We start from the raw sequence: 72,089 nt of genomic DNA, 5'->3' as shown, positions 1-72,089 counted from the left end.
TTCTCCATTTTTGGAAGAACCGTGTAAATGAAAGTGTCAAAGCAAAACAAAATCAAGTATTTATAAAGTAACCTCTCTAGTCCACGTTTTGCTGGCCAACCTTGTAGTTTATCTACCGAGTGGTCCATTAAAATCAGGAACCCTTTTAATTTTAAACTTCAGCAAGATATAATTTATTAATTAACAAGAGAATTTCAACAATATTAATACTGTAAATAGATATGTATCAGAGCTCTCTTAATCATTAATGTAGACGCCCTTAGAGGCAATGATGGCTTCCAGGCGGCGAAAGACCTGCAGTGAATGTAGTCCTCTGATATGGCATCCCAGTGCTGGCTGACAGTGGTTTTGAGGTCCTGATTGCTTGTATTAAGGATACTGCAGGCCTTCCCCTCGACATGCGCAACAAAGTGTCAAAAAAAATAGTTAAAAAGACACATTCAAAAGAGTCTTGCAACGAAGGAGATGTTTTCTTTTATTGCTGATGTCAAAAGTGGCCTCTCCACCCTCACAAGGCTCCTTCCACCCACTTTTTAATAGCTCTCTGTACAATCTTGTGTGAAATCTTGAGATCTATTACATGGGCCCTTATGGACTTGAGGGGATTGGCGGGCAGTTTTCAAAATCTCCTCCGGGTCATGTTTCCCTTTTTGACTGAGCCCTTCTTCCTTTCCAACGTTTCAGACTTACTGACAGTGTAGATGGAGGTCTTGGAGGCCCCCAACTGCTTGGAATGTGCGAATGTAAATTCATCGATCACATTCAAGTGACATTTTCTCGACTTGTGCATAAGCTAAAGAGCTTCGATATTTTTTTTTGCAACTAATTGTTTATGCTTTCATATATAGAAATTTGAATTAACTTCAATCACTCAACCTTTTTAAACTATTGAATTAGTAAGGGTTCAGATTTCAATGATCACAGAGTAAAAAGTTTTTTTAAATCCTCGACCCGAATGTTCGCCCAATACTATGTAGATGTTCCGTCACAAATAATAAATACAACTAGAGGCTCAACAGTAACAAAAAGGTTGAGAATCACTCATGTACCACTATCATCCATACATGATAGATATATAATATATGTAAATTCAGTTAATATTTTACATTTTTTATTTCCTTATTTGTACAATTTTTATACATGTTTAATATTTTTTTATTCAATTAATGATCCCCATCATTAGTACTAATATGAAGCATGTTGCATGACTCATAAAATAGGTATGCAAGAATAAATATCATTTGTGTACCTATGAAGGTCAAAGGTGAGTGCAGAATCTCTGAAAGAAAGTTTCAATATACAGTTGGATTACCATATTTTGATTTACCAATAAGTTCATAAACATAAACTTTGATTTTTGCTGTTAATTATTACAGTATATATTTTTGTTCTTTAAATTAAGCATTAAACCGACATTTCCCAGATTTATCAAAAAGTTCCGTAATTCTATTAAACTTGCTCAATAACTAAATAACAGATTTTCGTGATATTTCGACAGTTGTCATTTGAAAGTTGGTACTAACTAAAAGACTCGAGGGAAAGAGCGGACAGACAATAAATCTACAATAACAACAAAAATATTAAGGTATTTATCTACAGCCATTACACAGACTGATATATAGTTGTTATTCTGTCATGATTCATGATTAAAAAAGGTTATTTTTATAAAATAATTGTAAATATTTTGTTTTATTATCTTTATTAAAGAATTCAAATAAAAATTTATTTTTTCCAAATAAACATAAAGTTAAAAAAGAACCGAATTTAGTTTTTAAATATTAAAAATTTAAGTAAATTTTACAACATAAACTTAAATACTATTATTATGAAATAATGTATTCAAATAATTAATTATAATTAAATGTGGCCAATAATAAAGACATGTGTGGCACAATTTTATGCATACTTGCACATTTACCATCTATAACATTGTTCCTCATTCCTCCTTTCTCTGTTTGTCTCTTTTTAGAAAATTTTGCGCACATCTTAAAATGAACTTGGGAATATTTTCCAATAATTTTTGTCTTAATATTATGAAAATTGATAATATTTTTAGTTCCTTTTCTAATTAGTTCTTGCAGGATTTTAGTTAATTTATTAAATTTTTGAGTCATAACAAGTTTGCGAAATCGCTTTTCGGGTGTAAAGAATATATTTTGGAAGACTTTCTTGATACAATGACATAAATACTAATCAGTGTAATCTTTTAGATCAAGGATTTTTGAATAGTGTCCAAAATTACCAAACTAAGACAGTCGAAACAAACAGACTGATATGTTTTAATTTGGTGTAAAATATAGCCAGCAATATAATATAAGATATTACTTTGTTGTTCAACCAACACAGTATCTCATTGAATCTGAGGAGTTAGTTCTTGAAGAAAAGATGCATTATCCGCTTCATTGGATTGATTTCTTCCGTCATTGAAATCATCTAAAAAGTCGATTAGATATTCGCCATCCCCATATTCATAATTGGAAGATCCTTTTTCCTTCATAAACTGACATAAATCAATTATTCTAAGAACATTTTGAGCCTCTAATGATATTGGAGTTGTGCTTTTGTACTGAATAAGGGTAAATAAATTTTTCACGGCATCGTCATTAAAGCTTCCAGTTAAAATGAATGAAAATCCTTCATCAATTCAATTTTGGAAAATTAAACATTTTCATAGGCGATAAGACTAGAAACTTTTTTACTCGAAGTTGATCTATTATTACAATACATTACACCAGTGGTTCTCAAATGGGGCTACGGGTACCCCTTGGGGTATTTGATATTATGAAAGAATATTTTACAAGTGGTACATAACTCAGGGGCGTTCGCTGGAAGTGGGCTGAAGGGCAGTAGCCTCCCCAAATAAAGGAATTTTTGTTTTTACTAAAAATTTAATTTTCAGTGAATAGCTGTGGATTTTTCTCCGAAAAATTTATCATTTGACATTTTTTTGCAAAAAAATGTCATATTATTTGTGAGCAACTTTGAATTTTGATTTTTTCTTTTGAAAAAAAACTTAATTTTTTGAGAATAGGTATGGATTTTATTTTATTAATATCTAGAAAATTATTTTCAAAAAAAATTAATATTCGGAAATTATTTTCAAAAAAAAAATTACCCTTCAATGCCTTTAAAATAGACCTTACGGCAATTGATAATTTTAAGCCAATCAGCAAAGAGAAGGAGAAAACATATTTTTTTCTTCTGAGTGTCCAGACTTTCACTTGAGTGATTTAATACTAACTGAAAATGAGGTAATTTAAAAAAAAATAGCGTTATCTATTTGTAAAACCAGGCACTTTTCAGACCATATGTTATAATGATTTTTCTCAAAGATTGAGTGGATTATATTTGTATTATATTTCATTCATATAAACAACCTATTAATATTAGTCCTTTGGTTTTGCCGCAAATTCAACTGGAAGTAACCAAAATTGTGTGTCACAATAAAAGAGTGCTACATTGATATATTTTATTTGAAAGGCAATATTGAGGACAATATATGTGTTTTAAACTAAATAAGGGTGTTAAACTACATATAGCTTAAATTGTTGGGTATCTTTACTTATCCAACAAATCGGAAAAGAGTGCCTATAATTGAATTGAATATCCCTATGAAATATTGGAGTGTATTTATATATGAAATGATAAAAAAAAAGGATATTCTTTTTTTCTCGTTAGAGTAAAAAATCGCGGCCTTAGCTCGTTAACAACAAAATACCCTATGTATTTTATTGTCATTTGTCGATTGCCTCTTCTCCCTTGATACGTCATGGCTATTTCATAATTTATTCTTTTGGATAAATACACAAAGTAATCAGTTATTCTATACAAATGCTCCGTTTCCAAAAGGACACAAATACAACTTCGTGTTGATTCCTCGTCGTATATATATATTGGCCATTTTACTATTTCTATGAGGAAGTTTTAGCTATCATAAAATGACAAATGTATAGCCGTGCATTTAATAAAATATTACTGTGCAATATTATACTACAGAATTGAAGAAAATACTATTTAAGATTTGAATATTATGAAATCTATTAAAATAAAGAAAAGTGGGTCTCTCTGTATGTCTGAATATACGACAACAAGTCACTTGTATATAGTGTTCCATGATGTATATCACAAACATATTTAGATCTAAGAAATAACAGTGTAGTCGTATTAAGGAAATATTGCAGATCTAGGCATATATATTCGACCGTGATTACAATGGTATAGTGCTCCCTGATGTAAATCATATAAATATTTTTATATATGAAACAGTAATCTAGTCTTATAAATGAAATATTGCAGGTATGTGCGTATAACAAGAGCACTGTTTTCATTTGGTTTTATTTATATATATATATTATGTATATCATAGTTAATAATTCATGTGTGTGTATGTTCAGATTTGAATAAAATATAGGGGCTAGTTTTAAATAAATTTTTGATTTAAGTACTCATCAGTCAACCCAACATATTATGATTATTATTATAGGTATTGAGTAGTTACTTGAGAGTCTGGACATGAAAAACGGAGCGTCACAATGAGGATTTCTTGAGAGTTTATCTTCTATATTATTAAAGGAAATTTTGCCTTTTAGACGAAGGGCTAATTACTCGGGGCAAATATTATTCTTAGTATATATGTAAATGATTGTAATTCTTTTTAAAAATTGTGGATAAATGATATGATAATGATAGTCTTGGAGTAAGTACGATATAAATAACAGTTGGTATGATTGTCTAACCACGAGATGATTTCGCACTTTCCGCACTCCCCATTTCTGTTAGTAGGAAAGGTTGCCTAATATAATAAAGGTAACAAAGAGAGGCTTTGTTTTAGCGTGAGCATGCCTGGGGTAAAGATAAATGAACAAGGCCATTATTTATTTTCTTTTTTTATTTGATATGCTGCATATTTCATCGAATGACAAGACAATATTTTATTCTTTTAGAAAGACCTATTTTTATAAACCGTCTTTTAAAAAATTTACGTGCATATTTCATTTATTAGCAGTATTTTTTTCTCTCTGATCTCGTTGTTTTATTTATACTCTATTTATAAAAATGGATTTGCTTTTCACAGGTTTTTTCCCCCATTCTATCCAAGTCAATAAAACCACTCGTGCAAATACATAGTAAAATCAGACCGATATAACAGCAAGCCAATTAAATCAACTGTTTCGAGGTAGTTTGCGTTTAATTGATTATTGACTAAGTTTAACCCATATTACAAATAATTTTTGTCATATAAAATAACAGCAACCATTTAAAAAAAAATTATTGACACGGTTAAAAGTTTTTGGGTTATTGAAACCTTGAAAACACATATTGTATATACCAAAACATTTAGGGGTAACAATATTATATGTAACTAGGAGAGGATTACCACGTTGCAGAGATGAATAGAGGGGAATAGAAACAAAGAATGAATGTAGGAGAAAAGAAGAGACAGAGGGAGAAGAGAAGAGGAGAGATACAGAGAGAAGGAAAGAGATAAAGAAAGAGAAAAGGAGGTTTCATTTTGGTCAAAAATAGGTTCTAATTGATCCTAGAGCCCCCAAAAGTTATAATAGTAATAGAATTGGTTATTTTTACGTCTACTTGCTAAATTTCAGACGGATCTGTTCGATTGTTTTTTGTTCTTTTTATTATTATTATTAAAGCTCATAAACACATATATTACCATAGAATATAAAATATGTAGGTAGAGGAGTTGAGATATTTACAACATAAATAAACATTTTAGTTTAAAACTATTCCGCTCACGAAGAACCTCTCAGTAGGTGGTGATACACGGCAATAAAAAAAATTGGGCAATTAATCAAGCATGATTAGATGCAGTGAAACAAATAAAAACAGAATATGACGAGTAAAACGTGCATAAATAATGAACATTAAAATAAAACAGCTAAAAACCGTGCCAAGAGTCTAAAATTCACATTCAAAACAATTACTTCCCAATGAAACCTAATAATTTTTTTCAAAGTGTTCATATATCTTGCTGATATTTACGGGTAGTATCGTACCAATCCGCTCCATATTGTCATCCATAACCTGGCACATTATATCGCGCTCCAGCAGATATAAAAATTGTTCCTCATTCTTCAGCTTCCAGTGGTTTAGAGGTGCATAACAATTTGCAAACACACCTATAAATATACTATTGATAGTACTTTACATTGCCCGGAGTAATTAGCCATTGGCTAAAAAACAAGTTTCGCTTTAATAACATGTAAAATAAATCCCCAAGTAATCCTAAGTGTTATTCTCCGTATTTTATGAGCAAACTCACACGTAACTACTCAATACTTATTCATATGTCTCCTGTCCGCAAAAATGAAAAACTAATAATAAGAGTTTGAGAAAAAAAAAATCAATATTATGGGATGACTCATGAGTACTTTAGTCTTTAGAGCGTTCAAAAATGAAAACAAATATAATTCCTTTTAACATACCAGCGTTTACATTAAACATTTAATACAAATCTGAACATGTACTGAAAATGCACACAAATTATGATATACCTACTACATAAGAGACTAAAAACAAACAGAAACAGTTACCTTGTTATATTTGCACACGCCTGCAATATTTCATTATTCCTATATCAAAGCATTTATATGATTCATGTCAGGGAGTACTATACATAGTGCACCTTCTATACACGTTCGATACTATATGCACACGCCTGCAATATATCACTTATACGACTACATTGTTATTTCTTAAATCCAAATATGTTTATTATAATTTAGATCATGACTCACTATGTATGTACAGTGCATCCAGTAACTTGTTTTCATAGTTTCATACATTAAGTCTAGCAAAAAGACAAACTTTAGAAATGGAAGCAATAAATGGTAATGTAATTGCTGTTCATGACCTGAATCCCACCACAAACTCCCTGTTAAATAATGGAATATATCAGTTTCCCCTCACAAAATTTGTAAGACATCATTTATATCTTGGGTCCTGGCACTTACAAATGAGGACTTGCCTTTATTTCTTAATAAAATTGAAACTGCTAGAGTCTTGGGTATAGACGATAGGGAGTTCTTTGTGCGGAGCTGTCGAAGCAACAAAAATTACGTCTCAATTCCAGATTTTGACAGACTGTATTGTCTACTACGATCCTCGTAAAGATTGTGGAAAGTTTTTTACAATATTTTACATGCTTTCCTCGAGTACCCATTGGTTTCTTTCTTACTTGATTTTTTCTCTCTTAATGTGTATGGGGAAAACATTATTACCTTCAAGACAACAATTTTGTTCGGCTTGCCTACAATGCAAAGACAGAAAAAGGGGTGGTGATTCCTGGGATCATGCTATTGACATTGTCAAATATAAATTGTTAGATTCAACTGATATATGACTACTTTAAAAACAATTGTCCAGAGGTATGAACGCTTTCATCGAGGAAGACCAATGGATTGATTTTTATATTTTGGAATATGTGATGTGTGATTGTTTTTTATGATAATTTGATTATTGGAATGTTTAATTATTTTTATTTGTAGATTTTGGTTAGGGGCTCTAATTTTAATGTAAAATGCTTATTTATGTTAAGACAACGCAATTCCTTTTAGAAATTTCCTATTATATTATTTTATGTTTCGTATATATCGATATATGATATGAATGAAGATAAAAAGACAAACTTTGCTTTTTTAATATAGATATATAGAGATATGTAATACTATTTATACGATTTACTAAAGAAGATTGGGTTTCAAGATTTTTGATGTCCCGTGCAGTCCCTTCCGACGGAACTATCTTTGTTATATTACGTCAATATAGATATGAATTGTAAGCCATTGACGCCATCATGAACCTACCTCGGTTATCTTCTTAGATTTATTATCATTTATTTCTTATAAAAATGAGAAATACTATAATGGGACCTTCATTAAGAATAATGACAAACCATTATTGTATATAAAAGATACTTGCGGCTTTAATAAACGAATTCAATTGATAAACTGACAAAAGTACATTTAAAAAAAAGTTGATAATAATGCAATATAGAGCAAATATGCCACTCCTTGGGATTTATGCCAAGATCTTGAGATATACACGTTACGTTAGAGATAATTTGTAACAAAATGTCGAAATCTAAAAGAGTTTATAGAAGTAATAATTTGAGAAATTCGCCAAGACTCAAGGATAATTAAAATATAAACCTCCGGATAACCAAAAAATCAAAACAAGTGCTGGTATAAAAGTCCTGGTGTAAAGTCCCCCCTCCCCTAGGGTTAAAAAAAAGGTGTATTGAAATTTCTAAGATTTCTAGTATGTACATAGTGTTATAGTTGGAGATGTCTCTCCTTAGGATTCATCCCAAGATCTTAAGATATTGACGATACATTAGGGATGATTTGTATCTAATGTCAAAATCTAAAGGACTTTATACAAGCAACAATAATAGATTACTTTTGTTTGATATATTCATGATATTGTCAAATTTTGTTTATCTAAAGCATTAAGAGTTTACAAATCATTTAGTCATTTTCAACTTGTTTAGGACTCGTTCACTTTTCCTCCGATTTTAACTGCGGCTAAACAATACATACATTGGAGTGTACTAGGCAGCCTCATATAGCCTTAATAACGAAACTTGAAAAGGGGAATGTTCATCAACAATACAAAGATAGGCATAAAACTTAAAACTCATACAGAAAATGATTTTATACACTTATCAGCAGATATTATAGAAGATATAGAAGAATATGAGATATAACTGATTCAAGGTGAGTCTTAAATTGCGTTTTTATTCTGTAAACTAATACTATTTTCTTGGAATTTCAATATTAATTCTTCGAATTTTTAGAGGAAAATCTAGTGATATTATAAAATTCTGATTGACATCCCTGATGTAGAAGGCGTTTTAAAATATGTTTCATTTCGAGGATCAATAACAGAGACGGAAAAGTTTCACATTTATAACTTCTAACAATCTTCGATTTACTTACATTTATCGAGAACTTTAAAAATTAGGAGGACACGCTTAGCTATAAGTCTAATGTAAAACTAAGTAATAAAGCACTTTATAAATGTCATATTTTTAATAATTTTTCCAAATATGATTTGATAATTAACTGTTCAAAGATAAAAAACTTCCATCAAATCCAAGACGCAGCCAAATTGGTCTCTATTAATAGGATAAACAATCTCTTAATTGTATAGAACAATAAATCTACAGTCGAAAAACTTCATAGATAACTATTATAGTATTATTTTACCCTAAAAGCGGCTTTGTTTTGGTGTTAAGGAAAAGTTAAAGCTACCAGAGTAGCAGTCGTGTTTTGGCTTTAGTTTGATTATTTTATTTTATTTTGAAGGGTACATTTAAACAGAAAATCAGCCAGCTTATGAATACCTTTTTTTCCCCATAAAAATAGGCATTAACTCAAAAAAAAGTTCATAATGGTCAGCCACTTAATAGAAAATTCATGGCATCTTAAGAGTAAAGCTATAAAACTAAAGTTAAGTATCGAAACGAACCATAGAGTCTGAGTAGATTTTTTATCATATCAATATCAGGGTTTTTGTTTGTTTGTTTTTTTCAATAAGATTTGGCTTTTTATGATACCAAAGATGACGTCAATACATCATTTTCATTCATTACGTATGCGATTTTTTTTCTCTTACTTCACATTGTCAATCTAGTTAGTTCTAAATAAAAGGATGATTTCGTGGAGGTTACGTAGTTACTATTAATGTAATATTCAAATATATTATATATCCCTAGCGGACAAAAAAGTAACCGCGTAGCCAAGTTCAGAGTGGGAACCCAAAACTTGCAGTAGCTTTTGCTTACAATTTTATCACATTATTAATATAATTAAGAGATTTCAATGTCCAATCAAACGAGAGCTGAAACAAAGTGACAACAAGTTTTGTTTTCATTATATCTTTAAGTGTCAAAAACTTGGAGCAACAACAAAAAAGTTCAAACATGTGCAATCTACTCCGTGCAGTTGCCACTGCCGATAAGGCTGCAATTACCCTTGGCATCTCCATCCGAACTTTCTTACAGTCCAAAACATCTAGGAAGAACAAAAACTTCTACATAAACAATATGGCTGACTTCTAGCCTGCCTCCATATGACCTCCTTTAAGCCTTGACTTCAAGCCCCTGGACTTTGCAGTTTGGGTCGCCTTGTAAGACAATTTCTACTGCACCTCTCATCCAAATTTGCTCTGAGCTGTCATCATCAGAGTGTGGTACGCCATGGACACGCCCTTCATCTTCAATCTGTTAGCTGGCGTCTCGAGGCTGTCATTGCTTTTGAAGGAAGAAATATTGAATAAAAATATTGCTAAATATAGTATTTAAACATATCACAAATTAGTTTTGAGTTGAATTTTCGTGATTCCATAAAAATCCCGTTTGTTCGTAATTTAGTGATTCTATTGCAATTTTTGAGTAGCCACTCAGTATATTTGAACAAATATTGATTATGGGGTCTTCGTGCGGCTACTAGGTTTATATCTTTGGTCTAGAGTTGAGAAAAAGTACAATTCCCAGTTAGAATAAAAACCACATCTGAAAGGATGTCATGAGCAGTATAATAACCGATCGTGACATCATGTCAGCTTATATGTTGTCAACTGATAAATATGAGAATGAGTTAAGACGCTGTTATTGTATTGCTCTATCAATCCAAAGCAGTTTTATTTAGTCAATTTGATCTTATCACAACAAGAATGAAGAATTATGATTTATGCTTTATTTTAACTCATTTCTAATGTCAAAACATATATTATGTTCAATAGATATGCCCTTTACGAGGGTTCAAAAAGAATGATGACAGGTTTTAAAAAAAACTAAATATATACTGCATTTACCAACTAACGATTAAAGTTGTATAAAATATAACCTGTCAGTACATCAAAATGATAATGTAACACTGACGGGGTTAAAGAAAGGATTTGGAAGAGAGTAGCTTAGCTGTTATGACGTTTCATTAAATTAGCTGCGTCCAACTATGAGATTAATATAAATCCCACTTCGTATATAGGAAGGACATAGGCTGGAAGTAATCATTGTACCTCAACATCTTTCATAAATTTTATGCCTATTACATTCTTGTGGTTTTCTTTTTTTCCTTTTTCACATGTGGCGGTATTATTCTGCTTATTCTATGATGTTTCCTTCAATTTCGGGTGGTTGTACAAAAAATACCCATTGAGTAATTTGAAACAAGTCTTGATTTAGGTTTTTGCTTTCACTTATTTGAGCCTTTTTCCTTTGGCCCTAGCATAATCTGTTTATATAATGGCGCCTGAGTAATTTATATCAAGCTTACTATAAATACAAGGTTAGATCATCATGTAATCGGGATAGCTAGAATTTTCAATTCAATTTGATACATCGTATTGACTGCTAGGCTGGGCAGACATATTTTAACGACATAGCAATTGATAGTGGTACTCTAATAGTAACACTTAAGGAGGGTAATATATGTCTACACCTAGTAACAGTTATTCTCACTGACGTCACTATTAAAAAGCGTAGTGGAAGTCAAACATTCCAAAAAAAAAAAAAAGCGTTATGGTATTACCTTGTGTTTCTATTAATCTTGGTTTATATCATATTTGAGGGCTTTAAGTAGGGTCTGACCAGTAACGTCACTAGGTTTTAAAGACAGAGGGGTTGTTTGATCAGTTGCAGTTGTAGGAGGGCACTTGTCATCTTGATATTAAAAACATGACTCTGCATTTATCTTACATTTAAAGCTCAAGTTAAAAATGGTTCTAGGCTTAACCCTGGATATATAAATAATCATCCTTGTTACTATACATCTTTGATGAGTAAAAACACTAGTAATTACTTTATACTTAGATGTTATCTCTTCAAGAATCAAAGAACAATGAAACAGCTTTTGAAAATTAAAAAAAAAAAAAAAAAAAAAAACACTCTTCGGTTTGCTAACAAGAAAAAAATATTGCACGCATTAAGTTCATATTTTATAGAATTCTAAACATGATTATGTGTACATAAAGGCATCAAAGTTTGTCTGAAAATGATTGTCCGATTATTACTAATATTGTTTCCTTAAAATATCAACATTTAAAAAAAAAACGAAAGCAAAAGTCTTCAAATTACTTGGCTTAAAAAACCTGTCGTGGCTGGTATGGTAATTTGGTATGGGGATGAGAAAAATCAGTTGCACAGATATGATTTTTTAAACTGAGACCATTCCGGAAATATATACGAGTATATATAGGTTTAGTGTTGAAACTCAGTCCAAGACATAATTATAAAACTTTTATTTAAAAAAAATTAAAATAGATAGTTTGACGAAAATTTATTTTATAAAAACCTAAATTTTCTGTTGTGGGACCCATCAAAACCGATTTTTGTAGACTGAGTTTTATAATGAGATCTTTCCAGATTTAATAAGTTCCGTCTTACACAAAATTATAACGGTCACAAACCGGTCTAGGATTTCCATGCCAGAACCCAACACAAGTATGTGTTGGGAAGGAGAAAAAGTAGTTTTGTTTTGTTTTCGGCCTGCTTCCAAAATTTGCTACTCTTAAAATATTATTCACAGGAGGGCCTTTAAATCACCAGACAACTTTCCACTCAATCATTACTATCAACAACGCCCATGAGGAAAATTAGAAAGTATCACTTCGTTACGAAGATAAAAAATTTACACTGTATTTTGTTGTCAGCTGTCGATTTTTATAATTCTCTTCTACGTATCATTGTTAATAAAATAAATTCCAATTAGATCTTGTATATTAAACCATGAACAACTTCCAACAACTATTGAATAACAGAGGTTTCCGCAGAGGGTGGACTGAAGGGGCTGTAGCCCTCCCCAAATTAAGGAATTTTTGCTTTTTATTAGAAAATTTAATATTTGGATTTTGAATTTTTTTCCAAAAGTTCATTTTTTTAATAGGTGTGGATTTTGAAAAAAAATGAAAAATATCATATTTCAAATTTTTTTCATAAAATTTAATTTTTTGTGTATAGTTATACATTTTTTTTTTTATAAATAAATATTTGAAATTGAATAAATGAATAGTTGTAAATTTTAGATATTTTTCTCCTAAACATTAAATATTTTAAACTTTTTTCCAAAAAAAAAAAATCCAAAAAACCAAACCCCTCTACAGAATATAATCCTGTGGACCCCCTGGCGTTAAAAAAAAATCCACCGATTAAAAAAAAATTTCTCTCACAACTAATAATTATCGTTTGTGTTCCCTATTGCAGGGATTCTCAACCTTTTTTTTTTTTTTTTTTTAGTGATGTACCACTTTTAAAATATTTACTTAACACAAGTACCCCTTTACAGGTAAAAATATATTTAACTTATTATTATTTCTTTTTATTATAAAATTTAATATTTTTGGAAGGAAATTTATAAATATTAAATTTTTTTCAAAAAATTTAAAAAAATTAAATTATACATTTACACAATCAGCCAGAAACGTTCTTAGCAACAGACTTTTATGCATCGTCTTTTAGACATAAAAATGCTTCTTGACTGGAACACCCAAGAGATGCCAGAAAAAGGGAGAAAATGAATTTGAAACAAGAGGGGAGAGAAGTGCTTTCCCTTTCAGAGACAATATGAAATATCTGTGTCATGACCTTTTTCGATAATGGAGAAAAAAGAAACAAAACCAGCTCACAATTACATATCATTTATAACATAACTGACAACCCCATTGCTCACACGTTATACCTCCTTCTTATTATGCGATTCATAGCACTTAAAAATATCAGGAACAATACGAAATACGAGTCCGTCCGAATACTCGTCCAAGTTGTGTGCATGTTAGTTCATGTAACTTGAATGATATTGTTTTATTTTCATACGAGTAAATGCATGCCCGGCAAAAGGGGGGAAGGAAAAGACCCCACTCTCGGTGGATGCCTGTGAAATACTCGTATAAAAACAGACAAAAAAAATGATGTACTTGCGCATCATATCAACTATCATATTATCCCTCATAAAACACCGTGAGCAACACACATATATATCCATAACAAAACATAGTTTATATTTATCCTTTCACTTATTATGAAGATTCCTTTCATCCTATAAATATACCTTACTTACTCATTGTATTTTTGTCTTTTTTTAACATTAAAGTTTCGCAAAAGAAGAATAAAAAGAGCGCGCTCTCTTTAGTATTTTATTGATTCGACAGTGCATTTTGAACCAGACATAACATTGAAGGACATGGAGAACTGAACCTGCAGCGCCACATGTCTTCATACACCATTGCTATAATATAGATTTTATATTTATTGTATATATTTTTACAAATTATTTATGTATTTTCATATTATAAAATATAGATATTAAAAATAAAGACTTAAAAAATGATTTTTATGATTAATTAAAGAGCAAGTGGCGCTGATGTCAATTCTTCTCCTCTTATTATAAGAATAATATGCAACGCGCTCCTTTCACGCACTCAAATATATTGATGTAGTCAAAGGAAAAGAAAACAAAAAATTCTCTTTCATAGATTTCAGTGTGCATTTTGCTTTAGGACAATGAGCGACGTTTCATTTCGTCTCTTTTCTGTGCATTTCAATGAAATTAACAATTTTTAAATTGAAAAAAAATATATACATATTCTGTTTATATAGACACTGTTTATTAAATAATACTACAGAATACATCTCTTACGTGTTTTTATCATGTTCAAATTAAAATGAATTTCTTCCGGTTCGTGGACTCATCGACGATCCTTTTATTATTTCTAGTCTCCTTTTTTAATTGTTTTACTCTAGCAAGACTCGAAAAAGGTAAACAAATTTTATTTATTAATATATATTATAATAATAATTAGTTATCAGAGTATAATTAAATAACCTGTTTATTATAAATGAAATTCATCTGTTTGGCCAAAGAAAGAAAAGGCCTTAGTAACGAATCAAGTCTTTTACATTATTTTTTGGGGGGAACGTCAAGGATGTGGGAGTTCATTGATCCTTTAAGTCATGACGGATCTTTTACTTATGCTTAGGGTTAAAGAGTTATTTACTCTTTAAAATCTGGGTCTCGTCCCTTAAAAGTGTTGCTCTTGTTGTGAAGACCAAGGCATGTCCCTATTTAAAATCCTTTGTTGTATCTATTTGATCAAAATCCATCGAAATTTTGCATCTTAAATGGTCTGAAAATATTGAAAGCAAAAAATATCCTCGCTCTAATCATTTCATACGCTGCCCAAATTTGGACCTTTTAGCCTTAAAAGTTTGGTTTTTTTGGGGGGGGAGTATTAATTTTATATTCTGATGAGAGAATGTTGTCCTTAATTGGCATGCTTATGGGGTTTTTAAAAAGGAGGTATCTTTGGGGGAGGGGGCTTATTAGGGGCGTCTGCAGGGTGGGGGGGGGGTTGTAGCCCCTCTTCCATAAATTAAAGAATTTTATCATGGCCAAGAAAAAAAAAATTGATTTGGAAGAAACATTGTAATGAGAAAAAAGGGATTAAAACAAGACCCCCCAAAAAAATATCTAATCCTGCGGACATTGACGGGTCTGCGTCATTATCGTAAAGTATATCAGTACAATGTTTAGAACATGTACTTTTGCAACTTAGCATCAAGTTTGATAAATTTTATGCTAATACATTCGTATACAACTTGCAGTTTTCTCCTTTTTTTCTTTTCTTTTTTTTTCACTTTTTTCGCATGTGACGGTATTATCCCGGTGATTCTATGATGCTTCTTGCAATTTCGCATGGTTGTACAAAAAATGCACATTTAGTCATTCGAAAACAGGTCTTGCCTTAGGTTTGGGATTTCACTTATTTGAGCCTTTTTCATTTAGCCCTAGCATGGTTTGTTTATATCATGGCGCCTTAGTAAATTATTATCATATTAGAGGGCTTGAAGTAGGGGATCAGTGATGTCACTAGGATTTAAAGACAGAGGGGTTGTTTGATCAGTTGCAGTTGTAGGAGGGCACTAGTCGTCTCGATATTAAAAATATTACTCTGCATTTATCTTTTATTTAAAACTCAAGTTAAAAATGGCTCTAGGCTTAACCCTGGAGATATAAGCTTATTACTTTCCATACGCTAATAATCCTTTTATAGCTCAATAGGAAGGATTATTCGCGTGGGCTGAACCAGTGGGACTCAGCGGTTCAAGATTTTATTAGATTTATGGACATTTTACCCCCCTCCCTTAAGTTATAGACTTGGAACTTAGAAGAGACTAAATTTGAAGGATTCTTTTTTTAAAGACAAATTGAAAAAATTTGAACATTTAATTTTTTTTTTTTTTTTGATGAGTACTTTTATATCACGATAATCATTTTGTTTTCCACAATCGTGGAAAATACGAGTGTCCTTGTTACAATCCGTGCCGTACTAGATAATGTTGAAATTGCAAACTTCTTAAACCGGGACTGGAAGAGTCTGGAGGGGATTATGAATCTTCTCCATGCCACACTGTAAAGAAAACATTTACTTAGTTGTCATATACTTTTGACTTTCTCGGACCCAGTTTTTGGCCTCCAAGCTCACTGGACTTCCACACTGTGGACTTTTTTGTGTAGAGTGTAGATGAACGGCACATCCTTCCAACACAAAATCCGATCTAATGTGCAGGATTCAAGGGAAACGCCTGAATCTACCCCAGGACACTGTCATCAAAACCTGCTCCAATTTTAGAGGTGGAGTTGAGGCATTTATTGACGCCAAAGGCCAAGATATTGAGTAATACTAATAAAAAGTTTATTCCACTTTCCTTTAACACTGGTTTTCATTAAAATCCGATGATTAATTTAGGATAAAATAAATTGTGTTGGTTATTAAATAAATATTGCACCCTGTACATATATTGTACACATATCAATTGAGCAAATGGTATTTGGATTTTTTTCCAAAAAAATCAAAAAACTAAAATTTTTTGGGAAAAAAATCCAAAACCCACAGGCTGTTTATAAAAAATTTAATTTTTTCGAAGAATATTTCAAAAGTCCATAACTCTCAGCAAAAAATTTTTTTAAAAAAAATTCAAAAATCCATTCCTGATTAAAAAAGTATATAATTTTTGTTTCAAAATTTAAATTATAAATATTAAATATTTTTGAAAAAAATCAAAAATCCATAACTATCAACAAAAAAAAATAATTATTATTTTATCTCAAAAATCTTCACCCTTTTATAAAAAGTATTATTTTTTAGAAATTAGGATATTAAGGGGGGTCATAGCCCCTCCAACCCATTCCTGCGGACGCCGTTTCTTATCAAGTTTTATGACTAATCCGTCATCATATGGGATTTCCACTTGATTTGATGTCGTTCTTCTACTGATCAAAAAGTTCCCTTTATTCTTCGCTCACATCGAATAATGAGTCAATCAATAGGCTCTCCTATAACCATGAGCTGTAAAATTGTTCAACTGGTTCCATTTTATTCTTCTTTTTGGATAAAGGAATAAATACTAATTAGAAGTATTATTCAAGTAGATTTAGTTCCTTTTAAGGTAACTTGCACGTTTTTACCTATTTTTGTATGATTTCCTTATAGTGGTTTGAGTACAGGTATTACTCTAATAAAGCTAAGGACGCATTCATACCTATACATGCACATAGGTATACTCGTATATTGAAATTTAACAGAATTGATGATCAACTTAAAAAGACTCTATAGAAAAAAAACCTTTTTGTACTTTATATATACATAGTGTCTAATATTTCATAGACATATTTGAGTCAATGAAAGGCCCTGTATTCTAATAACTGGGATAACTTGACATACCCAAGAATTTTAGCCATAGTTTAGAACCTTTATTTTATTTAAAATACTAATATTGGCCCCGATACAGCCTTTCAAATTACAACCACCAATTTTTGTTTAACGTTCATTTTACAATTACTCCATCTGACCTATGAATGACCTTTGAAGTCTATATACATTAAGTATATTTCCTTCTCTAAGAATGACCAAGACGCAAACCTACGCACATTGAGTTCAAGACAATAATTTCTCTCGAATGCGTTGTCCATTGAGCTATGTCGTTTCATTATTGTATGGTGAAGATTAATTTTGACTACTTGAAGTGCAATTTAATACTCACCCAAAGGGCTTATAAGAATAATTTATTGCTAGAAATTCACGATAATTCGTTGAATAATAATAGAAATGTAATTCACACTCAATTTTGAGTAAAATAATTCTAGCTTGCTTTTGTCTTGACGAGCCATATATATAAAAAAAATTACTTTTTTTTTTTTTAAACTAAAAAATATTGTTGATCTAATGTAAGGGTTTTTAACTTTTTTTATAATCTGGAGCCTTGACAAAGGTGTCTTCTAAACTTGATCCGTTGTACTTATTTTTAGAGTTTTTCCCTCCGTTATTCGTTGGACAAATATCTTTTTAAAAAAAGTGCAACACGTCAAGTTATGAATCCACCTTAACACTAGAATGTTTTGCAGTTTATTTTTTTCCAGTTCTACTAATCGGAGCAAATTTCTCTTATTTCATGACAATGATTTATTTTTTCAACATAATTTTTTAATTTAAAAAAAAAAAAAATAGTCAAATGTTTTTGAATTTGTTTTGTACATATATTGTTATAATTATGACTGGTGTTTTGTTTTTTTAATTAATACCTTAGAAAATATATCACATCTCATTTAAAAAAATTAGAGTTCTAATTACTTGGTGTCATTTTTGACATCTTAGCCATTTAAGGTATGAAAATATATATTATGTTAAGATGGAGCATTGTTTATATAATCTTTGTGATAAATTCATAAATCATTGTTAATAATGGAGCTATATGAACACTTACACAATGAAGGTGGGTTACCACATCGATCATGCGGGTAGAAACAATTTATTCCTAAGAGTTTTGGAAACCGGGCCAACTCTTATTGTTTCATCATCTCTATTATACAAATTTTCAAAGGTTAAGATTCATTTTTTTACAATTTTCGTATAAGAAATGTAGTAGAACACATATTTAACTGTCGATCGATACGAAAAACATTTTCTTAGTCGCCTTAGTTAAGATAATAACGCACTTCCGCACGGGATTGTCCCGGAACGCCATCGTAGAGCAGACTGTGGCCTCGAGGAAGATGACTTACAATGTCTCCCGGCCTGTTCTTCTACTGTGTAAACTGTGTAAGAAGTTAACCTTTTTCGTGAACTTTGTCCCTAAATATGATCTTAAAACTGTACTTTATTTACTTAAAATATTATTAAGATATTGCTTAAATGATCACGACATTCACTAGTTTTTTTATGCCCTGGCTAATAAATGTCTTAGCTCATCCAAAGAAAGAAAAATTCTATTTTATATAAAAAAAACTAACTCATAAAATATTTAATTAAAAAAACAACTGTCATATCCCCGAGCTCGTAACAAAAACCTATACCTACATACATAGGAACTCGTTTAATTGGGACCTCTCTCAGTCATAATAGGGGTCATTCATAACCCACGTGTGCTTTTTAACATAATGTTTACCACTTCCATCAAATAAAAATGTTAAGAAAATAAAATGAGCCTTTTTTGACCTTTTTTAAAGAGTCTTTGCCCGCACGTCAAACTTTTTCTTTCTATCTCGAAATTGGGGACAGTGAACAATTGAAATTCTATTATCGCAACCTTTCAACAATAAGGAAATAACCTGGCAAAGTGAAACGAAATGACTCAAAGAATATATTACTAGAGTAGGAGGAGAGGAATCCGTACTTTTTTGGAATATTCGGATAATTTCCAGAGGCAAAGTGAATTTCTTATTATTAGAAGGTTGTAATAATTGAACTTTGACTCTCTGCTAACGCTGTCTCCAATTTCAATATAGGAGGGTTACCAAATCTATCATACGTGTATAGACAATAAAAACTTTGATTTTTATAATCTTCAAACATCAACAACTCCCCGTTTCAAAATGAAGAGGTTCTGTGATTTAAAATCTGGTTGTTGTTTTTCGTAGGAGTGAAAATGTCCTGATCAATTAAATTTTGAAAGCCTGCAAATTACTCATGTGGCATTTCCTCTGTCTTAAACAAGATGCATTCGGAAATCGCATTACTTCTTTATTTTGAAAGGGATTATTGTTGAGGTTTGAAGATTATACTAAACAAAGTTCTTAGAGATAAATTCCGTGTACACGGAGGATATAAATAGTAACCCACCTGAAACCCCTAAGTGGTCCCATAGTTGAATAACCCGGGAATATATTACTGTTCAATAATCCCGTGATGTGGGTGGAAAAAAATAAGGTGCTTGCTCTGTTTTTTGTGTTTGTTACGTGCAATGATTTATGGATTGCAATCGATTTTTTTATATTTTTTTTGGAAAGGGAACAGAAGTTGGGGAGGAAGAAAGGGGGCCTAGTTCTTTTTATTATGATTGTTATTTCTAGAGCAGAGAGGTGGGGGTGTGATTCAGTGCAGAATTATGTATGAGAGAAAGTTCTTTCATATACATATATAGAAAGGCGCATCCAACCGGGGTTTTATTATATGTTTCTTGAAGTTGCATGGAAGGAAAATCCATCTAAAGGTTGTAAGAAAGGAAAGAACTCATTCATTCCTTCTGTATTTTCTCGTGCTTTTCTCTGTTTGTCCCGCTTCTCCTTGTGGCATTGTGGAATTATTCATTATATATGTACAGAGCTCGAGGATGAAATCCGTGTCCTCTCTCGTATGTAGACAAAACAACATAAAATGTATTAAAACTTACTCCATATAATTGCCCGCAACATCGATGGTATATACCTCAAGGTAGTCTCAGACATAATAAACCATTGGATTAAGATAGAGGATGCTGGGTGGCCACTGATCCTTGGTCACATAACCACGTATCTCCTTTCCTACTCTGTGAACTGAATTTCCAGCAGCTCCGACTATAATTCTTTCACTATGACGAAATTAAACTGAATAAATGTGTTTTGTCTGTATATTACACAGGATTTAAAAATATAGATATTTGGTGCCAGGATATAATCTTCGAGGCCTTTATATGGCCCGTCAATATAAAAGCAAGCTAGAATGATTAATGTAGCCAAATTTGATTATTAAAAAAAAAACAAGAATTAGAACAGACTCAGTTATATATTTCATATTATTCTACACCTTCATTAACATCTGCTGATATGTGTATAAAATCATTTTCTTTTGCGTTTTAAGCCTATCCTTACATCGTTCATGAGTTCTTTTCAAGTTTCGTTGTTAAGGCTAAAGAAGGCTGCTGTTCGAACATGTTCCACCTTTTCTCTAATATATCGCTTAGCTATAATTAAAGTCAGTTTAAACGAAAAGAACTCTGGACGAATGGAAAACGACTGGGCACGAGTTGTAAACTCTGAACGATTAAGATAATCAAAGTTTGAAGATAAAGTGAATATAATCAAACGAATGAAATCAATCATGATTGCCTATATAAAATCCTTAAGATTCAGATATTACGATATAAATCATCCTTAACGTAGCTGAAAATATGTATATTCCAAGATCTTGGGATAAATCCCAAGGAGTTGCAGTTCTGCCTCTAACATATTGAGCACTATGTACATATATGTAATACTAGAAACCTTTGAAATTTGAATACATTTTTGTTCTATTTTATACCAACACTCATTTTGATTTTTTTGTCATTCCGAGGTGTATACTTTAATTCTAGCAGGGTTTGGGATTATTTCTCAAATTATTACATAGGAGACTTGTAAAAACGAGGCCCTAGGTTCATTAAGTATTAAGCTATTGAAGTTGTAGGGTATATTGTGTGAGCCTCTCAGATGTTTACTGTAGGGTTAGATTCAGATACACGGTCTTATTTTACTGTTTAGACCATAGGAATTGCAATACCGACAGGAATTAAAGTTTCTATTATTAAATGCTAGCACATGGACGAAAAAGTCCCGGACTTTTGACATAGATGGGCTATTTTTTAATTATTATTCCTTTCATTTTGAGTTATTAACAAGCTTCAAAGGACAGCTGCTGTAATTTCATGAATATCTTTGATTTAATTTGTGAGTTATTGTGCTAAGTGATACGCTTCTTTTGTTATTTCCAAAACAATGGGTCAAAAACAATTTATGTGTTTAAATTTTACAGTGCTTCTTGATGGGAAATGATTCTGTTCAAGCTAAGCAATGGCTTGAAAAGGGGTACTCTGCTCCATAAAGCAAATAAAAAAGGTATATATATATTGGATTTTCTAAGTTCAATTCAAGATTGTTTGTTTGTATCTACTGTCCACATATATGATCATACTATAAGAACATACTCATTATAATGAGAAAAGAATGAAAAGGGGTGAAGAAGCAAGTATTTGAAAGAAGAGACAGAGCTGAGTGCACGCCGCGGCACTCAGTCGTTGCAGAGATTGTTTCAAGAAAAGAAACGGAGAGTAAGAAAAGAAGAGGGGAGAAAAAAGTCGTAAGGTACTAGTTTTTCTAGACACAGTTTGTCCAACCGCTGTCTGAAACACTCACAGAGTGTAGCTCTTTTTTTTTTCCTCATACATCGTATGCACAATATAAATTATTTTTTTATTGCTATGTAAGTATGTAGATACCTAGAAAATCTATAAATAAGTTCCACTGCGTATATATTACATAGGTATATAGCAACATCGTAATAGGTGACCTAGAGTTGATGCTACTTATTTAATTATACAGTAGACTTCTAGGCTTTGGGTGAACATTTTAACCCTCTCTCCCCTCCGTAAAGGAACTTTTCTCCTGAGGATAATGAAAAAACGATTTTTCCACGTGGTACTGGCCCTTGTAATAATAAAAAATATGATTTTTTCGTTAAAAAGTCAAAAATTGTAGTTTATTATTAAGAAATGTTGTACGCCATGATTTAAGATTTATCCGTTTTATCAAAGATTCTCCTTATTTTTGTTCCACCATTATCTCACTTCAACTAGGGCCGTAATCGATGACTTCTATAAGTCAAAGATGGTATATATTTTATATTAGGCAGCCCATAGCAACATCAGCGTAGGTTGAACTGAAGTTGGTGCTTATACTACCTAATTAGTTATGTATACAGTAGACTGGCCCGTTTGTGGATTAATATTTTACTCATCAAAAAAGAACTTATCTGCTGAGAACAATCAAAGAAATTAAAACTTTTGCCTATCAGACGATTTTTTGCCGTCGTACATGCCATTTTAATTCTTTTTTTTTTTTTTATAATAGTAATTTTGGGTGGAAATTCTCCGTTTTTATGACTCTAATACCGGCCCATATATGATATTTTAAGTCATTTTTTTGTATGTATGTGGTGTATAATAGATAATAGATTGCCCTTTAGCTGCAGAGGGGTAGGTTGACCGGCTAAACTTGATCCTTTCTACTACTGAGTGTCCCAACGAATTGTGAATGAAACTTTGGAATGGTTTTATTGACTTAATAAATAGTTTACCCATTTTTAGACCGTAATATTAACTTTTAGAGCAATAAAACAAAAACAATTATTGTGAAATACATTTCTTCATCAGACAAAGGACAACTGAGATAGAGGCCAAAAGAAATCCTGTGTTAGTGCTTCTTGATGCAGGAATGAGTTGTACCGAGATCTTTTGATTCGTCTCTTGCTCTAAGGGTCACATTTCCCAGATTAAAAAGCTGAAGGACGACAACAAGTGGAGGGCAACGCCGAAAAACAGACAAGATGGGAATTGACATTGGTCCATGTGACCTCCATCCACACCAAACTACAACTTTCTTGACAATGAGTTCTGGGCTGCCGTCGATAAGAAGGTATGTGCTACCTCCAATATGGATGCCCTAAATGTTGTTGTGGAGAAGGAGGGGACTGACATGTCGGATGAATACGTGAAGAAGACCTGCTATGCCCAAGATCAATGCCATGGTGGAGGCCAAGGGTGGCCACTTTGAGATTTAATTTGTTTACATAAATTGTCATTGTCTTACTTCTTATAGATTTTAAGAATCTTATTGAGTTTATAATCACTTTAACTTTGTTAATGTCAGTTTTGTTACTGTCCCCAGGAAAAAAGTATTTATGCTTGAGAAGGGGGAGGGATATTGTCCCAAAAATTGAACAGTTTCATATCTAAATATATATTATGTGACGTGGTTTTTCCCTTTTAATACATAACTTTTCTTTTGAGAAGTCAAAGGAGTAACGTCTGCAAGTTTTGTAGTGTTGTGTTACGACTCGAACAATAGCATTGACTTCAATTATTTTACTGCGATCCAGTCCAGACCGAAGTTAGTTCGAACACCTCTGTACACCCTCCTTTCAATGGCTGAGAAATAAAAAAATACTGAGGTACATTATGTTTTGTTTATAAAGCATCAACTATTTATTTTAATTAAAGCTTTTACTCCATTTTGCTGTTTAATTATAATTAATCAATCAATTAATAAACTAAATATAAATAGTTTAAGAACACTGTAATGTCGTCTTCATATCTAACATTCCCCAATTCTTCGACCTTGATAATGTGCAGGTGTCATTATCAATATCTCATAAATACTATTTACCTACATAATATATTTGCTTAAAGTGACCGAAATACTGAGAATTTGCACACCCACATTTAAAATTCCATTGTGTTGCTATTTTGAAAGGGTTTAATTTACAGTCAAACTTGTATTAAACGACCGCTTTGTGCAAATGATCTCTTAAACCTTAATTTTATATCTTGTAAAAATTGTAATTTTAAAAAGTGGATATGACCACTGAGTGATTTGACCCTCTTGAACCAAGTAGCCGTTAATCAGGCTTGATTGCGTGTACTATAATATCCCATGGCATATAAAGCAAATTTTACCCCGTAAAAATGCAAAATGCATACCCTATTTTTTTATTTGATCTCAAATACACAAATATGAGTTTTTAAATCTCTAGAACAAGGTCTCAATGCACCTACTTGAGCTTAAACTTTAACTATGACTCAAGTGTAGGGGACATTTAATACTTAAATGCAAATTGCAGAAAAAAATACTTTTAAATATTTGGTTTATTTAAATAATTAGGCATTTAGTCCGTGAAAAAGTGTTAAAATAATAAATACATACCTTCTTCATGTGATTGGCAAAATTAGCTTGCATGCAAATGGCTGAAAGATCATGTCATTTACTGTCACATGTCAAAACAAAGTTACTCTAGAATAAATAGTAATGTGTATATTAGACTGTACAACATTACTTTTTTGGCTCTCCTGTATAATTAGATTAATGTCAGATACAGTATTTTGCTGGACAAGGACAGTATGATTATATTATAGTGTAGTCATTTCAACAATTACTGAATTTTATATACTGATAGAATACTGTTTGGGAAAAAGATTCTACTTATATTTTTGTGGGACACCTTAATGTACATTGTTCGTACACAAATCTTTCCGCCCTAATAAGAGCTCCATAAAGCCATTTGAAATCGGTGTTGGGTGATTAAAAATAAATTGTTCAAATGTATCAGTTTTCATATACTCCATTAATGGTGTATTGGCTGTACAATGTACAATGGATTGCAGATCTTCTCTGTGTGCATCACTTTGTAAAGTAGATCGCAGACTCTGTGAATTGCTCTGTTGAAGTCCTGATTGGATGTCAACTATGCCAAAGACTCAGCACTTGACCATAAAGCCATAACATCTCAAGATTGGTGCAAGGAAAATTTCAGGTATTTCTGGCTTCCAAACTTGTGCCCCCCATCAACGGACTACTCACGACTGGACTATGGAATATTGGGTTTCGTGGAGAGCAAGGTCTGGAATGTACCCCATCACAATGTTGATTCCCTGAAGGCCTCTGTTGAGAAAGAGTGGGTGGCTGATATGTTCAATGACTATGTCGTCAAGGTGTGCAAGGCCTTCAGGCACAGACTAAAAGTCATGATGTTTTAAATTGTTGAAATTTTAAGTTATCATAATAATAAAAAAGTACTCCTGCCAATATGTTCATCATAGATGTACCGGAAGGGACGTCAAGTGACGTCCCTGTCGTCTGTCTCATTTTCAAAAGGGAAAAAAAGAGTGGGAAACGAAATAAATAAAAATATTGTCAATTTTTTTCAAAAAATTCCACACCGCCCCCTAAAATATACCTTCAGCCGCCCCTGACAACTGAGTTGTTCTTTTAGTAATTTGAACACATATACTGGGTGATTAAAAACTTGTTTTTTTAATCATCCAGTATATGTATTGTCGGGCTTAAAATAGGCTGTGACGTCTCATATGTCTGAGCCCCGATACGCCTAAAGTGTACATGTTGCTCTTGGTGAAATTGATATTTACCTTACTATACAAAAAACAGTAGGATTTACTGACGCACATTGTACACCTATGAAGAAATAAGTCCTTCCAGTCCACGAAAAAAAATAAAAATACTTGGATACAATAATATATATGTAATAAATCGGTTTGAAAGTAAAATTAAATTTCACTGCTATTGTGTCTATTAGTATTAGGAAGGGGAATGCGGGCGGCTGGAAATTTCAGCCTGCAATAGAAGGAGACGTGTCTCGGAAATTGGGAGAAATGTTGTTCTTTTATTGCCTTTTTTTTCTTTCTCTCTTGTTTACAAGTATATATTTGTAATATAAGTTGTAACGCATTTGACCTTCACTTCTTTTTAAAGTTATGTAGGCACTACTACACGTTTGTATAGGTAGAATGTCTTAGTTGAGTTTTAAAGATAAGACTCTAGGCAGTACATACAAGTTTTGACAACCGGACAGAAAGTGGAGTTTTTTGTTTTTTACGGGTTCGGTCTTAAAAGATTTTTTATAGACTATGAACAGAAATCTCCTTTTCTTAAAAAGTATTTTCCTCTAACAATTTATTTATAAAAAAAGTATAACGATGGGAAACCGGATCAAGACCGAAATTGCATCCAATTAGTTCAAATTGTAAGTATGGGTCGACATAGCTCAGTCGACAACGTGCTAGAGAGGAATTATTCTCTTCAACTCAAAGAGTGTAGGTTCGATTCCCGATTTTTATGTAATCAAGAAGAGATAACTCAAAACTAATTATTGATATGTTTAAATACTATATTTTTTATGCAATATGTCCTCCTTCACAAATAATAACAGCCTTGACAAACCGGCTAACAGATTGGCTACTCTTGACGATAAAGGCCGTGTACTTAGTGAACCACTCTGTCATTATGGCTACTTGGAACAAATCCAAATGTGAACGAGAGGTGTGGCAAACATTCTTCTCGACGATGCACTAAGCTGCAAAGTCCTGGGAGATAAGGTCAGGGCTGGATGAGGGCCACATGGACGTAGGCCAGAAGTCAGCCATATTGTTGCTGCAGAAGTTTAGGTACTTCTTGGCTGTATGGGCCTTCTGGATGTTGTAGCCAGTACGGATGGAGATGCCAACGGTCTCTGGATACTAGGAGTTCTCATTTTCTGAGAGGATATCCTTCAGTGAGATTTCTGGAAATCCATTTTTAAATTTGCGGATCCTTAAATTTTCCGTGAGTCGTGTTTCTCAATTAAAGTTACTTGGATTATATTTACAGAAAGAAATATAAATTTAGTATACCAATTTGTGATAAATTTCCAAATTCAATTTTTTGTAGTTATGAGGTTGCGGGAGAGAAACTCTCTTTTTACTCTAGAACTACTTTAAACATCTACAATTTAAAAGAAGTGTAAGACAATAAAAGACTGTATACTGTCCTTCCTCCCTCCTTAATTATGAAATGGGATTTTCACTCCTGTGTAACTTTGAATGATAATTAATGTCTCATTATATTAGACATGTCGTTTGGGATTGTTTGATAATAAGCAGCTTCCTCCATAATTAATAACTCATTCCATTATGTTAAATCCGTATACACTTTCAAGGACACATAGGATAATTTCTGGATACAAGTGGAACGTTAACGCGTGGCTAGTGGTGACCCTGGTAATCCCTTCAAATTTGTTGGCTGTCAACTACTAACTTAGACTTTTCCTCTCCAATCCCCAAGGTTTTAAGAACACTCAGCTAACTACTTCCATAATAACAGATGTGGAGGACCTTCTTACTATAATAGGTGAAGTCAAAAGTTATGAGCGTTTTTTGCTTTATTTTGACCATAAAATAATTATCCGATTTAATTAGTTCCAAACGGTTTTTTTCGGTTGACATTAAACTTTACATTTAAGCGTACTTTAAGCTTTTTTTATGTAATGTATTAATCGTGCTAGATGGCTCACCCAAAGACATCTAGTGAAAAACGCTCAGAAATTTTTACTTAACTTAATATTATGACATCAATATCCCGAAATGTACATCTTTAGTGTTGGAAATTCTAATAATACTTTTGCAGGCAACATCTTTTATAGTTGGCAAATTGAATAAACCTGTTATCATTAGTCTTTGATTCTTTCGGATTTAGCATTTAAATATAAAGTGCTCGTTTGACCATGAAAGTCCATGTAACACTAAAGATTTATTGGGGACTCATCGCTTTAAGTTCTTGTTGGACATGGAATGAGGATACACAAAGGATCCAGCCTATGTCCTTGCTGTACATGGAGTGAGACTTTTGTTCATTTTATTCCTTTTAATCTGATAAAATAACAGGAAAAAGCCACTCTCCTCCTTAACCCTTGTCAAATTTTCAGGATTACAACGTGTCTTTTCAGTTTCATTTTGTTTTTTACCTACCAACAGTGCTTAGAATTAGGACCAAGGGCGTCCGCAGGATTATATTGGGGAAGGGGGGCTTAATTTTGGATATTTTTTTTTTTTTTTTCAAAATTAAATTTTTTGAAACGAAAAAAAAATTCAAAAATCCACAAAAAAATTAAATTACGTTAATTTAACGTTAAAACGAGGCCTGGTGAGGAGTATACACCCAATTTAATTGGCAATGAAAGCCATATCTTGATAATTATAATTGATAATAATGGAATTGTAGTACATTAATAATTATTAAAAAATAAACTCAGGTTCATATTTGATTAACGATCACTTTTGTTCCTCGTGAAACAAATTTGTACTCCTAAATACCTTTCTAACAGTCACTTTTTGTAAGGATATCACCATAATAAGCCTCCATATCCATTTTTCAAATATAAAAGGGTTAGTATATAGTAAAACTGTTTTAAGCGGTCATTTTTCCGTTTTTCTAGCCTGAGCGTTTAGTACAAGGTGGACTTGTATGTATAAATATGCGTACACACTCATGACTTGTTGAAGATATAGAATGGGATTTAAAGTGCGTTAGAATGCGTGCGTGTGTGTATTTATGTAGATTTTATTATGTTTTTGAGTGACCTACTAAATGTTATCTCTGTTAGAATTGGAGAGGGATAGAAAGAAAGAAAACCTGTAGTTCTATCATTCCTATCCAATCGTTACTACTACTAGTGTTGGGCTGGGTCTGAAAGTCTGTGACCGCAATGATTTTCAGCGGACCGGACTTTAAAGTAGTTTAGTCTAGACCAAGAATGTCCAACAACAAGGTTTTCGATAACTACATATAGAAAATTCCCAAAAGTAGTTCCTACACCACTGACGTCATATGAAGTTAAATGTGCAAAATAAATTATTTTTGAATTACTCATCATTGAAATCAGGATAGGGAGAAAATGGATCCATAGTTTGAGACCGAATAAAAACATGCCCACGGTTTGAAAATGTATAAAATTACATTCTACGGTATAAGATCGTGGTCTGGACCAAAATATCATTCCAAATAATATTATTAAAAAAAATCGTCAAAGACCGAACTAAACGAAGATTCGTTATCAGACCGAATCACAACCCTAGTGACAACTAATATTATACGTACACATTATTGATTTTGTCTAGCCTTGAAAATGAATGTACTTGAATCTGTATTTTTGTTATTCTTATTTTCCCTCACACTTTATTACATTTCATTTACCTTTACATAGAAACATACTGTCCTACATCATTTTGACTTTTTGATGTGGGATTGCATCACTGGAAAGAATCCCAGGGCCTCAAAGATCAAATCAAAACATGTCGTGTTAGTGTGGTGCCCAGTATTTTTCAGGAGTAGTATTTATCGGGCATTTAATAGGGGGGTTCACAGGGTTTTAATTTGAGGGGGGGATTGGTTTTTTTCATTTTTTGAAAAAAAATGACAAAAATCCCAAACTACTCACAAAAAATAAAAAAATTTGGAAAAAAAAAAAATGAAAAATTTATAGCTATAGATTTTTGAAATTTTTTGTGAAACGCTCTGCATTTTTGAAATTTTTTTCCAAAAAATTTAATTTATCAATTATTTTTTTTCAGAAAAAAAAAATTCAAATTTTTTTACAAAAATTTGTAATTATATATAACTTTTTCTTTTTCAAAAAAAAAATATATATATCATACCCCTGCTACTACATATTTGTACAATCATTCAGTCCTTTAAGAAGAAAAAGGAACTTCGTTAACTACTTTTTTTTTTTTTGTAAAAGAGGAATTATATACAGTTTCAAATACCGTTAGATATCTACAATCTACATGGATAATGTGGTGTACGTATATATGCCCAAAGTTCTATATTGTTACACCCATTCTTAAAAATAATAATGCTTCTACTCCGAGGGTGAGTGGTATCCATGTAATGTTCAAATGAAATATATAATTTTTTTATTTAGTTATATAGTTTTTTTTTAAATAAAGGAGTCTTAATATTAGTATTTGGGTTAGGACGATTCCAAAAACAAATCCCCATGCCAATTCTTTAATATTTTTAATAGTAGTTGAAAATACTACAAAAGTAAAAAAATTTTGTAATTTTAAATATTTTTTTTAAAAATTTAAATATACAATTTGATATTTCAAAAACCCATGGTCTTAAAATATTTAAAAAGCTGTTCAGTCTCAAAAAAAAAATAAAAATTAAAGTGTAATTTTAAAATTCACAGAAAATTAAATTTTTTGAAGAATTAAATTTTAGAAGAATTAAATTTCAGGTATTAAATTTATGAAAAAAAATCAAATATTAAACTTTTTGGAAAAAAAGTTCAAATAGTCAATTTTCTAGTAGAAGCAAAAATTCCTTAATTTTGTGGGGGTATTATTATAGTTTATTATTTTTTTTTTCATAACTTGGAAAAGTAATAAATAGTGAAATACCAGTACTAAATAATAGTACATATGATTCGTAATTGCAAATTAAATATTATTTTCCCATTGCAGATTCAGATTCAAAAATAAAAAAACAAGATTCTCCGATTCTGATTAATCGTTCCATCAACAATTATTATTAGTGATTTGCTGTAAACTGAATTTTGCTACTCAAGTAGTTTCGAGTTTAAAAAAAAAACACTCAGGGAATTACGACCTATACTCGTAACTCGCCTGAATACTCAATACTCAGCAAAAAAAAAAATTCCTACTTAACAAACCTATCAGTTAAAATTTTTTATTTAATTAAATAATTATTCCAAACTTGTCATTTAACGTCTCTTGAATTTCTCCTTCTCTAATAAGTAATAATTTGATTCTCATTCGTAGAGTTGACCTGTTTGTAGTAAAAAAATTGAATTTGAAAAGGAGAAACAATTTTTGCGTGTGCTCTTTCCTTTTTTAATTCTTTATTATTTAATAGGTCGTCATGGTGTAAGGATTGTCTCCTATTTTTGATGTAAATTGGTTTAACAATTACATAATTTAATTAACATGCATATCTTTAAATATTGTTACAAAATTTTCACTGCAATTAAACTATTATAAATGTAGGATATATATGAATATCCTAAGACAATTTTCAGTAGTTTACTTATTATAAAAGTAGACTAACTCATAAAATGGGATTGAGATGAAACAATAAGTCAATCATTAGAATATTCTCTTCATTGTACTTGTACTTAAATACATTGGTGGTACATGTAAATTACTTAAATATCTCAAAAAATCCCTGTTCCAGATACAGTTGTAAATATTGTAATATTTCTAAAATATGAATAATCAACAAATGTGAATAAGGACATCACTGTTCAGTGTGGTTCAGTAGCAAAGGTCGACGGTCAGAGATACTTTGGTAACATATGACTTTGTCCTTTTTATTATATATTACGTTTAGTAGTTCAAAATGGACTGTGGAATCAGATTTATAATGTGATATTTTGTTGTTCGCGGTCGATTCTTTACACTTTTCTTCCCCTTATCAGTTTTATGAGCTATTAATTGGTTGAAAATGAATTAGCTCATGTTATACGGTCTTAAAAAAATTTTAAATAATAATAATTCCATATTTAGCAAGAATTGACATACTAATATTGGGCATTTTTTCTGATTTATTTTGTAGTATAACACAAGGGCTGAAATGTTACGAGCTTCACAAAGCTTCACACTTTTTTATATTCATCTCATTTCAGTAAGTACTAACCTTCAAGAGACAAGTGTCAAAAGTTTATGAAGATATGTTATTAAATTTTTGAGTTATTGTGCTAAGTGTAACACTACGATTCTTATTTCTAAAACAAAGAATCAAAATCAATTTCGTGTTTTAATTTTAAACTGCTGCTTGATGCGAATAAAATACCGTTATATTTAAGCAATGTCTTGAAAAGTTTTATGGGTTCTACGCTCCATAAAGCCGATAGTAATTTAAATAATAAAAAAACAATTTTTAACGAAAAAAAACACCGTTTTTTCTTTGTCAAGCCCAAGACTTTTCCGCCCAAGTCGTAAGTTGCAATTTATCATCAAACTAATGACGTGGAAACGACTTTTCTACAATATTTAACAGCATAATATTTGACATCATTGAATATATGGCTCGATACAAGGGGCTTAAAACATATCTAAACAATAAATATGTATGTTTAATCTCTCTCCATGAACTTAATATTGAACGTGACTCATTCGTCGTTCCTAAAAAGTGATGTCTCTATAAATGTACTTATTTACAGACTTAAATGACAGAATATTATTCATTCATAGTCCACACTCTATATAGTGTTCGATTCAAAATTTTGAGTTTGAGTTTACGTGTTGTCGAGTTCGTGTTAGGATATTTTTTTTAGGATATACATGTATTAATATATTTTAAAAGCAGTAATTCATTTTTTCTCCCAAAATCAAGTATATCAAGTAGCTGATGTTATCAAGGGTCTTAACTCAGAAGTACCATATGCATGGATTCAAGTGTTATATCGGTCCTTATTTATTCAGTCCAGTCTTAAGACGGGCCCATCGGTCCTTGGAACTATCAGTACTAGAACTGATGAAAAAAAGAAAAGAAATTAAGTTGGGTGACGTCATCAAGGGCATAACTTTATAAGTACTGAGTGGTCCATTAAAATCTGAACACATAGAATTTTAAACTTCAACAAGATATATTTTGTAAATTAAGAATAGAATGTCAACAAAATTAATTTTATAAATAAATCTGTGCCTGAGCTCTCTTAATCATTTATATTGCCACCCTTTAGACACAATCATGGCTTCCAGGCGGCGGTGGAAGGCCTGGCACCCTCTGCGGATATAGTCCTCTGTCATTGTGTGTCATTTTGTTGACTTCTACGTAAGCTAAAGTGCTCAAGTTTGTTTTGTTTTATAACTAATTGTTTATGTTTTAACATATTGAAATGAATCAATTTCAATCACTCAAACTTCATTAAGTATTGAATTAGTAAGTGTTCAGATTTGAATGGACCACCCGGTATTTAGGACTGATATGTAGGATTGAACTGGACAACTGGAACGACACAGCGTTACTCGCTCCCGCCTTCTTCTCACGTTCTCTGAAATGTCCACACATATCTATTTATTATGGCCAACTTGTTTGAGCCCATTAAAGTAATATTTTCCAATAAATATTTGGGGTGAGTTCGAGTAATTCTGATGCAATTGTGGGTTTAGTAAAGTGGAATTTTTTTTCGAATTTGAATAATTTTCGAATCCAATAGAACAAACAAACAATTTAAACTATCTAACAATAGGGTTTTCGTGCATTTTAACTTAGATAAAGTACTCTTGCAATTTCGTAGTTTTAAAATTAATTAACTCCCTGTCTGGACCCCTATAAATAAAACAGAAACTCTTCAATCTAAAAAAGATTTTATGCTTCCCTTGGGTCACATAATCTCATATTTTGGCTATCTCGCTGTATTCTTATAAAAAATGATTTGTGATATCTACTTTTCTTCTGCAGAAAAAAAAAACAGCCTCTCTTCATAAGTCTTGTCGTATATACTTCCAAGAGAATGAGTGCTGGTAATGAGCCTCTACTTGAACTATGTAGTTTAGGGAGAAATCCATCAAACCACTCCCCAGAGTCCCTAATATCAAATTGTGAGCTTTAGTAAAGTCGACTTTTTCGAGTGGGACTAGAACTACTTCACTCTATTCCAGACTACTATTTTTTGATTTATTTCTCATGTTGACATAATTAGATGTAATCAGTGTTACCTACCCTTCTTATTACTTCCAGGATAATCGTCTTATTTTTACATAAGAGCTGTACGTTCATTACATAGGAAGTTTGTCACCTGCATTATTATATTGCTGCTAGTAATGCAAGCATATGTTGTTCATTCCTTCCAATTTACTCAATCAGTGAAAGTGAAAATTCATAGAATGTGTGATTACTGATCATTAGAGAGTGGGAAAATATTTGGTTGTTTAAAGGAAAATGTTACATAAATATCTTTTGTTTTTGAGATAATATGCAGAAAAATGTATTGACGTCTTTTTCCCCTAGCACAAAGATCTATTCTGTGAGAGACAATAAAAAAACATACTTGGGTCAGGCTTGACACCTATCAGACCATTTTCGACGTGGTATATGCTAGTGTTGAGAATCGGTCTGATCATATTTTATTTTTATCAGTTCGGTTTTTAGGGACTCTTCTTACATTTCTAAATGTGGGTTAATTTTTTTTTTTTTTTTTTTGATCTCAATCTATGGACCTATTTTCTCTCATATCCTGATTTATGGGCCGTACAAATATGATTTATAGGACACATTTAACTTCATATGACGTTAATGTCCCTATCTTCAAAATTATGGAAAATATATGAGATCATTGACAATTAATCTTTTTTGTCCTTTTTTTCTCCTACACAAATATTTATTCTGCTGGGACCAATAAAAAAACTGACTTTGCCCACGTTTAAAGAGTATCAGACTATTTTTAACTTGGTATATGTAGTGTAGAGACTCGGTCCAAAACATAGTTATTTTTCTATTCGGTCTTAAAAGATTTTTAATGATCAATTTGGGCCTTTATTTCGGCTCAGAACGTAGACCGAGAGGAAATCGTTTTCAAATCATTGACAGATTTTCTTTGTCTCAATATATAGATTATAGACCAATTTCTTTTAGTCTGAATCAATGGATCGATTTTCTCTCCTACCCAGATTTAGGAGCTGTACAAATATGATTTATGAAACAGATTTACTTTCATATGACTTTATTGAATTCCAATGTGTTATTTTTATAAATACACATTACTTCATCTATAGAATCGCTCTTTGCCAAATTTTAAACGAGATTGATCCAGACCGAATGTTCTTTGGGTCTCATACAGACCGATTTTTTCTTTGAGAATGGTCCCGACTGAACTTAATTTAATTTTTAGTAATCCGAAATAATTCGGTTTACTAAAAATTATGAGAATATAACTCCTTAAAAATAAAATATGTCCATATTTTTTTTTATTTATGACGATGAATTTTGAGAAAATCCTTTTAGCTTTCATTTGTGTTTTTTAGCTAGATTTTAAGTGACGTTTTGTTTCACACCGTGATCTTGGACCATAGACCAAAATTTAAACGTCTTCGAACGTGGACCAATTGTTTTTGATCTCAATCTATAGATCGATGCTCATAATTTTGACTCAAACATAACGTCATCAACAATTCATGTATTGAATGGTTATAGATATTTTCTTTGGGGCTCTGGTCCAAACTGAACTATTTTTAAAGCACCGAATTAGTTATGTCCACTAAAAATCCTAACGATGTTCAATAAAATATGTCAATATATTATTCTTAATCCTTATTGATAGTAATTGACGGTCTTTCCTCGTAAAATACAAATGTAATACACACTCAATTTTGAGAAAAATCATTTTAGCTTCCGTCTGTGTTAACGGGCCACATATATTATACATTGCTTAGAACTGTACCTAGCCACAAATGTTTGATATGATCTGTGGATAATCTTATCAATCACGTACCAAACCATGACTCTTTATGTTGTGTTTGTACTCTATGACTGATCTACGTACAAATTGTCAGTTCCTGTAGGATGTTTGACATACTTTTCATAAAACCATTCAATGTGAAATGACTTCATATCCTGAAGGAAATACTTAGGCTATATATAACTACTTACAGTAATTATGTCGTCTTGAATTAAGCAATCTGGAATAAAAATCCATAAAAGGAAAAATTTCCAATTTAATTTTTATAACAAATAATCATGTACCCAACATTTTATAGAGAAATCGAGGGATGGGATTTTTGTAGAAAAAGATACAGTTAAGCGATTAAAAAGGAAATACGGTTTGTGCGTCAGCACTTTCTTCTTTAACCCATTAACAGATTGATCTATTTTTCCAAGAACATATTGTTGAGGGAAAAATGCGGGGAAAAAAAAGTAAAAATTAATGGCACATACTTTAATGTAAAATGAATATGGTACCTTGATTAGTAAGAGACAGTATATCAGCTATCGTTATTTGAATTTTTTTAGAAGAGAAGTCATAAATCATCATCCAACTGTTAGAAGATAATAATTATAACGAATTCAAATATCCATCAATAAATTCTGGGGGATAGCTACATCTTTGAAAATTTCAATAAATCCCTTTCGTTCATCCCCATCGGAGTAATCATGATTATGGATTCAAATCGATCAAAAAGTCCATAAAGTCTATGAAATTCCTTCCGCTTTGTAGTCCTGGGCTAATGCAATATTATTCTACTTGACATATTGAGGACTCTTTTTTTTTTCAATTTAATCTGTACCAACTTGGTTGATATCATTCGGATTATTACTCGACCCCCAATCTAATTTTGCTGAAATTATCCCTCTATTATATTATTTAATATGGGTCCCCCACAAAAAAAAAGGAGTAGAGATTGAAAATAAGATATATCGTATAAAATCTGTTAAGGGGTTAATAGATAATCGTAGTGTTAACTGTTAAAATCTCCCTCTGGAAGGAGAATCCTACCCTTTCTTTGATGTAAATTATTTTCAAAATGTATAATAATATATGATTAATTTTTTTAATGTAATTTTACAATATGTTATTTTAAATACAGTATTTGCTCCTCTTTATAGCAGTAATTCATGTTCTACTCTCAAAATCATGTCACACTTGTGCAAGTCACAAGTAATATTTTCTTGAACGGCATCCCTTGATCTGCATCGCCGTAATAACGGCATTAATTGATTATTTTTACAAGTGACGTACGTCATTTTTTCCATTCTTTATTCTTATTCTTTCGTTGAATTTAGCTAGTTAAATCAATTAAAAGAGTGAATTCATTGAGTTTACCTAGTTGGTTATGGTCATGATATCATCAATGCTTCTCGTGGACAATAAAGTTATCATATAAGAGGAATAGTACCTTTTGAGTCCTACTGACATAGGCGTCAGATCCCAGAAGACTAGGAGGATGTTATTTGTAGCATCTGACAGCTTTTTTTATATACTAAAGTTTCAGCCGGATAGATCCTGGTATATGTTCACACATTTTAAATTGACTTTTGAATCCGTTAATAGTAGAATATCAAATCATCCTGCTCTCAAGGGCCAACCAGAAGTATGATGCCAAGTAATATGGCATAATTTGAAAGATCTATTACCTTTGTTTTAAATAAAGTATGAATTTACCTTGGAGATCTGGGAGTTTTCAAGAAATGACCAAATTTTGTTAGCAGGTTTTTGTCCTATTTTTTAAACGCAATTTATATTTGAACAAATATTGATCACGTGGTCTTCGTCTCCCAATTTTTATATATAATCGATAGAATTAAAGAGAGCTATGATTTTTGTAATACTTTCGATTACGAGTACATATGTTTGGGAATGTACTCATGGTTAACAACACATTTTAACATCGTCCAAATGTCTTGGATGTGAGAATGAATAATTTTTCCATCGATGTTTTCGTAATTTAATTCTTCTTCTCTTACCGTTAGTAACCACAAAGTTTATTTCTTTGAATGATTGAAAAACTTTTTTCCAATTTATTTTTTTATATATCTATGCTTTACAACTGTAGCTATACCTACTTATATTTGGCTGATACTTTGACCCAAATAAAAATATATTTTTCATTCTTGTAAAAAGGGACATTACATGTCCCTTTTTACATCACCTTTGAAAATTCCAAAATCGCTATAATTCTAAAAAGTACCTAATCGAAAAGTTAAAGTGGATATTCCTCGACATTCTCACTCAATATGGCCGCCATCGCCCTAGATTACCAGTTGCAGCCTGTTGTGGAATTTTGCAGAGCAGTTTTTCAAGAAGCATTGCTCTTGGTTGACTCAAACGTCGATGATAGCGGCCTTCAGCGGATCCTTCTTCGTCTACCGCTCCTTGGAAGGCTTCCTTTTAGATGTCCGAAGATTAAAAAGTCAATAATGCTCTAGGAAGGCCGACAGTCTCGGTCAAATAATGCCGGAGGATCAGCGCGAAATAAATCCTGATTTCTTTTGGGGGTGTCACTTCTGAAGCCATCTTGCTTCCACCACCAGTCGTTGTTGTAGGTTTAGAATGCCCAAGCAAACGAATCCAGGTACTTGCTGACTTTTTGTTTACAGATTACCAAGAAAAGTTCATCAACAAAAGAATCTTAATTTGCATTAGCAAGACTACATTACTAAAAACGTAATTTTTATGGAATCAAGAATAAACAGCTCAAAACCAATTTGTGATATGTTTAAATTATATATTTAGCTATATATTTGATTAAATAATTTCTCACTTATAAACATAAATCGCCTCGAAACGCTGCCGAACAGTTTGGCAGCTCTAAACGATGAAGGCCATGTCCATGACGTACAATGCTGTCATGATGGGAGCTCGGAGCAAATCTAAATTTAGATTAGAGGTGAGGTAGCCATCCTTGTCCAAGACGGCCCAAACGTCAAAGTGCAGGGGTTAAGATCAAGTCTGTAAGTAGGCCAACAGTGAGACATATTGTTGCTGCAGATGTTTTGGTTTTAAGGAGCTGTAATGGATTTCTTGATGCTGTACGTAGTCCGGGTGGAGATGCCAAGGGTTTCTACAGACTTCTCGGTACTCGGTTCCTTTTTTGTTGTCGCTCACATACTTTTACCCTTAGATACATGGGATAAAACCAAAACTTGTTTATTTTTCTTTCAGCTGTAGTTTGGTTGTGTAATGAACCCATGTAATTCAAAATACCCATGCTAAAATTGTAAGTAAATGCTACTGCAAGTTTTGGCTCCTCACTCTGCATCCCATTAACCAAGGGATGCAAATTGAAAATAAGGTTGCATTTTAGAAGTTAAAGCCTCTATGTATTACATAAGAAATGTAAAATATTTAATTATATTCCGTCTCTTTTAATTTCTTTAAACGCCCTTGAATGATTAAATAATTATTATGAAGTCATTATGATTACAAATTATACTTTGTCAAGGATCAAATTATTATTATTATTTCAAATAGAGGAAAACGTAAGTGAAAGCACACGGATATTTTCCTTAAATTTTTCAATTAATGCAAATTTTAGGATTTGATTGTTCATCTAATAAAAATACATATTTAGAAGGGGGGTATCATATATCAATAATTACATAATTGATTAATCAAAAGCTTGCTTCCGTTATACTATCGATAAAGCATTCGTGTAACCACACCTATATATGTTGTGAGCTAGTCGTGATTATGTACTAGTTGCAACTTGTACACGTTGGTTGTACAAGTTAAATTCGTTAAGCTGTGAATATTTTCCAACGACTATTAAACTAAGAATAGCCCATGAATTCAAAAACTCTTGAATTCAGTGTGCGTAGGTTCGTGTCTTGGTTGTTCATAGAGAAGGAAATTAATGTAAATGTAGATGGACTTCAAAGACAATCTAGGTCAGATGAAGTAGTTATAATACTATAATGTAGGAACGTCCGCAGAGGGTGTACTGGAGGGGCTGTAGCCCACCCCCCAAAAAAAAATTAGTAATAATCAAGGAATTTTTGTTTTTTACTAGAAAATTTAATATTTCATTTTCTTTTAAATTAATATTTGAAATTTAAAAGAAAAAATATTTGAAATTTAATTTAATTTTTCAAATTATTTTTCCAAAAAAATTAATTTTCTGTGAATAGCTACGAATTTTTGTAATTTTTTGTTAACAGCTGTGGATTTTTGAAATGTTTTTTGTTCTTTTAATTTAATTTTTTGAGAATAGCTATGTAATTTTGTATTTCTTTTAATGGCAGATGATATTTTAAATCATGTTCCAATAAATTAATTGTTTTGTGAAAAGCTGTGGATTTTAGATATATATTTTTTTTTAATTTTTTTTTTAAGAATTGCTTAGGATTTTTGAATTTCTTTTTACAAAAAATTAATTTTTTGGTGAATGGCTGTTGATTCTTGAATTTGTTTTTCAAAAACTTTAATTTTTCAAATTAAAAAACAAATCCAAAAACCATGCCCCCTCCGAAGAAAAAATCTATCTATATATGATCCTGCGGGCGTCCCTATAATATTTCCTTATATTTAATCATTGCAACTTCATCTTACCAATTAAAGCAACATTAAAAAAAGAATAGCTCACAATTGGTAAGAATAATAGTTCAAGGCTTGTTTCTTAAATCTTTTGTTGAGAAAAGGTTGAGAAATCCAATGATTATTTACATTCTGCCCTTTGTTAGCTAGTGTCTAAAGCGTTGAACAATTTCATTCTTCATGAATATTTTAAATTATATTTTAGACCTAATCAACGAATGATAAGTTACATGTGGTTTGCACGTTCTTTCTCTTTGCTGGCTAAACCAGGAAAAATGTTTTTAAAAATTCTTTAAAGAAATCTAAGGTGTGGTTTTGTTTTGTGCATTATACACGCAATTTTTTATTCCTGGGGTTGTGTTTGACTTGATCAACAACTGTATATATGACCCATAATGATTTTTTAACAAAATTGAGTGAGGATTATTTTGTATTCTTCTACAAATCATCGTTCATTTATACTAGGAAATTATCATGATTAAACCTTTGGAGGTGCTGTAAATAACACTTGAAATAGCTAGCATTGATTGTCAGAATAAAAGAAACATAGATTGATAGATTTGATTTTATGGAATCACATACTGGGTGGAATCCTGTAATGATTAACGATCATCTTATAAGAAGTCCCAATCTTTTGTAAAAATACCAAATAGATTCATTACTTCTTTCATCTGATATTCATACTATAGAAAATATGCTTTTAAAGATAGGCGCTTAAAAAAAAATAACATATATTTTCCCCGTCAACATAAAAGTAAGATGGAATGATTTTTTTTTTCCAATTGGAGTGTGGATTACATTCGTATTCTTCTACAATTTATGGTCAACTTATATCAACAAATGGTTCATTTTAACCCTTTGGAGTCACTCCAAATTGGACTTAAAGTAGCGAAATTGATTTTCGCTAAAAAGAATGACAAATTGATAGATTTTATATATTTCAAAGGGGCCAAATCGGACCCAATATAAGTCTCTTAAATCAAATAAAAGTTCTAAACTATAGCTAATACTCTTGGGTATTTTAAATCATCCTAGAAAACTGAATAGAAACCCCATAATAGACTCAATTATGTCTATGGATGAGATCAAAAATATTTTGAGATTTTATCTTTGTCTTGATTTTTGATCAAGATGGTTTTTATTTTGACGCACCATTTTTATCATAGTATACTTATTGCACCCATTTTCCAAGAAGTAGAAAAAACCGGTCAAAAAATGAGATGAGGCAATTGCAGTTTTTATTTTTGTTCCATAATTATACAAATTATTATGTTTGTAGGTATAATTTTCGAGAAACAAGGTAATTATTTGCAAGCCTTTACTCTCTCTCCTTGAATTTGTGGTTTCTAAAATTCACATTCCTTTCCTATATATTAGTACTAGAGGTGGATTCTGTCTAGGTCCGAGCCCTCATGAACCTCCTTTTGCCAAGCCCTTGGCCCGAACTTTCCAGTTCGACATTCCGTTCTAATGTAAAATAATTCCTTTTCAACTAATTAATGATTTCATCTTCGATTTAACACCTTATGAAAAATAAGTTGAAGTTGACCTTATTGATTATTTAAGTATCACACTTGCAAATACCTTTTTTAGATCCTATTTCTGTGATTGATTTCGTACCGACATACGCTAAGCACCTACCTAAAATGTCTAATGTTGAAGAAATTTGCATGTTGGAAAGATTGAAAAGTCATAAACACATACATATAAGTTTATTTTTATGTAAAGCTTCAAAATCAATGCCTTTTTATTAAATTGATTGGGATTTCATTGTGGGATAATTGACTTCATCAATTAGATATTACATTCTGATGTTTCAAATATATTTTTGCTTCATGAGTATAAATTGGATTACTTTTATTGTATAGATTCTTATATTTTGTCCTGCGGCTGGACCAAAACCCGACACCTCGTAGCCCGACTTAGCCTGAAGCTCGGTATTTTTTTTTATCCAGTCCACATCTAAGTTTCGTACCTCGTATTATAATTGTATTATTTAGATTTGAGAATGTATAATAGAAATTTAATTACATATTTATGGATGAATAATTAATTTGTTAAGGCAGTCATTTCCAACCAGAGCTTCGCAAGGTCATCCAAAAATGTCTTAATACGTAAAAATTATTGTTGCAACTCGATTCAGCACCGGATTTTTTTTTTTTTTTGGTTCGGTCCTAAGTGACTTTTTCTAGACCGATGAGGACCAATTTTTCAGTCCAGACTGCGGTCTCACGTCGTGGACCGATTTTTTGGTCTCACTTTGTAGACCGATTTGATTTAGTCTCACTTTGTAGACCGATTTGATTCGGTCTCACTTTATGGACCATTTTTTTTTTTGTTCTCAAATTATTACCCATTTTTTTGGTCTCATATATTACGATAAACCATTTCTTTTTTCTAGATCAACTGTCATTACACTATAAGTTCTAGAACAAATACTGTATACATATAAGAAACGGCGGGATCAAAATTAATCCGAGCCATCTCTGTTTAACCTTCGTATAACGACATTGTACCTTGAAAAAACATATGATGTCATGTTATAAACAATTTATCAGTAAAATCGGTCTAGCTCATTTTTTGATGACCGAACTAGACCGAATTTTTCTTTTGGACCGATCTAAACCGAACTTTTCCTTTGGGCCGATCTAGACTAAATTTTTATATGAGATCGGTCCAGACCGATATTTAATGTTGGACCGAACTAATTTGGTACAACAAAAAATTTCACGGTCAAAGACCAGTCTTGGATTTCTAGACTCAAACCCAATACTAGTAAAAACCTGTCTTAAATTTTTTTACTGAGAAATAATAGTCATCAAAAAGTTAAAAATAAAAAAATTCTCGACCATAATATTGGCCTAAAATTAGATGTTCCCTCAAAAAAGAATATTATGTTGAGAGACTCCGATCTGACGAAAAGGTTGGGAATCACTGTATTAAGAACTAAGGAGCGATAGGCTGATAGAGCAAGAACTATAAAGCAAAGTATCGAAACGCGTCTGTTAGCTTGAAGAGCACATCCATCCTTTTTTTGCATCTCGCAAACTTTCCTCCAACCAGAAACAGGAAAAAGTTCTAAAATATGTTGGTAGGAATTATTCAATTCTTCTAAACTACGGAATTATCACTCAATAATTATTGGAAATCCTTAACATTTGAACAAAAGTTCATTCGAATTCAACCAGTGCACTGATAAATGGAAAATAAGTAGAAAAATAGACACCTAAGAACCTAATAGATTCTAAATTATCCTTGACTACGTGAAAACTTATGTCTCCCTTGAGTCTTGAGTGATGTGTATCCAGACTGATCTGGACTGATATTTACATCGTTTTTCCAGATTCATCTTCCCTTTAATGGGGGAGTTTGTGAAGTTCTGGAAGGAGGGGGAATTATTTTGCAAGTATCGTCTTCAAAGGCCCGTCCGTAGGAATACAACAGATATTTGCATCTTTCCATCTCTGAATTTTTAAAAAATTTCTACGTCAAAATAACTTTCAAAAATTGCAGGTCCCCAGATTTTTTAACATCTTGTTGCGAAGTCATTTATGAAGAAACAGATTAGTGTCTTTGGAAAATTGTTTTTAAGCTATTTTTTCTTCGTATTCGGACTTTTTTATAGTTGCTGATCCTGTGTATAATTTTTGTAATTATTTTTTCTTAAAAAAATGCGAATTGCAATCAATTATATTACAAATAAATGAATGTTCTCATATTTGAACAATTAGCAGTTATTTATGTTTTTGTAGTTTCATTTTTTATTTTTTTTTTGTATTGCGTACAAGAATGTTTTGGAGACCATCTGGCATTATTTCTTTTTTTGTATTGGATTAATAGTGAATTAATATTATGATACTTCATTTATGTGACACTTGCTTGGTATTGGTTTTATATTGTATCTAGTAAAACCTGTATTAAGCGGTCGTGCATAGGGGAAAACTGAAAGAGTTCAAAATATTGGCTTAAAAGAATACAATAATGCTAAAATTTACGTTTGAGCATTGATGGGATGACGGGAATGTGGGGTTAACATTCCTTTATGTGCATGCATACATGTTCAATTCATTAACACGTCAAGAGAGGGTATATAAGCCTATAGTCCGTTAATATTTTCTTTGTCTTGTACTTGACAGTCAATGTAAGTATTTTAAAAAATGACTAGATCTTCGGCAAAATGTAAAGGCTCAGGCCTTTACTTTTAAAAACAGGCTAACCTATTTAATAGGGTTAGGACATATTGAGGATACCCCCCTCCCAAAAAAAAAAAAAAGTAATTTTATTTTTCAAAGTTGTAGAAAAAATCATCGTCATAAATTAGATCCTGTGCACGCCCCTAAATAGCCAGTGATGCCCCCAAATTTCACTCTGTATATAGCAAGGGCATAAGGGTTGGAATACCTCGGATGTCGATCTTCAATTCTACTCCAAGTTCAAGAAGGACTTACATTTATAACTCCCGAGCAAACCTCCATTGTTACTCTCCGTCTTTAAAGGAAGCACACGCCCTAGTTACTACTTTACACTTGTATGTTCTGTCTTCAAGAATTAAATAATAATGATAAAAGCGTTAGAAAATGAAAAATCCTGTTCAGATTACCAACTAAAAAACGCCGTTCCCGCTTTCTAGGACATATTTTATACACCTCTGTTAATAGCTATGTAATAATTTGTGCAACTCCTGGTTGGGGATTGCACAAATTATTACATAGCTGTTAACAGAGGTGTATAAAATATGTCTTATAAAGCGGGAGTGGTGTTTTTTTTAGTTGACAATCTGAATATTTGTAACATTTTTGTAATGTTATGAAATTCTTACTTGGGAGCTGGATATGACCGCTTAGTGCGGTAACACGCTTAAATCAGGTGACCAGATGTAATTCTTATTCTGTATTGTATTCTTTTATTCACTATTTTCAACCTATTAACTGTTCCGATATACCAAATCTGGTTGTTAAAGAGGTAACCAGTACTAAGCGGTGCACTTTCAATGTTGAATGTCGGTTTCACTGGTTATTGTTCGGGACATATTTAAAATCAATATATTCTCGCAACCTCATACGAAAATTACTTTTTTTTGTAATCCTGGGAGATGCTACATTCATGCTTAAAATTTGCACCTTTGTACTATTTTATTTCAAAAGTAGTGATCTCTCTTATATATTTCTTTCACTTTGTAAAATAATATTGATTCTTTCTACCTATAATAATTCAAAATGTGTGTGCATACCTATATAATAATATATTAAGAAAGTATCATGTTTCAAACATTGTTCCAAATCGCAATGGGTAATTAATTAGTATACATTTTGAATTAGAACAAAAGAGGTATAAAATGCAAAATTAAAATGTACTTCAATTAAATATAATTAAGTAGAGGCTTTAGGTTTCTATGCTGATATTTAAGTTACATAGAGAAGGAAAAACATAGAAGAAACAAGGTATACACAAGACTGAGAGCCGTCTCACAAAAGAAGTATGTTCAATGGATAATGTCACCTTCTTTTTTTTTTAAGTAATCGTATGAAGTTTGTTTCAATTTGAAAACCACAATGGTGTTTCCCCAATTCTGGCTTGTACCTGTTCAGGCGTTCATTTCTTTTTAAACGAAATGGCAACCACCTGATCAATTAGTGTCCAAATTTAGCTGGCTCTGGGAAAACGGATTATTTCCACTTTGATTTTGATTGTTTCGTTCTAGCTTCTCAATGAATTTCGCCTATTTTTATTTACAACTTCTCAGTTGCCTCATAAAAGGTAACAGTATAGAGCTTAAAAGATATCCCATAGAGTATTTTAAAATATTATCCCATTTATAACGGAGGGGATTGTATGTATACATCGTAACTTGGACCTATAGCGTTTTATATAAAAAATATAGATTCGAATAAAAAGCAAAATGATTGTAGTTCTTATGTACAACCGTGAGTGCAAGGCACTACTGCACACTATAACAACATACTTAAATAAGTAAATACCTAAAGCAAACTGCTGTTGAATGCAATAAAAACAGATTGAATTACAAGAGCCTCATAAACAATAATTAATAAAACTATTTTATTAAATGTTGCATTCTTTTTTTATTAGTAGCTTTATAATTAATAATTTCCAAAAGTTGAATCATTCGGAGAGAGAAATGGCTTTGTTGTGATAAATGAAGGGCTGAGGTACATAGCATTGGAGCTAGGAAGTACTCAGTCTACAATCGGAAATCTAAAGTACCATAGAGTACCTTATGACATCAGAATCGATTCGAAGTCGATGTAAAAAAGATTCAAATATCAAAAATATATAATGAATTAGAGGTGTAAATAAAAACTTCCTCCCGGTGCGCATAAAGTAATAATAAAAAAATGTAGTTGGCAATCAGCAAACTCCCTTACTCAAGAGGTAAAAATCTCATAACTATGTAAAACAAAAACTCCATGTATGGCATCATTTCACTTCCTTAACGGCAGCGTATGTGAGTAGTTTAGAGCTCTCCCTGCCTTGTCTATAAGGATATTTTCGTTTTCTTATTGATTATAAGTTGAGCATTGATATAACAGGAACAGCAAATAAGAAAAAGATTATAATATTCGTCCTATATAGTAATTAGGCGGGTGTCAATTTTGTATCATTTATGAACAAGGTTGTGCTCGGTTCAGATTCAGTAGTTCTATTGGTCTCTGTCTCGGTTCTCAGTTTGGTAACAGCCACTTAAAAAAAGAGGCGTCTGCTAGAAAATGTGGGTCCAGGAAATGATATTAGATACAAACAAGGCCGCAGCTACCTTATACGCAGAGTGCTGCAGCAGGTGCCTCGAAACCTAAGGTTACTTAAGACAATGTTTTTGAAAGTGGGGCCATGAGGGGAGGCTACGGGGGTAGCTCAGGAAGATGGTTGACTTATTTTGCTAACTAACAGATGATTTCGGGGCTTCATTTTCTTTTTTGGAGGAAAGTTTTCGTGATACAATAAAGGTAACGACGTGTTTCATTCACCTAAAATTATGCAGAGGGAATATTAGAAGGTTATAAATATACCAAAAAATGCAACAAACGAAAATAAGCACAAGAACCGAGACCGATAAGCAATATATTGCGGTCACGGTTCGACTTTGTCGGTTCTAGCAGTTCAAGAACCTGAACCACTAGACCCATAAAGGCATAATCTTGTTTACGAATATTACACAGTCCAACGGAAAACTGAAAATCAACGTGGCCACCCTGACAATTTGAAGAATTTTTGAGAGAAGAGCAGATAAGCTGCCATAGCATTTCATTAAATCAGCTGCAAGTAACTAAGACATGAAGGAAATAAATACAAACCCCACACCGTATCTAGCAATGATATAGGCAGAAAAATGACTCCGATGTCTATCCTCAATTATACTCAAATTCCAACAAGTACTTAAACTTATATTTCTCTGCCTGATTATCCGTCATGTATGAGCAAACACAATCGTGGTTACACTTAATAGTTAATAACTACAATAGGTTCTCTCCTCAAGAATAAAAGAATAATGAGGAGCTTTAGAAAATATAAAATAAGGTCAGATGTAATATGGAATGATGATGTGGAAGGAGAAGAAGTGGGAAAAAGTCCTTACACTATAAGTCCAAATCTACAAATATAATTACTTACATATTTTTATCGAGCCCAGTTTAAGCTTGAATGTTTCTGTCAAGTCCAGTCGGAGTCCTCAAATTTCTTTTGAACTTTTTTCAAATCCATAATAAGTTTTAAGGTTCTTCTTGAGTTGAGTTGTGTAAAATAGCTTTCAAGTCCAAGTCAAGTTGTGAGTTCAAGTCGAGTCTTCAAAATATTAAGTTCAAGTCCCCACCTCTGAAAATGACATAATTTTCATGACTAAAGTAGAGGATTTGGAATTGATTTACGAAATATCAATACTCTATGAGTTGCAAAAAAATAAAAGCTGTGAGTATATTAAATAATATTTTTGAATGCTAATGTATACGGAATGATTTTAAGGCCAAATAACAAAAAAACTATATATACAAATATATTAATCAATCCATTAAATATGGTTTTGCATCTTCACGATAATTACATAAGACGCTAGGTACTTGCACAAATCGAATACTGGTTCATCTCAATGGATATCTTGAGTAGCTTAATCGATCCATTCTTATTTAACTTTTTGCAAATACGTGTATGATGTGTACAGTAATACAATATTTAGGTACATAGTCCAATACGCAATTATAAAAACATAATTCATTTGCATTCAAGCACTAGCCAACTTCTTCAAATGATCAAATTAATGCTGATGAGGCAATTATTGCATTTGAAGGATGATTAAACTTTTTATTGATGTAGGATTTTTCGTGCTCTTTACATCAAATACATAATATATTAATCGCAAATTAATCTTTTGAATTTCAATTCAGCAGTACTTATGTAATTTAGCTTAAATTGTTGTTTACTCCATTTTGAATTTTCATATTCGATCAAGAAAGGAAATATGGATACTTTTGCATTTAATACGTCGTTACCTTTATTGAATCACGCAACCCATCTTCCGAAAAGAAACTGAGATAATAAAAAGCACAAAATCAAATGGTAGTTTGTCAATTCTTCCCAAATATCGAACTAACTTCGTTTACTTATATTCAGTGATGTAAATCCAGTCAATTTATTAGCTGGCCCGGGTTTTTTTTTTTTTTTTTTGAATTGGTAATCTAAATGATGAATTTTCGTTTTCTTAGCAGTTGTTATAATTATTTAATTTATGAGTAGTGAACAACTTTCTTAAATAGATTCAATTATATTCCTAACCTTATTAAACATTCGTGTGTGCTCTTAAATGACGGAGTGTAACCCTGGGGATTTGTTGCAGAGTTATAATTGTAAGTCCTTTTTGGACTCGAAGTAGAATTGGGGATCGACATTGGAATAATTCTAGAAAATCTCATTGTTTATTTCCTTTTCTCCTTCCTTCCTTGTCACAACAGATTGTAGCTGATCTAAAGAATTAAACGTCATGAGCAATATTATTTATCTCCTCAAAACATTTTTTCAAATTGTAGTTTAATTAAGCTACAGACTGTCACACCACCTTGCGGATATTTTTTTAATGATATATTTTTGGGAATTATTTACAAATTAACCAGAGCTAAATATAATTCAACCAATCAACATTCAGAATAATGATTAGAAGAAAAGAAGGACACACATCGGCAGCTGATAAGAAAATGCACTGTAATTAATCTATAAATCAAGTGGCAAAATGAGTATCAGTATTTGTTTAATATGTTACCCTAGTGGTTACTGTTTTGACGCTAGGGTTGTTGAATATTACTTGATTATTACTCTGTAAATAATAATGCAACCTCGATGAATTCACCCTTTCAAATTAATTAACAAGGGGAATTCCGGCAACGGAAAAAAAAGTTGCATCGTTATTAAGAAAAATTACAGAAAATATAAAATAACGTCATCTTATGTGGGGGAAAAAAGATATCAGTAAGATCTTTTATCTACTCCAGACTTCGCTTTCCTCTTAACGTATATACATCTAATAACGTAGTGTGTATACTCATAATTGCATTTTATGGCCTTTTAGTGATAAAATTATATGTATTTTTCAGTTTTGTTAAACGAAAACAATTTTTAATTTGAATTCAAGTTTTACTTCGATTTTGAATTTCAAAAAAGGGTTCACAAATAAATGAAGTATGAATTTATTCGCATTTCCGTCTTAATCATCTTTGTAATAAGGGTGGGCATATATTGACAACTGAACTTTATAGCCATTATTGATGTAGAAGTATTTATCTCAATCAATTTTGTTATAAAAAAGTATAGTTAATTACATGTATTAGTACTCTTAATGTTGTTGTTTTTTTTTTTAAATATTCTACGGATATAATTTATATTTTATTTTATTTTTTCAGTGATACAATGTTTATGCGGGTTTCAAGACACAACTTTCGATCATTACGATGTTCGAATAGAACTCGATGGTTGCAATCTACAAGAAAAGAAATGCATACTCAACGAGAATGGAATTTCCTCTTGTTTCGGGACTTGTGAAACCGATGGGTACTGCATTAAATCTGTAGCTAAAAATAATGGTCTGATTCGAACTACTTACGGGTAAGGACTAATTGTATCTATTGGTGTATATTCGTTACATTTTATATTCTATAATAAATATTTACCAACTATGGACATAAAATATATGTACAGTACGTTCCAGCGAATAACAATTTTGATTACTCAACTACTTTCACATTCATCGACATGGTGACAATATGCTTGATTTAAATTTGCAAATAGGTTAGGCAATTAGGCTACAAATGTATTGTGACTACAGTCAAACCTGTATTAACCAGTCAGGTTACGGTAGCTTAAGGCAATCTCTTAAACTAAGTTTCTTATTTTGTAACAATTCTAGGTTTGAAAACTGGATATGACCGCTTAGTGTAGTGATACACTTAAAGCAAATGGCTGTTAGGCCAGGTTTGAGTGTCTTCTTTTTAAATATTACCAAATCACAATAGCAAATTAGTCTTATAGAAAGTACTTAATTAATTATTTCATAAACTTAAACTATTTGTAGATTAAAAACCAAAAGTCAGGGCTTGCATTAGGCGTCTGTGATTGCAGTGGGCCCTCTTGTTCAATAGGCCTTGTTCTGGTTTGAAAAAAAAATGAAATATTTATTTTTTAGAAAAAGGTCATCTCAAAAATAGAAAGGAAAGGACAAGCCAAAAAGTTGATATTGCCTTTCTTGACTGTTAGAGTACCGTTGTTAAAATCTCTCTGTCTTGTCCAGCAGTCAGTACGATACATCAAATTGAAAATTCGACTAAGCCCGATTACATGATTGTATGTATATTGCTGTATTTTTATTAACCTTGGGTATCGCGTAATCCACTTTACATAAGCATCTGCATTAAATAAGACTAGCCATCTCGTTTTTCGACATGAATGGAACTTACGTTTCTGAAGAGCTATTTTTATTCTCAGCAAAAAAAGCCTATAAAATTACATGATCTTATCGTTTTTCCAAAGGAGTTCCATCTTTGGTTTGATTTTAATTGTCAATAATTGGTACACACTGTATATACGTATATATTCATTTATTCGTGACATTTGCTATTAATTAGTGTGAAGGCCACAATGGCTCCAAAAGAAACTGCATTCCATATAATTAGATAGCTTTACGGTTTAATCAATTTAATATAAAAATAGTTTTTCTATTAGCAAAGAACAAGTTAGCCAAAGATTTTATTAATAAAAAAATGCAAAGCAAAAGTGAAAACTAACATTTAAGTAGGTACTGAATTAATTTTTGGCATGGTTGATAAATTTTAACATTACATAGGTGGCCTTAATGAATGTAAAACTCTAGTTTTATTAACTTATTTTTCTTAGGTGTAGAAACGAATTCTCACTAGCTCCAAGGGATCGTCCTCTCATATGTTTCAGTTCTGAAGCAAAAAAAAGTGAATTCCGAGTTGGATGTTGTGGAAATGTATCCTATTGTAATGCAAACGTTACACTTAGTCTTCAAAATGTTACTAATGACGAAGGTAAGGGCAGTAACCGGTTTATAATCCTACATACATATACTTCTGAAAGCCACACATTATACTAATGAAAATTCAATCATTCATTTTCAGACGCTCTTAACTTCAAAAACACTATTTTGATATACTTAACTATTGCATTACCAATATGCCTAGTCTTAATGGCTCTTATCCTTGGGGGAGCTTATTTCGTATGGCGACGATCCTTTGACTTACGTTGTAAGTCAAAGGGTAAAAATAGAGGAGCCTGCTCTGATGCTGGGTCCTCAACAATCAAAAGACTTAGAGAAGATGTTCCACTCATTGATGAAAGTCAACAGACTCTTAATGAAATGCTGGAGGATACTGGTACGGGTTCAGGATCTGGATTGCCTATTTTGGTTCAGCGAAGTATAGCAAGACAGGTTCAGTTATCTGAAATTGTTGGAAAAGGGAGATTTGGTGAAGTCTGGAGAGGTCATTGGCGGGGAGAGAATGTGGCTGTCAAAATTTTTTCTACAAGAGATGAATTATCTTGGTGTAGAGAGTCTGAAATCTATCAAACTATCATGCTAAGGCATGAAAATATCCTAGGGTTCATTGCTGCCGACAACAAAGGTAAAAAAGTTAATCATAACCAAAGTTAATCGTACATATTATTGTAACATATGTGTTCATCAACACAAAAACAAGCTCGTATTTTCTCAAAAAATAAATATTGATGACATTTGTATTCTCGATTTAATTATCTTACATTTTTATTAATGAATTATTTTTGAGAAATCCTTTGCTTCAAGCATAAATTTGCACAAACTGCACATAAACATCGTAAAAATTCCTTTATCAATTATAGAAATATATTTTAAAGGGCATATCGGAGCAAAACAAAGTTTTAGACTATAGCTAATATTCTTGTGCATATTGATCCATCCCAGAGCTTATAATTTAAAGCCGATATTCCACCGAAATAAGTTTATATTAATGAATTAAAACAATGGATTTGGAATTAATTGGTTTCTTGATTTATGTTTAAGATTGTTTTTATGTTGACAAATCCCATCTGTAAATAGATTTAAAGCAATTCAGATCATAACCTAATTTACGTGAATTTGCAGCAACTTTATTGAACTTTAAAAGAATTTTTTAAATCAATATAGTAACTATGGGGTTTTAATATGACCTAGTCTATGTAGATAAAATTGCTTTGTCTCGTTGTTAAATTAAATGCAGCAAATTACAGTTTATTTTGCAGCTACTATCAAAGGTATTAAACTTCATAGTGCTATTAAATATATGGCGAAGGAAATAGAAAAGATTATATGTGTTAGAATATAGCTATGGGGAATTTACGAAAAGAAAATGTGATAATTACGAAAATTGTAGCTTGTAATTATGTATGCGTATAAACTTTTTCAGTGTTTTCCTACGAAGTGCCTCTCTTAACTTATTGTAATGTAATTTAAAAAACCATATTTTTTGAATGCAACTATAAATTTCCCCCCCCCCTTTATTTTCCAGACAACGGAACTTGGACACAGTTATGGTTAGTGACAGACTACCATCAACAGGGATCCCTTTTTGATTATATTTCTCGAAATGTCATCAACTCAAATCAAATGTTGGTGATGGCATTGTCTATTGCTACGGGTCTAGCACATCTTCACATGGAAATTATTGGAACTAAGGGTTCGTAGGATTTTATACCAGAATATAACATTATATTCACTTATAATTATGATAGGTAAACCAGCCATTGCTCACAGAGATTTAAAGTCTAAAAACATACTTGTAAAGCGAGACGGACACTGCGCGATTGCAGACTTGGGCTTATGTGTTCGTCACAACGCTGAAACTGAGACTGTTGATATACCTCTTAACAATAAAGTTGGAACTAAGCGCTACATGGCTCCGGAAATACTGGACGAATCCATTCATGAGAATCATTTTGATTCTTGGAAACGTGCTGATGTATATGCGGTTGGACTCGTATTTTGGGAACTGGGTCGTCGTACTAATGTGGGCGGCATATATGAAGACTACCAATTACCTTATTTCGATGTTGTTGATCCAGATCCTTCGATAGAAGAAATAAAAAAAAGTTGTTTGTGACAAGAAAATTCGACCTACGATTCCTAATCGTTGGCAGGCATCTGAGGTTTGTGGTGCTTATTATTGCCGGGGGGGAGGGGAGTAACAGAGGACAGTTGCAACAGGCTCTTTTCTCCAACATCCACAAAATGTGTGATACCATTCTATAATATAATGCAGATTATTTTGGGACAAAAAATCAATAGTTTTTGTACATTTAGCTTTGAGATATTGGATAAAAACTGATTTTAAGGGATAAAATTAATTTTCTCTCATCAGGCCGTCAGTTTTTCATTGTTTGTTTTTTTATGTAGCTTATACAATTTGATTATTTAGAAATTACTTCCGTTAAAATAATTTTACCCAGATTCAATCATTAAGGAGAGATTTGAGATATTGTAATGTTTAGTACTAAGAGGACAGATGCATCAAGTGCTCCAATTTTCTTCTTAATACTTAATTATGATTTATATATTATCACTTAACATCAAACATGTTTGTAGCCCAAACCAGGACCCTAAAGAGATTTTTGATAGTGAATTTATTGGATCAATAATTCTGATCAGTGATCCATGATATATATCTTTATCTCCTATCATAGATTGAAAAATTTTGTAACTAATTTCTCAAAAAATATTATTTAGTCAAATTTTACTAATGTATAACGCAAATTCGATTTTTTAACTCTTACAGCCGGTTTCTTAACTAGTGCTGTATCAGTTCTTATTTATTCAGTCCAGTCCAGTTTTAGGACCGGTCCTTCGGACTGTCGATACTGATTTAAAAAAAGGAGAATTAAGGTTGATTCAATTTATCAAGGACCGAGCTTTAGAAATTTTTAAGACTGATATGCAGAACTGGACCGTACCGAGACTGAACTGGACGGGAGTCTTCAGTTCTAAATAAGGACTGACACAATATATTTACCCATGGTGCAATTTCATGGGTTGTATTTATATTCATTTTGTGTGAGAATTACTTACTGTTATAATTTTTTAATAGATTCCATCAATACAGACATATGTTGGTATCTTGGGTTAAATTTTTGAGTGTATGCATTAAACTAGTTACGGGTAATTAAACAAAGTATCACAACTGTCCCCGTCTCCCCTATGATAATAATTATTAATGCACTGAAGCTTTTAAAATGTATTTTTCATTCCAGAATCTGAGATCTCTTTCGAAAATTATTAAGGAATGTCTCTATCACAACTCAGCAGCCAGACTTACCGCCTTGAGAATTAAAAAGACTTTAGCTAATATGGACGCTATCAACGACAAGACAAAAATTTAATCATCCATTGAAACCTCTCATAGAAAATTCATTCTTTTAATTTCTTGACTGTATTTTTTTAACAAAAAAGTGAAAAATTAACTTTATATCGAATCATATTACTATATTATATTATTGAATTTATTATACCATATATATATATATATATTATATTAATAAAATTTGTTTCCAAGTTGTTATGAATTTTGGACTTCGATATAAATGTCTTCACGCTTAGGGACCTCTATTTTTTCTCTTTGATCTGAAGGAACCAGTATGGATTTAGTATATCGCCCCTTGTAAATATGTCCTTCCTTGTCTATAGCATATTCATAGTCCACGGGACTATCCAGAGCTTTCTCAATTTTCAACACTAAATTGTCCAGGGTAACACGATCTTTAAATTCTTCAGCTTGCTGAGTTATAAACTGATCTGCCTTTTTGATCCTGTCGACCTCTTTTGCTTCTTGTATTAGAACTTCGGCTTTGATCTGCTCTTCCTTTAAGCATGCTTCATTTTCGAGTCGAATTTTCCTCAGTGCTGCGATTCGAGCATTTTCCGCCTCGTTTTCCATAATAAGTCTATTTTGTTCTTCTAATTCATGTGACTCTTTGAGTTTAGCGGCCTCTCCTACCGCTGAATTTTTTAGATGTTCTTCCCATAGGAACTGAGATACTGCGGAATAGTGGTCTCTGTACTTATCCCATAAGTGATCATACTGATCCTGTAATGCAATTAAATAAATTAACTTATAATTTAGAAAATATCAATAAATTGTTTAACGACCGAATTGTAAATTAAATTAATATAAAAACATATTATTAACAAATTATTTTATAAATACAAGGTTATTCATTCATAAGTTTTAAAGATATTAATTTCCGCGATTATTAATAAAACAAAATTAAATATTAACAATTATTAAGTTCTTCCGGATTCTTCCTGACTTTACACGGGTACTTCTTGGCTTATCATCACAGCTACTATACTTTGAAGCTCCCAAATTGTAAATTTAATAATAGTATTAAGACATATTGAGTTGCCTAAGCTCTGAAGAATTCGCAATGTCGTCTTTCTATAATTGTATTGAGCTTCAACTGTCTTCCTTAAAGGATATTTGATGACTAAAGTAGGGATTTTTATTTTATCAATCCCTATTTACAATTGTGACGGATTGAAAATATGCCTATTCGATTGCAGATTGATTGATTAAGTGCTGAAAATTAATTTAGTTCCATATATAACACCTTTAAAACTTGTTAATAACCCTGTATTTGTACTTATTACATTTAATATTTTTCTTTCTGAAAACAAAGGAGAGACACTCCAATGATTTTCATATCTTATTTGTAAATGGAAAGGTTATTTTCCGACAACTTGTACAAAATGAAGATCACATGAGGTTTAATTATCATGCGAAATGAATTATATAAATAATATTCAATAGTTATTTCAAAGGAATACAAAATAAATTATGAAACGTTGGTGCACCTAATTATCCCTCGCATAATTTTAGAAACACCTAGATGAAATTTAATATCCAAGAAAAATAAATACATATATTTGAGCAAATGCTCTAGAATCCTCATCATAATCATTGTACCATTAGTATAATTATCAATATATCGTGGGCCTAGAAAATCAGTGAAAAAATGTAATATTATTGTTTTGAGATAATATTGGTGAATAATCCTTGCAGTAAGTCAAATATTCACGCACACATGAACACATTTTTGTAACAAAGACTTTAGGTATAGTGTATTTTCATTGACGGTCACATATTGCATCCTAAATCAAAGCAACGTCGTACTAGGGACCTTGAGTTGATATATTTATTAAACAAAATTGAAATTTCAAAAAAAAAAAAAAACCTCAAAAACTGAATCAAATAGTATTAAAAATGAAAAAAGTTTCAACTTGATGCCAAGGAACAACAGTGAAATTTGAATTAAATATCATTATTAGGTACTGAAAATCTCTATAAAATGAATAGATTTGTAAAATTTTTACAGCTTTGTATCGATTAGAAATGATTAAAGTAGGAAAACTGTAGTAAAATATCTTATTATTTCCACTGCAATTTAAAAGTTAATTTATTGGCTACACTATGTAAATAAGAATATATTAAGATCCAATAGCCTATTTTCAATACGTATTAGGGTTGAGGCTCTTAATCTGGATTCGTTGAGTGAGTCTCAGGGGTTCAGTGGAGGTCGAGACACACATTCAACTTATGGTTCCTGATGACACACTCCGCTGGACATATTAAGAAGGGTTCGGTGAATGTTCCTATGAAACTTTGTTGGGGTTCAGTTCCTCTAACAAAGATTAGGTTCTATTACATATACAATAAATATTTACTATCTTTCAAAATGTTATCGCTCATAAGTCTACTTTAAAGTCCTTTTATCTTTGACGGCAGTAGTTCTTAATGGGAAAGGGGTTTATTCATATAAAACATGGTTATTAGGCCCCTAAGATGATTGACTTCAACAATGCCAACGTCACGTAAAAACGTTCTATTGAATATTTCCTTAGAATACTTGTAAAATATGGATAATTATTATAATAGTGTATTGATGTGAGCTGAAAACCTCATTTTCCACAAAAAAGTGACTTTTTAAGCCTTGGTCTAGTTATACTAAGAGATTCTTTTAAATCTCAACGGCGCATTTTATTGTGTGAAAAATGTCATTGATCATTCCCGATTGAAATGAAAATATCGTACATGTCAGATATTATGTATCATATAAGTTCAAAGCAAATATATGATACAAAAAATAATTATATACATATGTATTTATGAATATTCTGATTTAAAAAACATTAATCGTCGACATATAATCACAAAACAATGCTAGTACACTTGTTACAATTTTGTTCTAGACTCAAGATATACTGATTTAAGTGTGTTTAACAATATATTTTTCAATTTAATTTGTGAATGGGCTGTATTTTGTATTTGAAAAAGACTCCACATCAATTAATCAACAAATAATTTTGGTTAAAAGCTATTAGTTCCATTTAGAATTCCACTTTCAATGAAAATGACGCTTTTATCCTCAAATTCTAAGCATGATCCCCATAAATAACAACTTAACGCCATTCAAAACCTAACAAATAACGTTATTATTTCATCCAAAAACATTATTAATTCATATGTTGCCATAATTAGTAATAATTTAATAGATAAAATCAATTAAAAGAAGAGTAATAACATGACGTCATAACAATACAAAATGTACATCAGTATATAAGTAAATCAGCTGCAAATATGACGTCATAGTATAACATACCTTCTCCTCTTGAGAAGATCGATCCTGTGGTGGAAGAATGAATTCCTTTGAAGGAGCTACGGGTATCCAACGAGGCTTACCATGTTTACCAACTTTACGACCACTACCATGGCGAATTGGAGTGAAGAATATGGAGCGAGAGAGGGAGACTCCAAACCTCAAAGACGGCAGCATGATTTTGTTTATTATTAATAAATACAGAATGTTATAGGAAACATAAACATTCGCTAGAGGGCGCTATTCATGGAATGATATAATAAACATTATTTTAGAAATATTTTTGACATTTACATGTCTGCTGCCTTCATATTTTCTTTGTCTCTTGTTATGAATTAAATTAACAAATAAATAGGTATTACTAATCAAATTTGTTTTTTTAATAATTTTTTTATATTTAATTTCCTTAATGTTATAAGCCGTATAGCAGCTGTTCCTTCTTATATAAATTAGCAATTAGTTTCGCATCTATTTTATTTTTTTAAATTGCTTGTGAAAACATAATTTCTTAAATTTACCATCCTTCCCCTGCAATATATATTTATAGAACTCCTGTTATTTAATCTTTCAAATAATTGTTTACCGCTTATTTGTGAAAAAATATAACTTTATAAACAAAAATAAAGAAATGAATCTCAGTAGTCCATTCATTTTAGAGGCATTTCTTTTATAAATATTTTATATTTGCATCAAACATGTTGTTAAATAGAATTTTGCAAGCAAAAAGCACTTGAAAAATATGCCTCTATTTGTAAATATTAATTACTAATGGATTTTAAAATATCAATGAATGAACCTAATAGTGTAGATATTATTAATTATATACCTGGTAAGCTTGTTAGATGTAAAACCTTGAAGAATAAAAAAATCTAGTGTTGTTAGCAGAGATATGTACAAATAAAAAAAGTGTATCTAAACCACAACTCATCTTATTTTCAATTATGCGTGTATTTTTTCACATTATGTGTTTTTTGATTGTACTACTATCTCAATCCCAAATAATATCTTTAACAGTGGGCAAACTAACAAAAATCAAGAAAGGATCAAATACTAATTTCTTCCACTGAATATGTGATTATCCCCCCCACCCCCAAAAAAACTACACTGAAAGAAGTGGTTCTTAATCTTTTTTCTTCAATACCCAAAAATGATTGCTCAACAATGACGTCCATAGTCGTAGAAGATGGTGATTTCTTTTATGGGGACAGCTTCAATTATGGCCTAATATTAATCTCATTATTGATCAAAACCGTGTGTGTCTGTATCACAGTTTCGTTATTTGGGATAGACTAGTATATCTTTTTCATTTTTGATCACATCGGATGATAGGATAAGGCGTTTTGAAGGTAATGGTATATACTTCAGACACTTTTCGGACATTAATGCGGGTTGGTTAAGTTGTGAAGTAACGGGCGTCGTGTATGGAGGTCCCAATGTCATATTATACTACCTGAAAAGGAAAAAAGTGTCAAATGGTACCAAGAAAATTTGCGATCTATAGAGGGCCGATACTTTTTCGGTTTGTATTTAACAACAGTGGTTCGAGCAATTTTGTTCCGTTGTAGTCGAGGTGAATGGCACCTGTTGTCGAAAAGTCGATAAAGTCATGGAAAATACCCAGATAAACCATCTTATTAGTAGTCGTAGCATCGCCCATGAGCTGAACATCGATCACAAAACCTTTTTAAACCATATGCAGATGATAATTATATGAAAATTAACTCGAATAAGAGAAGAATTGCGACCGCACATATATTTGAAGACGGGCCAGAAGCTCTGGAAGCTCGGATGGGAATTTTTGATGCATCAGCCCTACAGTCCGAACCTGGCACCAAATGACTACCCCCTGTTCTTGTCTTTGGCCAACGCGCTTGGGATTAAAAATTGGGCCTCAATAGATGCCTTTGAAAATTTGTTGTCCAGTTTTTTCCACAATAGGAACAAGACCTTCTACGATAAGGGTATTATGAAGTTGCATTGGAAACAAGTTATCAAACAGAAAGTGACATGCTTGCTTTAAATCAGATGACTGTAACACTTCTTATAAAGCATTAAAATAAGCAGGCTTGTTGATCAGAGTTTTTTCTGATCGGCAATTGCGATATGGCGATATTATATCGCTGATTCCAGTATCGCAATTGGTCCTTATCTTTATATCGCTATAATTTAACAGAAATGGCAAAAAAATTGCAATCCGATCAATTTGAACAAAATGACATATCAGCTAATATACCTCACTTCAAAGTAGCCTTTCTTACTGAGGACACTCAAGAAAAAGCGAAAACGTTCCTTCTAGAGGAGACCACCTTATTTGAAGATCAGCCATCCAGCCAGCCGTCTCAGTGTGTGCAGAGAGAGAGAGTAATTTATTCACCTAACGTTCCAAAAAAAAAATGGATACAGCCAAGCAGGAAGTGGAAAATATATGTCTGATGACTCTGAAGGTCTTGAAATGATCTTGGCCTACTGAGTAGTGCCAGCAGTGTTCTACAAGGCCAAAAAGACCCTGAAGTTGACTAAACAGAGGCTGAGAGACGACTACTTTAAGAATTAGCTCCTGTTAATGTCAAATAAAGAGTTAGAAGAGAAATGATTTATGTAGATATTTTATTATTCACCGGCAGACTATATTTTAGTTTTTTTCTAAATGTATTTTATTTTTTTATTATAGGGCCTTTTAAATAATATATATCTTATTTATTAACTTTTTATAATTATATAAGACCTTTTAAAAAAAAGTTAAACCTTTTGATGGGCCCTTCATTAAAATGTGTCAATTTAATGAAGTTTTTTTTTACAAAATGGTATTTCTATTTTAGATGTTTAGATTCTTAGATGTTTTTTTTTGTTTTTTTCAAGAAACAAACTTTGGAAAATAAAATAAACCACTGTAGAGGTGGCATCTACAAAAAGAATCACACTCGTTTTAGTTCTTATTTTATACAACTCAATGTAAAATGAATATATTAATCCTATAACTTATGACCAAGGTTTTACCCGGTTCAGATTCAAGGTTCTATTGGTCTCGGTTCTTTCATTTCAACGATTTTGGTCTCAGTTAAGCTTCATCGGTCTCGATTCCGGGCTTCGGCTTATTTTGTTTTTTTATATATATATGATCAGTTTGGTGGCACTCGAGCGTCACTAGAAAATCTGCAATCATACACAGAATGCAAAGTGCCCCAAGTTCCAGCAGGAGTCCTGAAAACCGTAACGGGTGGCTAGGGGTGGAGTAAGGTAACTCAGGAAGATAGTTTGATAGTTTGCGTAATACAATAAAAGTAACGACGTGTTTCATTTACCTAAAATTATGCAGAGTGAATATTAGAAGGTTATAAATATACCAAAAAATGCAACAAACGAAAATAAGCACAAGAACCGGAAATGATAAGCAATATATTGCTGTCTCGATTCACAATAAGTTCTTGCAATTCAAAATATATTGGTGCAAAAGACACTGTTTGTTGACAATTTAAAATCTATATAATAAATACGAATATCTTTGTGTGAGTTTATTCGGAAATCACAGCGAACCCGAATGGATTTGGTTCAAAAACTTCATTTATGTTTTGAAGGCTCAAGAGATGGTTCTAATAACAATTTTTTGGCCTTTAAGGCCATGGCGGTCTTTATATAGCATTTTTTAGATCCATTTTATTGTCAAACACCATTTTTATTATTAAAAAAGTACAGAGCTTCCAAGCTTTCAAGTATAGGTTTTAATTACCGGGTGGTTTATTAAAATCTGAGCACTTTGAATTTTAAACTTCAAAAATTATTAATTTATTTATTAACAATAGAACTCCACCCAAATTAATCATTAATGTAACCGCCTTAAGGGACAATGATGGCTTCCAGAAGGCGGAAGGCCGGACACCCGCTGCGGATGTAGTCATCTGTCATGACCTCCCAGTGCTGGCTAACAGGGATTTGAGGGACAGTCTGGTATAAATATTTTGCAGGGGGTCCTCATGGACTTAAAGGGATTGTCCTGGGTTGTTTTCTTATACTCCTCCGGATCCAGTTAAGCCTGTTTGACATAGCACTTCTTTGTCTTCAACGTATAGGACTTGTTGATGGTATAGACAGTGTTCATGGAAACTCCCATCTACTTGGAGTGCGCGAATGGAAATTTGTGGATCACGTTCAAGTGTCATTTACGAAAGCTAGAGAGCTCAAGTTTGTTCTGTTTTGTAACCAATTATTTATGTTTTAATATATCGAAATATCAACTAATTTATACCTCTCAACATTAACTAATTATTGAATTAGTAATTGTTCAGATTTCAATTGACTCCCCGGTATATAAGTTCGGAGCAAGGACAATGGAGGACGTCAGATATCTGATATGGTTTTTAAAAGTATGTTTAACAAAAATTTTAATGTGTTACTACCATTATGAAACAAAAATAACAAAATTTGGATTTATAAAACTTATTTTGTTCCTTTGGGGAAAAGGAAGTTATATTGGTGCATCCTGTATATTGTACAAAAAATATACGTGTATAGAGATTTATTTTATTAATACCCCATGAATGTTACTCAAATTCATTGGTCATGGCCATGTTACCTCTCTACACCATTTTCCCATGGTTTTATTAATATGCACAGTTACAAAAATTGTTAAATTACATACATATACAAGTTTCTTGAGGATGTACCTACAACAACAACAAAAATAAATATTTCCTTTGTCAATGTATTGTGAAGGAATTAAAAAAGGGATATAGTAATCATAAGCAACCAGTAAAACATCATTAATGTGTGTCCTACCCGTAAAAAACAAAGATATAGAGAGGACCAAGGTCAATAGAAATACAAAGTTATACGACTGATGTTTAATACTGACGTCATAGTGTATGAGTGGTTGTATATTTTGTCATAATCTATTTTTCTTGTCCAGGAGTCGGTACGATACATTAAATTGAAAATTCTAGAAATAGTGACGTCATATACAATGGGTGATTGTGTGTTTTGTCAAAATCTGCCTGTCTTGCCCAGCAGTCGATAGGATACAGCAGATTGAATATTCTAGCAAGCCCGATTACATGATGGTCTAACCTTGTATTTCTATTAACCTTGGAGAGGACAAGGCATGGGGAAGGTTGTAACATTCCCCTCAGCTATTAACTTTGGTATAATACAGGATGTGTTCGGAAAATTGCCATTAGGGAAATTTCCAGTCATTTACTATCAAAATCAGAATACCTCAGCCCAAAAATTGTTTCATAATGAGCCCCGAGCACATGGGGCTGTTAAGACTATCGCAGGAACACAACGGGGGTTAAAAACCACCACTTATATTTCAAAAAGTATTTAGTCCCCCTCCAAATACTACAAAATAAATCCTAGGCTCACGGGTAGATTAAGGCTAAAAGACACCAATGAGGATAAAGTCTACCACCACTGTTTGACAATGCATATAGGTTCCTTCAAAATGCTCCAAAATAATGGGGTCATGGGTTGATTATGACTACGGCAAGACCACTAAGTAGGTTAAAATCCACCACCACCAACACTACACAAATGATTGAGACCCCATTCAAAATAACATCAGCCCATATTTTTTAACCTTCTTGCTGTATTAGCCGTAACCTTAATCAATCCATGGGCCAAGGGTTCATTTTGGAGTATTTGGAGGTGGTCTAAATTCTTTTATTTTAAATGTGGAAGGTTCTCTTCTTTATAACAATAGTTCATCTTATATCCCCAAATCATAAAACAGTCACCTGATATTAACAAGGGCCTTAATTCAGGTGTTCGATATGTCTCTCTCCCACTTTCTGGTCGAACTCGTACAAAAAAAATGTTATATGGTTATTACTTTAAAAAGAGTGCGACACAAAATTTGCACCTCTGATTGTGTAAAAATTCCAAGCAAATATTTCTTCATATCCACAGCTTGTCAATTTTATCTACCTTTAAAATTGCTCTTATTTTTTTAAAAGGCCATCTTGCTAGGATTACTACACCAGGATCAAATTGATGGATCTGTAAATTACAACTCAATCAAGTAAATCATTTACCAACAAGGGCTAAAACAAGATGATTATTGAGCAACATGTTCTTAAATGGTACAAAACACAAAATAACTAGTCAATGGGGCTAATAAACTTCTTGTCATTGAAATGCAACTAATAAATATTGGATTACTAGGAAATGGATATGTTGGCAAGCAAACAAAACAATAGTGACAAAAAAAAAGTTAATGTTTTAATGGATACAAGAACATCTCATTATTTGTAAAATATCGGATTGGATAGGAGTATCAGATCAAAAAACATATTTTTTATCATATTGGATCGGTAACGAAACGTAAAATATTGAGACATTAACCCATCTATAATGGTTACAAGCATAATGGAAAAATATATTTAAGAATCGAATGAGAATTGACTCGAAATTAGGAAAAAAAACATGTTTCTTTTTATCTGACATTTCTGTGAATTATATTTTTATAATTCAAATTTATCATATGATTAAAGATACAATCGAATGTATACTATAGTTTAGAACAGGAGTTCCCGAACTTTTCAGCCTACGACCCCAAAAATAACGGTGTCAGAGACCAGCGATCCTAGGGCTGTTGGAATCGTTGAAAAAGAACGAATTTGATTGGTTGAAAGAGATTATATAAAAAAACGAATAAAACACGTTAGTATCCTTGCATCTTCTAAACAACTTTTCCTCGGTATTGCACTAATCATCAGCAAAGCAACCTCCCCTTACTGCTCTCTCACGTGCATCATCATCATGCTGAACAAAACGTACCTTTTTTTATGGGTTTCTAACAACGGAGGTACTGATGTGTGGAATTATAAGTATAAAAAGTATAACATGACGTTTTTTGCGGTTTCTTGTGCCCATCTCGTTCTTTAAAAGTCTTCAAGAAACACAAGATTCAAGGAGACGAAGGAGAATTTGGACGTAGCCGAGTTATTTGTATCGTGTAACATCCATTTAAATGTTCTGGATCATCCCAATTTCTCCTTTAATTTATCATTTAATTGTCAACACGTAAATGTTAACAATATTTTTTAAATAATTTATTACTTTATTGCCTCATTTCTATTCTTTAGATTTCGTGCCAAAGTTATCTATTCATTCTTTATGGTCAGTGGGCTTTAAGAAGTTATGAGTACACTTCCTGTAATGATGGGTTTGATGTTCTCTAACTAACAATATATTTTGTCTTGCATAAATTTACAGAATGTAATATACATTTATAAAGTTATTTATAGGGAAGTTATATATTAATAATATACAACAATCCCTCTTTCTTCATGTGTAAATAAATAAATAATTGAGGTTAAAGATATATTCTAAACAATACTCTTTTAATTGGGTTGGAATCGATATTTACTTTGAACTCTTGATCCAGCGTCAGATACAATTGCACATCTATCATATGTAGCTATTATATTTTTAAAAGTAATTTCCATGGACATCCAATGCATCGATGGGTAATTTATTCAGTTCAAATTTTTGAATAGAGTTGATGGTCGAAATAGACTTTTCTTTTAGACACCTGCATACTCTTGCACAGTGGCCTCTCTTACCACGAAGTAACTTCCTCGCAATGTATAAGTATTTCGATCAAATTTAAGACTACCTCTCCCTTAGACTTAGATTGTCGTGACAGATGATTTTTCTTTATCTAAATGGTTTTAAGTCCCCATGTAAAGAATGAACTTCTACAGCCTCCTGCAAAAATTATTATAGTTTGCATTTAATTTACACACATGCTATTTACAATTTGTTATATCCACCTTGTATATTGATATTCGTAAACAAAGTTTTATATTATGACAATTGATATTTTATACTATTTGTATCATACAATAAATTATAACTAACATTAAGACATTTTCTTGATAATATTATTTTGATTAAATAGTACCACGTACAGCTATATTTTGGTGAAAGAAAGCTTCTATAAGTAGTAAATTTACAGATAAGTTGTAATGTTAAAAAAATCATACTTGAGATATCTTATAAGCATGTTCGAAATTACCCACAGGCCATCAAGTATGATTTACTGCTCAGAGATGGAGGAAAAAAAGAACTGATGGGAAATGTGTAAGCTATTTTATTTAGTGTCTTATTATTCTATAAAACAATTAAGCCTCGTCTGAAACTGTGTAGTTTAATTCTAATATCAAATCATAAGTATATATTAAACAACTTTTAATTCCTTCATTGCAACAATATACATATATAACGAATAATTTATCGATAAGAATCAAGGAATACAAATGTATTATAAGCTCCATTCTCAGAATAAATATTCTAGCATTTTATGTGCTGCAAAAAAAAAAAAAAGAATTTTTGCGTTTTACTAGAATTTTTTTTGGTGAGGATAAAAAATTTTAAAGCGAAAATAGGGGTTATTTTTTTGTAAAGATTAATTTTATTAACAAAAAGTGTTTTTAGCAAATTATGCAGCAGACCAAAAAAAATAATATTTGAAATTTTTTTCAAAAAAAAAAAAAATTTTGAGAATATCTATGAATTGATGAATTATTTTCCCAAAAAATTTGATGATTGAAATTTCTTTTTGGAAATTTTTCGTGAATAGCTGTTAATAGTAGAATTTTTCTCAAAAAATTTAATTTTGGGTGTTTTTTTTCAATTTTATATTACCAAAAAATTAATTTTCTGTGAATAGCTATGGATTTTTCAAAAAAAAAAATAATATTTGAAATTTTTTTCCAAAAAATTTAATTTTTTGTCAATAGCTATGGATTTTTGAACTTGTTTTCCAATAAATTTGACTTTTTGTACAAAAGTATGGATTTTTTTGTTTTCAAAATAATTCCAAAAACCAAGCACCTACCCCCAAAAAAAATAATATACATATATACAATATTGCAACAGTTGGTTGCGTGAGTATTAAATATTAATTATTATTTTGACGGATTTTTCTCCTCTTCATTTTACATCAGGTAAAAGAGAGAATAAAAATTCGATGGGCGTGTTATCATTTTAAAGTTTCTTGTTAGTTACATATTATCATAGAATATGAATGTAGGATGTATCTCAAGGAATAAATAGCAGGGCTAAATACAATAATAAAAAAAAGAATGGCTGAAAGAATTTGACGAATTTCTGCGGTCATTTTCATAAAAATTTGAATGTTTACTTCATTTGAGTAATTTATATTATTTATAAAATAGAATAAATGTGTCGGTTGCATAGAAAAAGTTTATTTGGACGGTTTTAGCGCATGCGGAGCATGGGAAATGAAAGATATTTTTTTTCAATAACTCTTTTCTACATAAAAGAGTTCAATGTCAAATTTGATACAAAAAAGTTATGTAAAAATCATAGCTACTGCCCTGCTGTCTTTGGGCACTCAATACTGTGAAGAAGAAATGTCACATTTATCTTCCTTAAATCGACTCTGCCTGGAGTGGTAGAAAAAAATGATGACTTGTCTCTAAGTATCTTCAATGAAGTAATGTGTATTGGTGTTTAAAATATGTTCTGGCGATATCAGGGGCGACTGCAGGGGGAAGAACAGAGTGGCTGCAGCCCCCCCAAAAAAAAGGGGGTTATTTTTTCCCAAAAAATTTAAAATCTAAGTTGCAATTTCTGTTTCCGAAAAATGATTTTTTTTATTTTTTTTCCAAAGAATTTAATTTTTTGTGAATAGCTTTGGATTTTTGAAAAAGATTTTCAAAAAATTTAATTTTTTGTGCACAACTTTGGATTTTTGATATTTTTTGAAAATAGCTATTGATGTTAGAATTTTTTTTTTTTTTAAATTTAATGTTTAAAGTTTAATTTAATTTTTTCTCCCTAAAAATTTAATTTTTCAAATTTTTTTGAACAGCTTTGAATTTAGAAAAAAAATAATTTTTGAAAATAGCTATGGATTTTTGAACTTTTTATCAAAATATATAATATTTAAAATTTATTTTCTCAATTTATTTTTTCAAAAAAAAGTTTTTTTAAATAGATATGAATTTTTGAATTTTTTTTTCAAAAAATGTAATTTTTTTGAACAGCTTTGAGTTTAGAAAGAAAAATTTAATTTTTTGAAAAAAGCTATGGATTTTTGAACTTAAAAAAAAAAAAAATATTTAAAATTTAATTTTTAATTTTTTTTTCCAAAAAGTTTTTAAAATTTAATGATAATTGGATATGGACAAATAAAAGAAACCAAAGATGAACCTGGTAATCCTGACAATTTGAAGAATGTTTTTTGCAAGCAGCCTTGAGAAGATGGAAATAAGCAAAAAAAAAGTAAAAAGGCCCACTCTTTATATATCAAGGAAATATACGCTAGAATTACTTCGATGTGGATCCTCTATCTTTCATATTATCACTTTAAAATTGGATGTTATATCTTCAAGAATTTAATATTAAGGATAACAGCTTTAGAAAATAAAAAAATCATGTTCAAGTTCCAATTATTAAAAGTAACCCCTACATTCTAAGACATATTTTATACATCTCTGGATATTATGTTAAGAAATTGCAAATACATTAACAAAAGAAAATACAGAGGGGGATACCCCTCAAAAGGCGGAGTTCACACCCTGAAGTCAAGTAGACTTTACGCAACAGTGATCACCCTTTTCTTTCATAACGAGTCAAAAAGAATGTATTGTTATGGAGTACTTTTTTGTTATGTTATTATCTAGCAACAGAGGGGTTTCAAATGTGATTTCATCTACCAAATAACATGAAAACAATAATTGTTTTTCTTCAGCTGTTATTGTTGTCTTATTACTTACCCAGGAGCGTCCACAGGAGTTATATACATCTATCTATTTTATTTTTTTCATTTTGAACAAAATGTTCCTTCTATAAAATGGACATAATATTTAAATAAAACAATAGAATAACAGTTTTTCTTAAGGTCTGGAATAGTTCTATGAAAACTGATGCACCCTCGGATTATTACCTTTGAAATTATTTTGAAAATTGAAGGTTTAAATTTTTCTGAAAATAAATATTAAATTTTCGTAAATAAAATTAAAAATCTATAGCTAGGATCGAAAAAATTTAAAAAATTAGATTTTTTGAAAAAAATTTCATATATATAATTTTTGAACAAAAAACTCAAATATTAATTTTTTTGGAGAAAAATTTCAAAAATCAATAGTTATTTACAGAATATTAAATTTTTGAAAAAAATTAAATTTCAAATATTAAATTTATCCAAAAAAAAATCAAAAATCAAATTTTTTGGAGCAAATTTTCAAAAATCCCCAGCCGATCTCAAAAAATTTATATTATCAAATTTTTCTAGCAAAAAAAAAATTCCTTAATTTGGTGAGGGCTACATCCTCTCCAGCCAACCCCTGTGGACGCTCCTGTTATCAGTGCGCTGAATGTTGATTGGGTCCATTTTGTGTATTATCATGATATATGAAATATATTGATTTAAATTGTTTCTTCTTAAATAGTTAAAAAAATTAAAATCCATACTCTTTATATTAAATAAATTTGAGAATATTGACTTATAATGTCGAATTATTTACCTCAATTTCGAGGGGAAGGTCTTTATAGATAATTGTCTTTCTTTTCCACGCATAGAGTAGTGATTCCCAAACTGTGGCGACAGAAACCTAGGGGATAATTAGTCCCCCGGGCGTTTGCTACCCCCTCCCCCTATCCAGTAATTTTATCTTTTTACAAGAATTTCTTTTTGGTCAGGATGAACAAATTTTTCTCCAAATTAGGGTTCAAAAAAGGACATTTGACCAAATTATGCACCAAGGAAAAATAATAAAAACTAAAGCACGATCTGGTAGGCCAGTCATAGAAAATGTCCATAAAATCATGGAAATCATGTTAGTTTTATGGTCAAAATACGCTCATAATCTTTTAATTTACCTATTATTAAGGTTGTTGGAATCGTTGAAAAAGAACGAATTTGATTGGTTGAAATATATTATATAAAAAAAGGAATAAAACACGTTGGTATCCTTGCATCTTCTAAAGAAATTTTCCTCAGTATTGTACTAATCATCAGCAAAGCAATTTTCCCTTAATGCTATGGATTTTGGATGTTTTTTCCAAAAATATTTAATTTTGATTTATTTTTTTTAAATTTAATTTTCGAATTTTATGTGAATAAGTATGGATTAATCTTTTTTTTATATTTTTTTTCAAAAAAAAATCCAGAAACCAAGCCCCTCCTACCCCCCCCCCCACCTTAAAAAATATAATTATGAATACACCCATGATAAACCTTGATAAAACTCGATCAAATGGCTTTATGCATAAAAAAAGCCATAACATCTCCATTGAGTACTACTTGATGCCAATGATAAACAGTTATATTTGAATATCATCAAAGTAATAATATGTACTGAAAATCTCTAAAAATGGTTTGATTCGTAAGATTTTTCTTGATCAATTAGCCTCAAGAAAAGTGAGATGGATAGAGAAAAATGTATTATTCTTTCCATTATATGTAATAGTTTATTTGTATCTCTAACACGAAAATAAGATTGTATAACGATGTAATAACATATTTTCATACATTTTAGGTTAAGATATACGATAAAACTAGGCCATAGATTTTTGATAGACTCCAAGGTCATAAGTCTTTCTATTTGTGTGTCTCATTTTGACATCCAATAGTCGACTATTTTCCTTAATATAAGTGAAAATAGGGTTTTAATTGTTAAGCAACATCGTTTTTTTAGGCCAGGTTGCTCAAAATAGTGGTGTTGAACACTGAAGTGCCCACTAAAAAATCTGATTTTGACATGTTATTTAAAAAAACTATGATATTTCATATATAAATACATTCTTTTTACTTAAGAAAGGATAAAATTTTATGTTTATTTTAAATACATAATTACTAGATAACCCTTCAGTCTTAGGACAGCAAATTAAACTTAACAATGAATTCAACTTAATTTGGACACCAATCAACGTGTTTATCTGGACATGTTACAGTCTCAAGTACTTCCCTGGATCCAGCAACAGCACTGGGAAGGTTCTCACTGCTTCCAACAGGACGGAGTATCTTTACATTCTGCAAAGTCTGTTCAAGAATTATGCCAAACCACTTTCAAGAACTTTTGGAGCAAGACCATGTGGTGTCGACGACTTGATGGTCGTCATAGTTTTGCATGGGACAAATTGTCGGAGGAGACCATCTGTACATCGTGTGGTTGCCACAAATGGGGCCCATATGGAATGAACTGTCACTTATTTTGAAGGAAATTTCACGGGAATTACAATGGTGGAAAAGTTATGTTTCGAGAAATAAATATATCTTGGCTGTTGTCCTAAGACTTATGGGTCATCTTGTATATAAA

At 31.5% G+C, this 72,089-nt stretch overlaps 2 protein-coding genes across 2 annotated transcripts; one reads left to right on the top strand and one right to left on the bottom strand.

Annotated features, from left to right (window-relative positions):
• The first annotated feature begins 14,498 nt into the window (after positions 1-14,498).
• LOC121115232 (TGF-beta receptor type-1) lies at positions 14,499-55,713 on the top strand. Its single transcript, XM_040709428.2, is given in 8 exon segments — positions 14,499-14,776; positions 50,529-50,730; positions 52,015-52,172; positions 52,263-52,766; positions 53,667-53,834; positions 53,890-54,239; positions 54,241-54,303; positions 55,402-55,713. Coding segments are annotated over 8 exon segments (1,668 nt in total). The 5' UTR covers positions 14,499-14,682; the 3' UTR covers positions 55,531-55,713.
• On the bottom strand, positions 55,624-59,013 carry mRpS26 (mitochondrial ribosomal protein S26). The gene is made up of 2 exons (XM_040709429.2): positions 58,807-59,013; positions 55,624-56,234 (listed from the first exon to the last, which is right to left on the bottom strand). Exons 1-2 carry the CDS (start codon positions 58,978-58,980, stop codon positions 55,707-55,709), a joined length of 702 nt encoding a protein of 233 aa, XP_040565363.1. The 5' UTR covers positions 58,981-59,013; the 3' UTR covers positions 55,624-55,706.
• Positions 59,014-72,089: the final 13,076 nt, after the last annotated feature.

This window comes from Lepeophtheirus salmonis, chromosome 3 (assembly GCF_016086655.4).
Source record: "Lepeophtheirus salmonis chromosome 3, UVic_Lsal_1.4, whole genome shotgun sequence".
NCBI lineage: Eukaryota > Metazoa > Arthropoda > Copepoda > Siphonostomatoida > Caligidae > Lepeophtheirus > Lepeophtheirus salmonis.
The sequence above is the reverse complement of the archived record's forward strand: the minus strand, read 5'-3'. Positions and strand labels throughout refer to the sequence as shown.

Bases quoted from the DNA above. Each gene is read 5' to 3' on its own strand.
- mRpS26 (XM_040709429.2), bottom strand. From the start codon at position 58,980: ATGCTGCCGTCTTTGAGGTTTGGAGTCTCCCTCTCTCGCTCCATATTC. The intron at 56,235-58,806 runs GTATGTTATACT...ATTGCATTACAG, and splicing joins GATCTTCTCAAGAGGAGAAG to GATCAGTATGATCACTTATG.